Genomic DNA, 72089 nt, shown 5'->3' with positions numbered 1-72089 from the left:
GTGACAATGTGCAACAACGTCAACCAAATGAGGAGCCTCAACCTATTCCCCGAAGATCTACAAGAGCAAGTAGACCTCCAGAAAGGTTTGTTCCTTCCTTCAACCATCTCTTGATTTCAGATTCTGGAGAGCCGGAATCATATGAAGAAGCTATGCAACATGAATCCAAAGAAGAATGGACGAAGAGTATGCAAGTGGAGATGGACTCACTACATCGCAACCAAACATGGGAGTTGGTTGAGTTGCCTAAAGGTAAGCGGGCACTTCAAAACAAATGGGTGTACAAGCTAAAGGAAGAAGAAGGTGGGAAGAAAAGGTACAAGTCGAGGCTTGTGTTAAAAGGTTTTTCTCAAAAGAAAGGTATTGACTTCAATGAAATATTTTCTCCTGTTGTTAAAATGAACTCAATTAGGCTTGTCTTAAGCCTTGTGGCTGCTCATGATCTAAATCTCGAGCAAATGGATGTAAATACGGCATTCCCTCACGGTGACTTAGAGGAGGAAATCTACATGCTTCAACCAAAGGGGTATGAAGTAAAAGGTAAGGAGAAAATGGTTTGCAGATTAAAGAAGATCTTGTATGGTTTAAAGCAAGCATCAAGACAATGGTACTTGAAGTTTGATCGATGGATGTTGGATCATGGATTCACAAGATACAACTCGAATCACTGCGTCTACACGAAGAATTTGGGAGATGGGAAATTCATCATCCTAATGTTGTATGTTGATGACATGTTGATTGCAAGTGCTAACATGCAGGACATCAAAGACCTAAAAGAGGAGCTGTCCAAATCTTTTTCAATGAGAGATTTAGGTGCTGCAAAGAGGATACTTGGTATGAAAATATCAAGGGACAGGACGAAGAAGACAATAAAGCTATCTCAAGAAGATTACATCAAGAAGGTACTACAAAGGTTTGCAATGCAAAATGCAAAACCAATTTCTACACCTTTGGCTGGTCATTTCAAACTAACGAAGGATATGTGTCCAAAGACACAAGGGGAGATAGCCTATATGTCTGAAGTTCCATATGCCGCAGCGGTAGGTTCTCTAATGTATGCTATGGTATGGACAAGGCCAGACATTGCACATGTAGTGGGAGTTGTGAGTAGGTTCATGGACAACCCAGGTAAAGAGCATTGGCAAGCTGTGAAGTGGATACTTAGGTATCTAAAAGGGACAACAACAAATGCTTTGTATTTTGGAGGAACTGATAGTTTTCTAGAAGGGTATGTTGATGCAGATATGGTAGGTGACAAAGATACTCGAAGGAGCACTACTGGCTATGTGTTCACGGTTGGAGGCACAGCAGTAAGCTGGGCTTAAAAGCTGCAGAAAGTGGTTTCACTTTCTACCACGGAAGCAGAGTATGTAGCAATGACGGAGACAAGCAAAGAAATTCTGTGGCTTCACAGATTCTTAGAAGAGCTTGGATTCAAACAAGACAATTGTGTCTTGTACAGTGATAGCCAAAGCGCTATCCATCTTGCGAAGTACTCAGCCTTTCATTCAAGGACAAAGCACATTGAGGTGAGATATCACTTCATACGCACTCTTTTGGAAGAGGGACAACTAAAGCTAGGAAAGGTGCATACAAGTGAAAATCCTGCAGACATGTTTACAAAGGTGGTCAACAAGGAGAAGTTGAGCTTTTGCTCATCTTCAATCGGCATTCAAGGATAAGAAGCCATAATGGAAAGCAGTCACAGGTTTGGTTTGGAGATCAGTCTCCAAGTGGGAGATTGTTAAGTATGGAGCCTGATTTACCCTTGTAATTTTCTGTGGTAAAAGCGCACATTTGTAAGGCCCCCATTATGAGGAGAAGCCATCGTGCGTGAAGGAAAATCACTCACCGGAAACCAAAATTTTCACGGATAAGAATCAAGGGCAAATTTAAAGGCCGGTGGTCGGAAGTCAATGGCCGGTGGCCGAATTCAAAAGCGGACTTGTCTTCTCAAGGGCGGCCACACATGGGCAGATTGGAGGGTCCGATTTGGACTTATTCGCACAAGGGCGGCTACACATGGCTGTCTCTCATAAGAGAGGGCAGCCCTTTTGGCCTATAAAAGGAGGCCATTTCTACACACATTTCATAGTGTGAAGTTGATGCAACAAGGTGAGTGTGAGGTGGTGAGAGTGAAGCAAGGTGGGAGCTCCATTAAGGGTATAATCCCTTTGTAAACTACTTCTTGTTTTGAAGTACTAAAGCCATTGAGTGGCTGATTTCACGTGGACGTAGCCCACATTGGGTGAACCACGTATATCGTGTGTACTCTCTCTCTCTCTCTCTCTCTACTCTATAATCTCGTGTATATAAATCTGTCTCTCTCCATTAAGTAATCTACTCAATTATCTATTTAGCTATGTCTTATTTCCTAACACCCTTGCCAATCCCTAATTCACCATGGTAGAGCATATCCATGGATTTTATCTTTGGATTGCCTAAGTCTATCCATGGGAATATGGGAATATGGACAATAGTAGACAGGTTCAGTAAACAAGCTCATTTTATACCTGTCAAAAAGACTATCAAAGCCCATCAAATGGCAACCCTCTTCATTTCACAAATTTTCAAATACCATGGCTTGCCAATGTCTATAGTGTCGGATAGAGATCCTAGAATGACCAGTAATTTCTGGAAGGGTCTCTTTGAGAATTTAGGGACAAGGCTAAATTTCTCTTCGGCCTATCATCCACAAACGGATGGCCAAAGTGAAATAGCTAACCTAACAATTCTCGATCTACTAAAAGCCTATGTAACGGAAGTAGATCAAAGATCCCAATGGGAGAAGTACTTACCCTTTGTGGAGTATGCTTACAATAACACTGTACATACTTCCACGGGAAAAGCACCTTTCGAGGTAATTGAGGGAAGATCAAAAAGTCCCTTGCTACTTAAGGTACATGGGAAGATCTTCGCTGCAGATGAGTATAGCAGAGACCTACAAGAATCTTTTCAAAAGATTAAAGATGCTATCTCTATCTCACAGCAAAGGCAAAAGGCTGCTGCTGACAAGCACAGAAGAGCCCAAGCCTTTAAAGAAAACGATTGGGTCTTGTTAAAGTTTCCCAAGGCTCGATTAAGGCACACGACGGGAAGAATCCTACGGGCCACCAAAAGTACTATGCTAAACTAGCAAAAAGGTACTATGGTCCCTTCCAGATTCTTAGGCCAATCAATGACATGGCCTATCAACTTAAGTTGCCCAACCATTGGCTCATACACAATGCTTTTCATGTGAGCCTATTAAAGCCTTACAAAGGAGAGCCACCTCAAGAACCAACTATTGAAGACCCACCGGAGATCGAGGACCAAGAGGAGGTGCTGCAGCCCGAGGCCATTCTCCGACATGAAGACAAGGTATTAAGAGGCGGTAAGACTATCCGACGATATCTTATTAAATTTAAGAATTATCCTTTTGAAGATGCTAGATGGATGCAAGGCATACAATTAAAGGATAACCTAAACCTTGTCAATGCTTACAATGCTTCCCAAGAGTAAGCAAATGTACAAAATGTTAAAAATGAACAAAATTTTTGTCTTATAAGACTCTCTTTTTCTTTATTTGTGCACAAAAATGAAGTAGTATGCATGCTTAGATCAAGTTTGTGGAGACGACGTCTCCCAAACACCAAGTAGAGCTTGTCACTCTACTATGGAAGACTGATAGGACTGATGTGCAGACATGCTTGTGGCAGCCTCAGGCTCTCAAGCGCCAAATGGACTAGTCATCCATTATGGAATGATGTCGTAGGGTAACATAGGGATCCTCTACCCGCTAAGAAAAGGACTCATGAACATGCTTTATCTTCTCTACACCATAGTCGAGGACGACTATGATTTCAAGAGAGAGGTAATGTCATAATAATCAATATCTAATTCTCCTAAATGATTTTCTCATATTAAACTGATCATTTAATGTGGGGAAGGCCAGGGGAGAAAAAGCTAGAATATTGGTTAAGCTAGCAGACCGGCCACAGTAGGGATCCAAAGGAGGGAAAATAGGGATCCAAAGGGGGGCCATCTGCAAAAGAGCCATGTGCAACAATGGGCTAAAAAGACCCTAAGGTTCAGCCCATTAAGACTTCCAAAATGCTAAGGTTCCAAAATTCAAAGGTTGTGTCCAAAAGGTCAACCCTAGGGAAAATTGGATGCTTAGTGTGTGTACAAAAGTCTTCTTCAAAGCCTACAAAGGAGGGGGCGAGCCCATTTAGTAGGGGATGAGAGAGAAAGCCACACACACACACAGGCTCCCTTTACACAAAGGGAATTAGGGACACATGTCAGCTCCCTAGGCCATATGCCCACAAGGGGTGCCCAATTCCTATTGGAAGACCCTTGAAGTGGACCAATGAGAATTAAGCTAGAGTAAATCTAGTTTAATTAATTTAAAAACATTTAATAAAAAAAACCAATGAGAATTAAGTCTCCTAGAAGACTATTGGGCAGTCTCCCAAGGGGTCCAATGAGCATTCAGGAGCCCAATGGCTTGCCTGATTCCTATTGGCCAGGAGGCAAAGGGGTCCAATGAGAGTTTAGTTTAATTATTTAATTACCTAAAGCTCTCACAAAAGGGGAAAGGGGGACACATGTCAGAAGGCTATCACTTATGCTGCTTAACACCCATTGGCTTGACTTGGGGAGGTCCAATGAGGCAAAAGCCAGACCAATTTAGCAGGAAGGGCTCGCCCAAGAGAGAGGGGGGGCTGATTTTTGCTTGGTATTGACACACACACACACTCACACTTGACCATGTGTGAAGAAAGAATACTCTATCTCCTCCCAAGCTTTGATGGAGAGCTCATCACCTACTCCAAGCTTGTGAGATAGAAGCCTACATCAACACTCTCTTGGCATGTGGATGCAAATCCAACCAAGAGCCAAGCTTCAATGCATGCTCATCTTCTCTACCAAGCTAATTACTAAGCTAAGCTATGCTAATATGAGTGATTATGTGAGGAGATGTACATCTTTCTCGTAAGATACTCCTTCTTCCTCTCAATCTACTCTCATACCCTGCTAGCTCTCACCATCTTCGAAGGTGTGTGAGGTCTTGGGTCTGAGAACGGGGATAATTCAAGTTGTGTTTGATTAAGTGTTTTGCTTAGTGAATGAAGCTTCCATCTTCATTGCACTAGCTAGTCTTGAAGGAACACAAAGAATTGTATTGTACAATGTCTCTCTTGATGGGAGAAACCATAATACAAAGCCTTTTGGAGGGGGGACCGGCTCCATGCAAATCCGGTCCTCAACTGTTGTCAATAGCTTAATTTCTCTCTCTTTTGAAAGTATTGTTGATGCTATCTAACTAGGTGTTATGCTTTTTGTTGCTCTCTCCACCCAAGCACTCTTGTAATTCTCATTAGGAATCTATTCTAATGAAATGCCCACTATGTTCATGCTAATTTCCGCTACACATAAGTTATTAGGCCATTAAATGTTACATGTAGCAATGGCTATTCCAGCCCCGCTATCAAGTATCACAATGGTGGCACTCCCTTGTATTCTAGAGGTAAGGTGGTGTTTCCTTCTTCCCCTTCAAAATAATTGTCTACCTTATTCACTGGTTCAGGTTCCGCTTTTGTTTTCTCAGGAGAATTTTTTTCCTTGATCTCATCCACTAGATCTCATCCACTAGATCATCTTTCAGATTGATCTTCACTCGCATCTTTTCTAGATTTTTATTCATTTGTCCCCACAAATATCGTTTGATTTTGAGAAGCTCTGCGAGGTAATTGTGCACTTTACAGGAGAAGACAAGAGATCATACAAGATTTTTGTATCCGTCACTCGTGGAATACAATTCCATTGTGATGGTACAATTCTTACCTCAGATTTTGTCTCGTACTCCCTTACAGAGGATGGTAAAGTTCTTATGGTTGCAGGTTTTCTCTCTAAAGAAACCTTTATTCCTGCAATGCCATACAATGAATGAATATCTCCTAGATAGATCTCATGGTCCATGTTTATTTCAGGGATGGGTGTTGATGGCAATGTGGCACTTCTGTCTTTTCTATTTCTAATTGTTTCCCACAGTGATTGTGGCCACGATTATTCTGCCTCAATAATTGGTTGCATCTCCAAAGATTTATCTCATCTGTTGTGTTTGCCACTACCTTCGTGGTCCAAGGCCTCCCCTTGTTTGTTTTCTCAGATTCAATTTATTATCCGGATTTTGAGCGCAATTTATGAGCACATGATCCCTTTCACAACAATCACAGAATCCTTGAATGTTATGTTTTTCACATGTGTTTTCTTTTCCTTGCTCATGTATTACACGCTCATGAGTTTTTGGACCTTCAGGCTGTAGCAGGGCTTGAGCAATTTCTATGAGTCTTTTGCACATCTCCGTTCTTTTGGTTTTGTATTCTAGATGCGGATAGGTTAGGAATTGTTGCTCCAAAGTTTGGTTGTTATTGAGTCTTGCCTCGCAGGCTTGCAACATAGATAAAAACATTATGTGTGTTGATGATGAGGATGATGTGATGAATCAGTTTTTGATGTATCTTGATTAGGAGTATCCCACAAGTGACAATTCAGAAGGCGTTTGTGTTGATGGAGAAGTCTCTTTTGGAGTTTTGAAGACTGAAAGCCAATTTATAAAAGTGGATATGAGTTATTCAAGTTGCAAAGACAAGGATCTTGAATTTCAGTTCCCTGAATTACAAGTTTTGATATTGAAGGTTCCTAATTTGCAGAGTTTCAAAATTCGGGTCCCTGATCCTGAGATTACTGATTTTCAAAGAAGTTATGTACTTGAATTTACTGAACCTCAAAGTCTTTTTGTTTCTCAAGCGGAGATGATAAAAAATCTCTCATTAGAGTTGGAGAATGAAAGGTATTCAAATATGGTTGCAAAAATTGAAGCAATTTCCAAAATCGGCCAACTTCAAGAAGAGAAAGCATTATTGAGGATGGAGTGTTCTCAGGTTCGAGCTGAATTTGACTTGCATATTTTAAACCGTTATGAAGTTCATGATGCTCTTAAGAAATATATTTTGGACAAGGATAATCAAATTGAGGATTTGAATCTTCAACTTACTCAAATCATGAATATGGAGTCTTCTTCAAAGCTTGGTTTTATGGAAGGTGTGTTGAATGATGATGTTGTTGTGAGTGATCTTTATGATGTCGATGATTTTGAAAATTCAGTCAAGGAGATTGGAAGTCCATCTTTTTTCAATGAAGTTCAATTTATTGATGATATTCTTGATGATTTTTACCAAGTTCCTATTGGAAATGGTATTTCTGATGCTGAGGAGATGGTTTTGATTGATGATTATGCAAGCCTTTTGCAAGTTCTTGATGATGGTGGAGTGGGTTTCTTGAAGATGGTTCTACATTTCTATGTGATGTTGCTGATCAAGTAGATGATGTTGATATTCTTATATCTCATTGGTTTTATATCTTCATGCTTGATGATGTAAGGGAAGTTTTTCAGGGAGCACAAGTCAAAAAATTTCAGTTTCAAGGAGATATCACTGATTGGAAAGATTTGCAGCTACAAAGTGGATTTCTTTATGTTTTTTAGAGGGGATGTGAGCTATCCATCTTGGTGGAGTTTTTTTATGTGTGAAACGAGAGTTCATCTTGTTATTTTCAAGCCTTGAATCAAATCATTTGGGTGTTTCGTGAATCAATAATTTTAAGAAAATCAGTTGTTTTGGCATACAAAGTCTAAATCAGGTCTCCCACTATTTTCATCTACATGCAGAGATATTGGATATGTTCAAGAGGCAGTGTATAATGGTTGCAAAGTTTGCATACTACCTTGGATCTTTCTTCAATCTTTTTGAAGTGAAACCTGAACCTGACCTTGAACCTGAACCTGAACCTGAACCTGTTACTAGATTTGAATGTGTACTTGAATATGAAAATGGGACTAAGGACCTAAAATCACTTGAAGAAAAGGAGAGTTTGCTACTTTGTAGAAGTGTAGACGGCAGAGATAGTCTCAACATGCGAGAACTGTCTCCTGGAAACCGAGACCAGCCTGTAATTACCATGGCGGTTACCACATTAACCTCAAGACTATAAATAGGACCCATTACATTGTAATGGGGTTGATTGTACTTTTGGGCTGCTTGTACTCTTGACTTCTGACTCCTAGTCTCTTGGTTCTAGTCTTCGAAGCTGTCTTGAGTTACAATCTCTTTACTTTTAATTCTACTCTGTAATCATTACTACAATAGTCAATTGGGCTTCAGTCTGTGATACCTTGTACTCGGTCTTAATAAAATTTGGATTTGAATTTGAAACACTTTTCCAGTCATTCAGTCTGTTTCTAGTCCCACTAGAGTATTTCAATTCAGTTAACTATTCCAGTTTAGTTTCCATATTCCATTCCAATTTCACTGACTGAACTGATGACTTCCAGTAGCTGTAAATTCTAACATTGGAATGAGCTATCTAAAGAGATAAGCTCCAATTCCATTTTGGCAATCACGGTGGCTAGAGCTGTTTGTTCATTGACCAGAACGCTTCTCCCAGTTTGAATTTTCAGCTGAAGATATGGCACCCAAAACTAGCCGTGGTCGTAAACCATCCTACCGCGTTGACCCTATCCCTGAGGAGTCAGAAAGAGATTCTAATCTTAAGACTGAATCGGGGGCTGAGACTGAGGCTCCGGAGGAGCACAATCAAGCTGATAAGGCTAAGGGCTCTGAGCACTCCAGTCAGTCAAGACGAAGAAGGGCTGAGAGGGAAGAACGCAAGGCTCACATGGAGATGAAGGAGTCAAAGGCAGTAAAGGTAGTCACCACAGCTCGAATAGAAAATGCAAGGAGGAGACAGAAACTAAGACTGCAGAAGAAATTGATTGGGATGCAGATACAAACCATTACAAGAAATCTTCAAAAAGGAGCCAGGTTCCTAAGGTGAGAAGAGGCCGAAACGATGCTGATCGACATGATTACACCTCTTCATTGAAAATTTCTTTTCCAGTGTTTAAGGGAGGGAAGAAAGATGACCCAGATGTTCATATCCAAGCCTTTGAACATCATGCTGAGTTGAAAAACATTGATGAAGATGACTGGGGGGAATACTTTCCTCAAACATTAAAGGAGGCAGCAAGGAAATGGTACTACCATTACCCAGCTTGCCAACTCAGATCATATAACAAACTACTCAAAGATTTCCAACTGGAATATTCAGATAACAGAGGAGATGAGGATATCCTCTGTGAACTGGATAAGATAAAGCAAAGAAAATTATCAGTCAAAAGCTATGTTGAGAAAATAAAGGAACTGACTAGGCAGCTTACAGGAACCACCATTAGAAAAACGATTGCAGGCATGGTTTTTAAATGGTTTCTGTAGTAAGAAGCTTAGGGAACAGGAGGTGCCTGCACCAACAAAGAAATTCAATGATCTGGTGCAACAAGCCTTGAAGCTGGAACAACAGGCTAAGAAGGAAAGAAGTCATAAGAAGAAGAGGTCCAGTGGTAGCAGTACTTCTACTGAGAATTCTGATTCCAGTAAGACCTCCAATAGTTCTGAAAGCAGCTCAGATGAGAAGAGCAAAGACAAGGCTAAGAAGGGGTCTTGGTGTAGAAAGATTGATAAGATGGTTGGCAGATTGCTGAAATCAGCTAGACCAGACAACCAATAAGAAGAGCGGAAACCTGGTGTTCAAAGTGTAAATCCAAAGATCATGTTTCCAATGAATGTCCACATTGTACTTACTGTTAGGAAATAAGACGTAGCTAAATAGATAATTGAGTAGATTACTTAATGGAGAGAAACAGATTTATATACACGAGATTATAGAGGAGAGAGAGAGAGAGAGAGAGAGAGAGAGAGAGAGAGAGAGAGAGAGAGAGAGAGAGAGAGAGAGAGTACACACAATATACGTGGTTCACCCAATGTGGGCTACGTCCACGGGAAAGCAGCCACTCAATGGCTTTAGTACTTCAAAACAAGAAGTAGTTTACAAAGGGATTATACCCTTAACGGAGCTCCCGCCTTGCTTCACTCTCACCACCTCACACTCACCTTGTTGCATCAACTTCACACTATGAAATGTGTGTAGAAATGGCCTCCTTTTATAGGCCAAAAGGGCTGCCCTCTCTTATGAGAGACAGCCATGTGTAGCCGCCCTTGTGCGAATAAGTCCAAATCGGACCCTCCAATCCGCCCATGTGTGGCCGCCCTTGAGAAGACAAGTCCGCTTTTGAATTCGGCCACCGGCCACCGGCCATTGACTTCCGACCACCGGCCAACCGACCGGTTGTTTTACGACCACTTTCCGGCCGCCGTCCGGCCATAATATTCCGGCCAAAAAAAATTCTTGGGGGCCTCCGCCCCCGAGGCCTTTAAAGTTGCCCCTGATTCTTGTCCGTGAAAATTTTGGTTTTCGGTGAGTGATTTTCCTTCACGCACAATGGCTTCTCCTCATAATGGGGGCCTTACAAATGTGCGCTTTTACCACAGAAAATTACAAGGGTAAATCAGGCTCCATACTTAACAATCTCCCACTTGGAGACTGATCTCCAAACCAAACCTGTGACTGCTTTCACTTCTGGCTTCTTATCCTTGAATGCCGATTGAAGATGAGCAAAAGCTCAACTTCTCCTTGTTGACCACCTTTGTAAACATGTCTGCAGGATTTTCACTTGTATGCACCTTTCCTAGCTTTAGCTGTCCCTCTTCCAAAAGAGTGCGTATGAAGTGATATCTCACCTCAATGTGCTTTGTCCTTGAATGAAAGGCTGAGTTCTTCGCAAGATGGATAGCGCTTTGGCTATCACTGTACAAGACACAATTGTCTTGTTTGAATCCAAGCTCTTCTAAGAATCTGTGAAGCCACAGAATTTCTTTGCTTGCCTCCGTCATTGCTACATACTCTGCTTCCGTGGTAGAAAGTGAAACCACTTTCTGTAGCTTTGAAGCCCAGCTTACTGCTGTGCCTCCAACCGTGAACACATAGCCAGTAGTGCTCCTTCGAGTATCTTTGTCACCTGCCATATCTGCATCAGCATACCCTTCTAGAAAAATATCAGTTCCTCCAAAATACAAAGAATCTTTTGTTGTCCCTTTTAGATACCTAAGTATCCACTTCACAGCTTGCCAATGCTCTTTACCTGGGTTGTCCATGAACCTACTCACAACTCCCACTGCATGTGCAATGTCTGGCCTTGTCCAGACCATAGCATACATTAGAGAACCTACCGCTGTAGCATATGGAACTTTAGACATATAGGCTATCTCCTCTTGTGTCTTTGGACACATATCCTTCGTTAGTTTAAAATGACCAGCCAAAGGTGTAGAAACTGGTTTTGCATTTTGCATTGCAAACCTTTCTAGTACCTTCTTGATGTAATCTTCTTGAGATAGCTTTATTGTCTTCTTCATCCTGTCCCTTGATATTTTCATACCAAGTATCCTCTTTGCATCACCTAAATCTTTCATTGAAAAAGATTTGGACAGCTCCTCTTTTAGGTCTTTGATGTCCTGCATGTTAACACTTGCAATCAACATGTCATCAACATACAACATTAGGATGATGAATTTCCCATCTCCCAAATTCTCCGTGTAGACGCAGTGATCCGAGCTGCATCTTGTGAATCCATGATCCAACATCCATCGATCAAACTTCAAGTACCATTGTCTTGATGCTTGCTTTAAACCATACAAGCTCTTGTTTAATCTGCAAACCATTTTCTCCTGACCTTTTACTTCATACCCCTTTGGTTGAAGCATGTAGATTTCCTCCTCTAAGTCACTGTGAGGGAATGCCGTATTTACATCCATTTGCTCGAGATTTAGATCATGAGCAGCCACAAGGCTTAAGACAAGCCTAATTGAGTTCATTTTTACAACAGGAGAAAATATTTCATTGAAGTCAATACCTTTCTTTTGAGAAAAACCTTTTACCACAAGCCTAGACTTGTACCTTTTCTTCCCACCTTCTTTTTCCTTTAGCTTGTACACCCATTTGTTTTGAAGTGCCCGCTTACCTTTAGGCAACTCAACCAAGTCCCATGTTTGGTTGCGATGTAGTGAGTCCATGTCCACTTGCATGCTCTTCGTCCATTCTTCTTTGGATTCATGTTGCATAGCTTCTTCATATGATTCCAGCTCTCCAGAATCTGAGATCAAGAGATGGTTGAAGGAAGGAACAAACCTTTTTGGAGGTCTACTTGCTCTTGTAGATCTTCGGGGAATAGGTTGAGGCTCCTCATTTGGTTGACGTTGTTGCACATTGTCACCGTTTGCAGTCCTTGAGTCTTCACCGTCCTCAAGCTCCATGTACTCATCACCTGTTTCTTTTGTTTGTTTTCTTTCCAAGTAATCTTTGTACATATTTTGTTCGTTAAAAATTACATCCCTACTCCTTAAGATTTTACCATCTTCAGGATTCCATAGGCGATACCCAAAGTCTCCTTCTCCATAGCCAATGAAGAAACACTTTTTGGACTTTGCATCTAACTTTGATCTTAGGCTTCTATCTATGTGCATGAAAGCCTCACACCCAAAAACTTTGAGAAATGCATAATTCACCGGATTACCTGTCCATGCCTCTTCTGGAACTCCTCCATCCAAAGCCGTTGAGGGTGACCGATTGATTAAGTACACAGACGTACTTACAGCTTCCACCCAAAGCTCAAGCGGTAGGCCTCCATGTAGCCGCATGCTTCGTGCTCGTTCCATGATTGTCCTGTTCATCCTTTCCAAAATCCCATTTTGTTGAGGTGTCCTTGGGGTTGTTCTTTGCCTCCGAATGCCATTGCTAGCACAAAAGCTTTCAAAAGCTTGGCTGCAATATTCGCCTCCATTGTCGGATCTGAGGCATTTAACCTTGGTACCTGTTTCATTTTCCACAAAGGCTTTCCACCTTTGAAATATGGAAAATACATCAGATTTATTCTTCATGACATAAACCCATGTTTTTCTAGTCGCATCGTCTATGAATGTTACATAGTACAATGAGCCACCAAGTGATGGTGTACTTGCAGGACCCCAAACATCAGAATGAACCAACTCAAGTTCTTTATTTTTTCTTTCATTTCCTGATTTTTGAAATTTTACCCTCTTTTGTTTACCATAAACACAATCTTCAGAGAACTCTAAGTCCACTTCTTTCAAACCTGGTAGAAGCTTCTTTGTTTGAAGGATTTGCATTCCTTTGGCACTCATATGCCCAAGTCGGTAGTGCCACACCGCACTGTCAACTTTTGTACTTGCTGCACAAGCTGAAGGTTGTGTGCTAACAGTACACAAGTAAAGTGTACCGACTTTTTCACCCTTGGCAACCACCAAAGATCCCTTTGAGATCTTCCACCGTTTGTTTCCGAATGCAATGTTGTGACCTTCATCGTCCAATTGTCCTGTAGAGATCAAATTTTTGTGAAGAGAAGGAACATGCCTAACATCTTTAAGCTTCCATTCATTTCCATTAGCAGTTTTGACAGAAACTGTACCTTTGTCGACAATCTCACAAGCTTCATCATCTCCCAAGTATACATACCCAAAATTACCTTTGGTGTAGTCTTGGAAATGTTGCTTGTGTGGTGTCGCATGGAATGAACCCCCGGAATCTACTATCCAAGAATTAGACACATTGTCTAATGAGAGAATTAGAGCATCTTGCTCTACTTTACCTGCCACATTGGCCTCCGATGTTGGCTTGTTGTCTTGAGACTCTGTCTCCTTCTTCTTCTTGGACCAGCAATCCTTCTTGACGTGGCCCTTCTTGCCGCAGTTCCAACATTCAAGAATTGACTTTGTTCGTGACTTGCTCCGTCTTGAGCGATCACGACCCTTTTGGCTTTTGAACCTCTCCTTAGGCCTTCCTCTTGTTTCCACTGACAATGCAGCACTTGATGATTCTCCTGTGCTTCTCCTTCGCATTTCCTCGCTTAGGAGAACACCCACAGCATCATCAAACTTAAGAGTATTTATACCAGAGATAGAATTACTTACAACCATCACAAGGCTGTCCCAACTATCCGGTAGAGATGATAATATAAGGAGAGCTCGCACTTCGTCATCGAAATTGATTTTCACCGATCGAAGTTGACTTATGTTTGTGTTAAAGTCTTTTAGGTGTTCTGCAACTGAACCATTCTCTTCCATCTTTAGATTGAACAAGTGGTTCATAAGAAATACCTTATTGGATGCCGATGGTTTCTCGTAGAAGTCGTCAAGTGACTTCATCAAGTCCTCCGTGGTCTTCATCTCCGAAACATTGAAGGCCACCGTTGACGCCAAGCTTAACCGGATTGTTCCCAGGGCCTTTGGATCAAGGACAATCCATGCTTCATCTGCCATCGTTGTGGGCTTCTTTGCAAGACCGCCTAGTGGAAAATAGAGGTCCTTCTGGTAGAGATAGTCTTCAATCTGCATCTTCCAATGTTGGTAGTTTTTGCCGTTGAGCTTCTCAATCTTGAGCTTCCCTTCCTCCGCCATAACTCCCACTCAATTCAAGGAATCCTTTCCTTGAGATAATTTAGCTACGAGCAAACCTTGCTCTGATACCAGTTGTTAGGAAATAAGACGTAGCTAAATAGATAATTGAGTAGATTACTTAATGGAGAGAGACAAATTTATATACACGAGATTATAGAGTAGAGAGAGAGAGAGAGAGAGTACACACGATATACGTGGTTCACCCAATGTGGGCTACGTCCACGGGAAAGCAGCCACTCAATGGCTTTAGTACTTCAAAACAAGTAGTTTACAAAGGGATTATACCCTTAATGGAGCTCCCGCCTTGCTTCACTCTCACCACCTCACACTCACCTTGTTGCATCAACTTCAGACTAGGAAATATGTGTAGAAATGGCCTCCTTTTATAGGCCAAAAGGGCTGCCCTCTCTTATGAGAGACAGCCATGTGTAGAATTCGTCCACCGGCCACCGGCCATTGACTTCCGACCACTGGCCAACCGACCGGTTGTTTTCCAACCACTTTCCGGCCTCCGTCCGGCCATAATATTCCGGCGAAAAAAAATTCTCGGGGCCTCCGCCCCTGAGGCCTTTAAAGTTGCCCCTGATTCTTGTCCGTGAAAATTTTGGTTTCCGGTGAGTGATTTTCCTTCACGCACGATGGCTTCTCCTCATAATGGGGGCCTTACAAATGTGCGCTTTTACCACAGAAAATTACAAGGGTAAATGAGGCTCCATACTTAACACTTACTGCAAAGCTTACGCCCATCTATGGAAAAACTACGGCATTCCCATTCATCATTTTAAGAAGGGGAAGGATCTATCTGTGGTGGCATTTACCAATGTTGAACTAGAAAAAGTGGAGACTACCAGTGTGCCCCAAGAAGAGAAACTAGGTATCAGTGGTGCTGGTACGAGGCACGACAGATACCAAGGGGGTACTGGGCAGGGCCGAGGTCGTGGTAATTTCCAGAGTCGAACAGTATGGGAATTTCGCGGATCACTTTCCAAAAATACGTGTTACTGTGGCTACTGAGGCGAAAGCCCCAGAACCAGTTCTTGTACAAGCAGTTACACGCAGCGAAGGGGTAGTGATTGAGGAAATCCTTGATAACCTAGTGAAACCAACCAATCCTGAAAGTAGAAAATGGGCTCAACAGAGAGAGGTGGGGAGAGCCAAGGGTAAAGAAAAGGTGGTTGATAAATGGTAGGAGCAGAGAGAATTGGCGGCGAAAATCACAGAGGATTTAGCTAGAAGCTGCCAGAGCAGCTAGAGAATTTTGATGCTCGGGTCATTCAGAAGATACCAGCCAAGTCTTCTAAGAAAGCACAACTAGATCAGTCAAGCTATGGAACACATGAGACCATGTTGGCTGCAATTCAGGGGCTAATGGAAGAATTAGGGACTGATAAGGGAGTTGAAAGCACTAATTGGTATTGTACAGATACTACCAATTTTTCAAGTTCTGATAGCAACTCCGATCATGAGAAGGAGGAAATTCATGTCAAAATTTGTGACAGAATTTAGAAACTCACAGTGGAGTTAGAGGACATTAGAAAAACTTTGCCTGAAGCAGCTAATTTCATCAGACAGCGAAGGAGAGCTGAGGCGGAAGCCAAAACGATTGACTTGGCTGTTGCCAAAAGTGCCAGTAATCCAAGTAGATTATAAAGTTAGGAAACAGTGGGAACCACTATCTAGTGTCATACATGATGGAGGAGCAGGGGTAAACATCCTGGGGGCACATCTTCAGCAAAGGATGGGAATTACAAATCTGAAACTTGCACCTTTCAAAGTTCGAATGGCGAACCATCGAGTAGTGCAGGCAACTGGCATCGCAACTGGTATGATGGAAGGTATGCAGATAAGAGTGGGCAAGGAAAAGTTCAAAACTAGCTTCCTAGTATTAGACATGCAATGCGTGTACATGATGCTATTGGGGTGCCCATGGTTGTGAATGGCACAGGCTGTTCACGACTATGCTAATCAGACTATGACAATACAAGGTGCCAGTAGCAAAATTCAGATTCAGACGAACAACACTAGGAGCTGAGACCTGAAGAGCTTTGCCAGAAGTACAAGGGGAAGAAAATTGAGAGAATGCTGACAGCAATGAATATATTTCCATTAACCGAGATAAATCTCAATGCAGTGTTACTCGACAAAGATCAAGCTGAAAAGTAAAAGAAGCAATTTTCAGACTAGTTCATTGAGTAGAACTTTGGAGAACGGCCAGTTCAGCTAACTGGAAGGCCAGAAGAACTAGTTAATTCTAGATTCTGAACAAATACACTTGGAAGAAGTTACTGAAAATCAGCATAGAAATTCATAGCTCAAGGGACCGTCCTGGGATTACGCTAAGGAGTCAACCAAGAGAAAATGCGGAGGGCCTAACTGGTTACTTCTAGATGATCAGGAAATAGAGGAATGGAATTTAGGTCCTGAGAAAAATCCTAGATTGATCAAAGTCAACAAACATCTGAATCCTAAGATGAAAGAGAAGGCCCGACATATGTTCCAGTAGTACAAGGATGTGTTTGCATGGGAACATACTGATCTTAAAGGAGTAGATCCAGAAGTATGTCAACATTGAATACCATTGAAACCAGATGCCAGACCAATACGCCTGCAGCGATAATGAATAAATCCGAATTACGCTAAGAAGGTCAAGAAAGCAATTGATAACCTTCTAAAGGTTGCGTTCATGACTGAAGTAGCTAGTAGTGACTGGTTGTTTCCTATTGTGGTGGTACCCAAGAAAAATGGAAAGCTTAGAGTGTGTGTGGGTTATAGGAAGCTGAACGCTCAAACAATTAAGGATCCCTTTCCATTACCCTTCACGGATATGTTGCTTGATGAAATTGCAGGATATGAGATGTGTAGCTTTATGGATAGTTATAGTGGCTATAACCAATTACAGAATTCTCCTGAAGACCGTAGTAAAACCACTTTTATTTCTGAGTGGGGAGTATTCATGTATCTGCGCTGTCAGGAAAAGTGGATTTGTTTGAACCCATTCAAATCTGTTTTCTTAGTCTAGAAAGGACAGCTACTGGGACATGTAGTGTCCAGGAATGGTATAGAAATGGCCAATGACAAGATCCAATGTGTCCAACAGGCCAAGGTGCCTCGGAATGTGTCAGAGTTAAGCTCCTTCTTGGGATATATCAATTTCAATCGACGATTTGTGCACAATTTTGCTTCCCAGGCATTACCTTTGTATGAACTTACAAAGAAGACCAGCAAGTTCAGTTGGACTAATGAATGTCAGGAGAGTTTTCAAAATTTAAAGAATGCTATTATCAGTAAGCTAGTTCTTTGACAACCAAATTGGGACGTCATTTTTTCATGTACATGTCGATGCTTCAGGACTCGAGATGGGAGCAATACTGGCTCAACCCGAAGGAATAACAGATTATCCAGTATACTTTTCCAGTCTCGCAGGTTCAGTCAGGTTGAACAAGGTATACAACTACTGAAAGAGAAGCCTCAGGGATGGTTTTCAGTGCTACCAAATTCAGACATTATTTGCTGGGCAAGCTATTTCATTTTTATGTTAATCATCATGCCTTATTATTTCTGATCAATAAAGTCATTATTCAAGGCAGACTGATATGCTAGATGATGTTCGTGATGGAATTTGAATTTCATATCTTCCATAAGCCCGGCAAAAACCATTGTGGTGCTAATTTCCTATCCGAGAGTACGAATGGCTACTTTGAGAAGTCTTTAAGAGACGAGCCAGTGGATGCAAAACTATTTCAGTTAACAGCGACATAATCAACTGATCCATAATTATATGAGGTATATCAGTTTCTTTCTAAGGGAGGATTCCCAGATGACTGGACTCAGAATCAGAAGAAGGCTCTGATTATTAAGAGTCTGAAGTTCACCATCATTGGCGGATCACTTTACAGATTGGGAGTTGATGGGGTTCTTTGTAGATGTGTGCCTACGGAGGGACGAATGCAAGTTATTTCAGAGGCACATAATGGGGACTCTGAGGGACATTTTTCTATTGATATGATGTATGCCAAAGAATGGGCAGACCCATGGCAGCAGATATGACTCCTCTCACACCGGTTCAGCCACTGGGTGTTTTTATAAAATGGGGTCTAGATTTTATGGGTCCCTTCAAGAAAATTACTCCAAGGAAGAATAGGTATATATTGATGGCCACTTGTTATGTGACCAAATGGGTAGAAGTTAAGGCTCTTTCCGACAACACGACAAAATCCACGGCTATGTTTTTATTTGAAAATATTATTTGTCGATACGGATGTCCTGTGGAGATTGTGTCAGACTAGGGTACGCATTTTATCAATGACACTATGGATATTCTCATGGATATGATTTCAATCAAGCATCGAAAATCAACATCATATTATCCTAGATGCAATGGGCAAGCCGAAAGCAGTAACAAGACTGTCAAGACTATTCTCACTAAGATTGTGCAGAAAGAGCCACACCAGTGGGATTTGAAACTTTCAACAGCTCTCTGGGCATATCGGACAACTTATAAGGCACCACGGGATTGACACCATTTAGAATGGTGTATGGCACCAAAACTGTTGTGCCTATGGAATTTGTCATACCCAGTCTCAGGATGGCAGTCGAGTATGGGTTAGATTTTAATCACAATCTGAAACAGAGACTGGAGGAGTTAACACAGTTGGATGAGTTAAGGTAGAGGGCTATGCTAGAACAGGAAATTGTTCGGCAAAGAAGGAAACAGTGACATGACAGACAAATCAAAGTCAGGGAGTTTCAGAAAGGAGATTTGGTTCTGTTATATCAATCAAAGCTAGGCCATAAGAAACCGAACTTAAAGATAGCTTGAACGGGTCCATACGAAGTTGATTGGGTGTTCTCCAATGGCACAGTAAGATTGAAAGATGTATCTGGATTATTGTTGCCAGGGGTATATAACAGGGCTAAAATCAAGCTCTATTATTCGTAAGACAGAGGGACTTCCACAAATAAGGGTACTGGTAGTCTGGGAACTGAGGACCAGGAAATTCCAAAATCAGCTATTTTAAGCCTTTTTCATGTACAGCCAGTTCCAGAGCCAGTGAGAAGGTAAAAAAAGTCTCAATACGATAACACCATGGCAATACCAAAATCAGTAAAGTGTCAAAATCAATATCAGCTTTTATGGAGAAAAGGGTCAGTTGGACTATTAGTGGTAATCATTTCAGAGAAGATGGAGAGGGTTAGCCAATGCATGTGTGCCACGTCATTTGCGATGCACAGGATTCTAGGAACGGTAAGTAGTGGAGCTTTTATGGCACGAACGCATATAACAATAAGGCGCGTAGGTATTTTTCCTCATAAATCTCCTACGCAACATTTGCTTACTGTTATCCATTCGCCATCGCCAAGCTCTGAAGTTTCATCTTTGTCTAAGGAATTTACTGATTACTGTCTATCTTTACCAGCCACACCAGGATACGGATTTGAAGCTTCAAGTAAGTCCTCTTCTTCTCCCTCTACTGATTCATCATCTTCACGGTGTATGGTAGGAAGAAAATGTCGTGGCAAGAATACAGGAGACTATAGAGGAAACCCAAGCACTTATTGCTGTTGCAAAAGCTTCTCTTCCGCTTATTCCTCACACTAAAATACAACGGTATGTATTTACTAAGCAAGCCGAGGCATTACTCCGACTGTGGCATTTGCATGTGGTTGTGTAAGCTACAATAATTGAGTTTGACACATCTATCATTAGACAAGTTCTTGATTCCTTCAATGTGGAGGATGGAAGTGCTATGGTCTATGGTAGAAAAGTGTCGGTAACACCTGAAAATATTGCTTTTGCATTCAAGATGCCAAATGAGCCAAAGCCATCTGTATCAACAACAAAACAAATCACTGCAGCTTTGAAAGAAGATGATGCTGCCAAGAAGAAATGCAAAGCCAGTGCACAAGGGGTTCCAGCAGAGCAGGTCTGGACATTCTTGCTACTACCGCTTTGTAGCTGAAGCTGTGAGTCTCAAAAACAACCCAACTTATGTGTCAAAAAAATTGTTTGCTATGTTACTAGCAAAAAGATTGGACGCCACAGTTCCAATAAATCTATGTCAGATTCTGTCACATAATGTGCTTCAGCAGACTGCTAAGTTGAAGTCCCAAAATGGGCAACTTCTCCGGATGCTCATGACCAGGTAAGGATGGCTTGGAGCCAGAAGCCCTTTTCGGTAACTAACAATGTGGATTTATCATCAGATAAAGAAGCCCCAGATAACCAGTTATCTGTCACTGGAAAAAAGAGGAAAGCCACGCAAGAGGAGGCTGGCATTTCAAAAAGACCAAAAACTACATTGGCTAAAAGTAGTGCTTTCCTTAGGTAGATGGAAAGTCAAGTCAAAATAGTGTTTGTTGAAAAGACTCCAGCAGACCAGACTATAGCTGACCAGTCCGAACAACCTCTCATCCAAACCACTGGTGGAATTAGCCAGTCAGCCAGACCAGTATGAAATTTAGCAGTCGGGTGATCAGCAGGCTGGAGATCACGAGTGATCAGCAGGCTGGAGATCAACAACCCAACAACACTGGGAATTCAACAGTGCACCAGTCAAAACACAGTACGGATGAGAAAGGGAAAGGTAAAGCTGTGAGACTGAGGTTCTAAAAGGTGACGAACAACATTCATTACAGCTCATTACAATGAATAAGAGACTAGGACATCAGCAAGCTCCTATAACCAGGATGTATCTAGAGGATGATGTTCTTCTGTCTGATCTCGAACGATTTCAGCGACTATATGTCGGCACCAGAGAAATGGTCCAACATTGGAAATCAGCTGCTTTCCATGACTAAGAGGTGTGCCAACTACCTGAGCATCCTAGCATAATTTAATTGCTAGAAAGAGTACCTGAATGGGTACTAAACTCTGATGAAAAAATTGCTAATCCAAAGAGGCAGTGGCTGTCTATTGCAGACTGTCATTCCCTAGCCATTGAATTAGAGCTCCTGCTAGGGAACATGCCAACCTATAAATGTATGAAGGACATTAGAGGACAATTAAAAGAAGTTTTATTGCAAATGCAAATTTCCAGGAGAGTTCTGGGTCAGAGGGTACAAGCTATTCTTGAAGATCAGGCTACCACTAGTAAAGGGCCTTCAACTCAAATGACAATAGGAGAACAAGCAACTGCTCTCCGAAGACTGTTTCAGTTGGTCAGAGTAGCTAGAAAGATGATGCAGCAGGAGAATCAGGCTATTCTCAAATTTTTGGAATTTGTACCCGATTCCCCAGTCCTCCTGTATGCTTTACCAGCCAAAGAAGCTGAGCTCCCTAAGTTTTTCCCAGCCATGTATCCTCAACATCCAGAACCAGTAGATCGGCTTACATACTATAATATTACTGATGATCTTTGGGATTTGTATGAGCGATCCACTATCGAATGGAAAACCTGGCAAACACTGCTCAATGATGCTCTTCAATTAAATGATCTTGGGGAACTAAAGGAGGAGATATAGAGAATTAAGCTCTGTATGGGACAATGAAAAATTCAGCTTAGAAGTCTCAACAAGATCACAAACCAGCTGCTGCAACTTACCGTGGAGTCCTCTAAAATCCTCGAAAAGGATGTTACGGCTAAACCAGGCCTGGGACCACAGTATAGAGAGATGGTTGAGATTCTCTTTGGAGCTAGGATTAAAACAAATCATCCTCTTCCAGAAGGATGGATCCATACAACTTTGCATTGTCACAAATTGGCCATAACTTGTCTAACAAAAGGCAAACGAACGCTCTATGATCCCGACACCAAAACCTATCATCCTCTCACGCCTTGTGAAATAGAAATGACTACAGAAAGGTGGGGTCTGTTACCATATACATGTGGTAGTGATGTGTGTGAACACACTAGGACCGCCGGGGTATTTTTTCCCTCTTTAGGAGGTTTTTTCCCCCGTGCATCGTATATACGCCCATCACTCTAGGGCTATCTATCTTTCCATTGCACACTAAGTAACACACTCTCTATTGTGTGCCTTGAGCTTCCTTTGTCTTCTCCAAGCTGTGTGTGTTTCTCTGCAACCCTAATTCCAACAATTGGTATCAGAGCAGGTCACGTCCTCCCGGGCTTAGTCGCCAGCTGCTCCAGCACACGCCTGCTCACTTTCTCCGATTTCAGTGAGCTTTGGCGAGCGTTCGCAGGTCGACAAAAATTTTGGGCGAGCTCAAAGAGCTCGGTTTGCTCAGAATTTTGATTTGGGCTCATTTCGGCCTCCATTTCCACTACAGGCAGTACTGCACAAGCTATTTCATCATTTTGTGCAGAATTTTTATTAGTGCCGTTTTCTGCATAACAGGTGCCTTATAGTCTTCTACGGTTTGTGCTATATAGCACAGGTTCCCGCTCCGTTTCTCCTATTTTCGGGCAGTTTTCACATCAGGTGCATCATTTACCATGGCTAACAACAACAACACAGATGTGTTCAAGATGTTTACTGCTGTGGACAGGTTGGATGGGGACAACTACCCTATGTGGGCTTATATGATGCAACATGTTCTTGTGTCAAAGGGTGTCTGGAACATTGTGCAGGGCATAGATGTACGTCCTGGTTCTGAGGATGTAGGCGATGTTGAGGATGTTGCAGGTCTTGCTGCAAGGATTGCAGCTGTTAGAGTTGTTTTGCCTACGGCAAAACAAGCTCATTGGGATGTTAAGGATGCGCAGGCTCATGCATTGATTGCGTTGTCTGTGAAGCGCACCATTGTTCCTCACATCCGTTCAGCAAAATCTGCAAAACAGGCTTGGGATATTTTAGCAGGTCTTTATGCAAGCCGCAATGAGGCTAAAATTGCTTTGCTGCGTAAAGAGCTAGAGTCGAAGATTATGCATGAGGAAGATGATATGGACACTTTCCTTGCTAGTGTCAAGGATATCAATGAGCAGCTTATTTCTGCAGGTGAAGTCATTTCAGATAGTTCCCTTGTGCAGACTGTTCTTGATGCCTTACAAGATTCCTACCAGACTTTTGCTAGTACTTGGAGACTTATGACCGAAGGAAATCCTGAAGTTGTCAAGTTTGATGCATTATGTACATTGTTGTTGCAAGAGTCACTTTCCAAAAAAAACAGGACTAGGCAACGTGCAGTTGAACAGGCTTTTATTGCTTCTCAAAGAAAGGGTGGTAACAGTAATGCAACCACTTCTTATGTTTTTGCTGCGAGTGGCAAAAATTCTGTTCCTAATGTTTCTGCTGGCAGCACTTCGTCTGGCAATTCTGGTGATAAGGGCAAAAAGAAGATGCATTGCCATTATTGTAAAGCCAATGACCACTTGATCAAGTCGTGTCCTAAGTTGAAGGCCAAAGAGGCTAAGAAGAAAGAGGGTGGTTCCACTGCAAATGCTGGTTTCACTACAAATGCAGCCATTGTTGAGTATTCTGTGAAAGGAGACTGTGTTGCTGATGTTGATGCAGAATGGGCGTTTAACGCAGAGTGCACTTACAATCCTACTGTCCATGATGCATGCTTGTCAGTTGTTTCTGCAGATTCACATGTGTGGTATTTCGACAGTGGTGCTACAAAGCACATTACCTCACATCGTGAATTGTTTACTCTCGAGTCTGTCCCTCATGGGAATTCAGTCACTTGTGCCAACAACGCTTCTTATCCAGTTCAGGGAGTTGGAAAGATTGTGCTCACTGCTGCTAATGGCAGTTCCTTCACACTTGTTGATGCACTTTATGTACCTGGGATCAAGAAGAATCTCTTGTCTGTATCCGCACTTGCTAGACTTGGACTTGTAGTCAAATTTGTGGATGACAGATGTATAGTTCATGATCTCAGCTTTGGTGATGAAATTGTTGCATCTGGGCTTTTGTGCCGTGGGCTGTATAAGCTCACTTTGTATGACAAGTGTGGAAAAAATTTTGCAAATGCTGTTGCAGATTCAAGGGCTATTTAAGATGCAAAACTTTGGCATGCATGTTTTGGTCATCTGAATTTTGCCACTTTGCTGCGTTTGCAGAAATCTGATATGGTTGCTTCTTTGCCACCTCTTGAAGCACCTGTCAAACATGTTTGTAAAGGCTGTATTTTGGGTAAGATGCAGCGTTCTAAGTTTCCAAGGGATGGTTTAGTTCGGGCCACATGCAGGTTGCAGCTTGTGATGTTTGTGGGCCCATGCAAACTTCATCCTTGGGCAATTACCTGTACTTCGTGACTTTCATTGATGATTACTCCAGGCATGCATGGGTATTTCCGCTTAAAGCAAAGTCCCAAGTTTTTATGTGCTTCAAACAATTTCTGGCTATGGCTGAAAATGTCTCGAAATGTACTATGGGCACCCTCCGTTCTGATCGAGGGGGGGAGTATATGTCTCATGAATTTAATGCATTACTGGCTAGTCGTGGGATAAAACACCAATGTACAGTGCCTTATACACCTCAGCAAAATGGTGTTGCTGAGAGGAAAAACAGGTCACTGACGGAAATGGCACTATGTATGGTCAAAAGTCAAGCTTTGCCGCATTCTTTTTGGCTTGAGGCCATTATGTGTGCCACTTATGTACTTAACAAGTGTCCTACGAAAGCTTTGCAGTATATTACTCCATATGAAGCATGGCATGATAGAAAACCTTCTATTGAGCACATACGTGTTTTTGGTTGTTTGGCATATGCTTTGGTGCCACAAGTGCAACACAGAAAATTGGATGATAAGGCTGTCAAATGTATTTTTGTTGGTTATAGTGCTGAAAGCAAAGGTTACAGGTTGTATCATCCGCAAACAAAACGTATTCTGGTTTCTCGGGATGTAGTGTTTGTGGAAGATTCTGTTCAGCCCTTGCTGTCATGTACTAGAGACAGTAATGTAAGCTCACAGAACATTTATGACACTTTGTTGCCTCTTTTCAGTGGTGGAAATACGAATGTAAGTTCCAATGAGTCAAATGTACAGCCTATGGGGGTTTCTGAAAATGTTCTAGATCAGCCTATTACTAATGCAGATGTACATGATGTACTTGATGAGGAAAGGGCTGAAAATGAGCAGGCTAGAGGTATGCCAAAATGGCTGGTGCACACTTTGCGTGACAGTAAATTGGATGCACCTTTGTCTAGTCGTACTCGTTCAGGCTCTCGCCATGCATCTTATGCATCAGATTGTTATGCTTTGGCTGTGTCTAGCTTACATGATGTTGAGGAGCCTCTGACTTTTGATGAAGCACAAAATTCAGAAAATTGGATGGCTGCCATGCAATCAGAATATGATGCACTTATAGAAAATGACACATGTACTTTATGTGATTTGCCTCCTGGAAAAAAGGCCATTGGTACGAAGTGGGTTTACAAGTTGAAACGCAAGCCAGATGGTGAGATCGATCACCATAAGGCTCGACTTGTTGCAAAAGGTTATGCACAACAAAAAGGCATAGATTATGAAGAGACTTTTGCTCCCACTTGTCGTATGACTACTGTGCGTTGTCTATGTGCATTGGCAACTCATTTTGGTTGGGACTTACATCAATCAGACATTGTTACTGCTTTCTTGAATGGTGACATATTTGAGGAAGTTTATGTAAGCAGCCTCGCAGTTTTGTCATGAAAGGAGAAGAGGACAAAGTGTGCAGATGTAAGAAGGCTTTGTATGGGTTGAAGCAATCTCCTCGTGCTTGGTATGAGAAAGCTGACACTCATTTGGTTCAACGAGGCCTTCGTAACAGTCCAACAAAAAGCACATTGTATGTAAAGCGTGAGGATGATGTACTTCTCATTGTGGTTCTTTATGTTGATGATTTGCTGATCACTGGACCAAATGAGAGACACATTGCTGAATTTAAGGCTGATTTGAATGCTACTTTCAAGATGAAAGATTTGGGGTTGTTGCATCATTATTTGGGTATACAGTTTAAGCAGTGTGATGGTGGTATTGCCTTGTGTTGGAAAAGTTACATAGAGACATTGCTATGTAAGTTTGGACTAGAGGGTGCTGAATGTGAAGTGGTATTGATGGATTGTGAAGATCAGGAAGTTCAAAAGCAGTTAACTAAAGATACAGTTGCAATCACAGGACATGAGAATGAGGCGTAGTAGTAGCATGTTGGGGAGGCATTACTAAACACTGTCGAGGAAGTGTTGGGTAAGAACACTGAAGAACATACAATGGATGAGGTTGCAACTGAGATGGAAGTAAGTATTGATGGAGATGTTAGCAAATCAATGGAGCCTAAAGGTACAAATGAAAAGGAGTAGCAGACTGAAGCTTAAAATCATTTTGATGTTGATATTTCTGGTCAAGGGATGGGTTGTCACAATGTTTGATAAACATTGCCTATCGGGTGTGCCATGTGTTAGTGCGTGAAGTGTCAGGGTACTTATCTTCTTGGACTGTAACTATGGTCTTTGTTTTAGACCTTAGGGGCATGTTCACACAAGTGACTAATGCCTAGGTAGTTTTGGAATACTTGAGTTGTCTCATGGCGTGTATAAATTTTTGGATGTAACCAATGAGCAATTTGCAGTCATCCTGTAGTCGTACTATTGTTTTGGGCATGTAATCTAATGATGATGATGGATATACAGTGTAGCAGTACCTTCTTTCTCTCAATCATGGTGTTTATTATTCATATGGTTTGCAGTTCTATGACTTAATGTGCAGTCTCTTGTCTTCTGTTTCTCCTGCACTGCATGTTTCTTGTACTTAATACCTGTTAGGGCCGTGAGTCCCTAACACCAACCATTATATCTCTTGTATCGTATCCACTGGTGCTCTAGAAGGGGTTTGATCAGTCACTCTTCCTTTTGTTCTTACATCCTAGCTTTTGGTTATGATATCCGGCACCCTCATACTAAAAATCGTGTCTGCGGTATCGGTACCATGATGTGTAGACATAGGAACCCATGAATCCAGGGATCCCATCGGTCTCAATACAAAAAGATGCGATTAACTAAAGGAATCTTCCACATGAAATTTCAAAGGACTCACTCGTATTTTTTGGTTTTCTGGTTTTTAAGACTGTAGGTATGTGCATGCTAGGAGTGACATAATTTTGATGGAGTGGACCCCCCAAAGTACGTATATCCCTTGAGCTCATTACGGCTCACTATCGAATACTTCCGACTGTACTTGTCTAATATGATTATTTGTGTATCTCTCTCAACCTCAAATGTAAATACATTGGTGAGTCCAAAGTTGGTCCAAGAAAGAAAGTGGTCTATGCCAAGAAAAGGGTGCAGCCACGTGTAGTGCAGAAGGCTAGAGCGGGTATGAAGTCCCTGGACAGATTGGTGGCAGCGGGAATGTATGCCAGATGCGGTTTTTTAGGCCAAAAATCCTCAAGAATGGTCCGGATGGGATGACAGGAAAAGGTGCTATGTGATGTATTGGATCAACTGGGATTGACGGCTCGTGATTCTGAGCCTCAGCATTGAGCTACGGCATGGTAAAGTTGAGAGCATTTGGTGGTAGAGAATATACAAATGGTTTTTGCTCGATTTTTAGCGGCCTTCGTTGGTAGCCTCGGTGAAGTCAAGATGTTTCAAGACCGGGGGGTTCAGAGCAGGCAAGGAGATCTTCTCACTGAGCTTGATAGACTGCTCATCATTAAGAATGCAAGAAGGGAGATATTGCAGGCCAAAAGGGCACTATGGGGAGTTTTTTAAGTGTGTTTTTCAAATGCTTAAAGGGAGTCCTTGGAGGCAACTCACGAGCTGCTACCACGTGGCAACTAAGTTCTCCCACATGCATGGACATGGGCATCGAAGACAGGGTATAACACCAAGGGCGAGCCCTATCATAGGTATCATAAGTGGAGAAAGGGAGGGGAGGTCTCCTGTGAGGCTATGGCGTGGCTCTGTCGGGTGTTGTGCAGTGGTGTGAGAGGCGTAGCGTGGTGGTTTTGGTTGGTGGTGGCACTGTTGTGATTGGCAGTTTGTGACATGGCAGGCACCTGAATGGGCAGGTCCTCGCGCCCAAAAAGGGCCAACTTTTTTGAGGCAAAGGGGGGTCCCCACTAGCGATATCGCTAGTGCTGGGCGGGTATCCCACAACAATTTACAATTGTGTGTGAGAGAGAGAGAACCCAAGGGGGGCACCATCTACAAAGAGGGCCCAAAGAATTCCAAGGACCGAGCCGAGCGGACAAAAAACAAGGCAAAGTGTCCAACATGCAAAATAATATCAAAGCGGGGTGCTAGATGTGTGGAAACCATGGAAAATACCAAAAGGAGCTCAAGTTGAAGTGCACGAGCTGGGGAGCTCCCTTTTTTCTTTTTTTGGACTTAGTCAACCCCTATTAAAGGAGGTGAACGTTATTTTGAAAGGGCTTTTTTTCAAGAAGGTTTTTTGAAGGCCTACAAGCTTGTGTGTGGAAGTTTGTTGTAAGATTGATTGTACTATCTCCTTGCTAAATACTACTAAGTCATTGCCCCATTTTCATGGTGTTGCTTCTCCCCATTCCCTTCCTCTTCTCTTGCTCTTTGTGTGCATGTCAATGCTTGGAGAGATGTGTGCCCGTAGCGTATAATGTGTTGCAAAGAGGACAGAATCACGGTGTTGTGTGAGTTGGGAAGGGTGAGTTGAGCTATTGGGGTGCATTCATGATGAGTAGCGTTTTTGTAGAGCAGGGGATAGTTGTGTTGTGTGTAAAGTTGGTTCTATTAGTGCAAATTAGCCAATTTGAAGGTGTTATTTGTGAGGTTAGGGTGTTGTGGATACCCTAAGCTATAGAGAGGCATTGTACTGTGTGTCAGGTGTGTTCCCCATTTCCCCTCTCCATCTTATGGTGCCCCCATGGAGGAAGTAGCTGATTGCTCGTTGGTTTTGATCAAAGAAGGTTGTATCCATCAAGGAGAGATGGCAGCGCAAAGTTATGGACCAATTTTCACCGACGAAGAAGATCCAAAGGAGTGGATGGCCAATTTCAAGCTGTATATGCTATCACTACATATGCCAAATGAAGATAGCAAGATTAAAACAATTCTGCTGCTGATGCGGGGAAGAGCAAAGACATGGTTCTATGCCCAAGAAGGGGAACCAAGACTTATGTGGCCGGCATTGCGGGCCCGCTTTCTGCATGATTTCCATAAAGAGGTGTCCCCTGTCAATATGGATATAAAATTGAAGAACTTGAAGCAAGATGTGAACGAGGAGTTCGGTGTTTTCCTCAGTCGCTGTTAACCCTCACGGCTCACGAACACCCCATCACCTACGACGGACGTGTATTATGTATTTGGTAGAGTCAGGTACCGGGCTTGTCGGACCAATAGGAAAAGGGTAAGAGTGATCGCCGATGAGAGGCGCACTCTAACTGGGACATTCAAGGGATTAGTTGGCTAAGCATGGGCGCCCAAGTGTGAATGGGGTGAGCTCATATAAAAGCCAACTAAACCTAAAATTCACTCATTCTCTCATTTGTGCAATAGAAGAGTGCTCTTGCTCCATCTCCATCTCCATCTTCTTCTTCTTCACCTCCTTGTGTGTGTGTGTATGTGTGTGTGTGTGTGTGTGTGTGTGTGTGTGTGTGTGTGTGTGTGTGTGTGTGTGTGTGTGAGAGAGAGAGAGAGAGAGAGAGAGAGAGAGAGAGAGAGAGAGAGAGAGTGCGATCGAGCATTGCGGCGGCACGACGGCGGTGAAGCGGTTGAGCGCGACGTAGCGGCGTCTCCTTCTTCTTCGCGGCGAGGAATCCTCCACGGCAGGAGCATAGAGCGGTGAGTGACACACCATTGCCCTCTTTTGAGCTTACTAGTTAAGCTAGTTGTGCGCTTGGAGCCGTCTATGGCTCGCACATGGTGTAACGACAAGTCCCTTGCTTCGACAGTGCGGCAAGGAGCGCACATTTTTGGCGCCGCTGTCGGGGAATCGCCCTGCACTAAGCCCAAGAGGAACTTTGTGCTTCTCCTATGAGTTGTTTGTAGTAGGAAAGAAGAGGAAGAGGAAGAGGAATGAGTTGTTTTTCTGTAAGTTGTTAATTTCTGTGTTGTCTGCAAGTTTTTTGATTTCTGCATAATGTTGTGTTTTCTGTTTGCACACAGTCTTTGCACAATTAGTAGTCGTTAGCTTGTTTGCAGTGAATGAATAAGTAGGAAGGCAGTTAGCAATTTTTGTTTGCACACAGTCTGTACACAGTCTTTACACAGTAAGGTAGTGAGAGAGGAAGTAGGTGGACAGTTAGCTCACTGTCAGTAAGCAGTTAACAGATTAGTTAGTGGTTAGCAGCACTATTTGTAAGTAGATAAGGTAGTGAGTTGTCTGTGAGTTGTTGACTGGAAGGTTAGGTAGGTGACAGTGTGTGTGGCCAAGAAAGGGTCACCAAATCCGCGCGCGGTCGTTGCCAAAAAAAAAAAAAAACCCGAAAATATTTAAGCGTGAGTGACTGGGGGGCTACACTAAAATTTTGATTGGGATCGATATCATTTCCCCAAGCCCAAGCCCAAGCCCAGGCCCAGGCCCAGGCCTCAGTCCTCACTCTTATGAATTATACTAGACTCACTCTTATATATATACCCTACCCCCTCAAGAGGGAATGAGAGCATGTGCGGCAAGTCCTCCACTCTCCTCCCTTCTCTTCCCACTTGCACCCTTAGACTTTCTAATTTGGGCCTAGTTCCCTACTAGAAATTGACGGTTTTAGGGATTCCAAGGGCATAAAGTGACCAAACGGAGGGCTGTAAAGCACAGCATGTCCCTCTGACCGAGACGCTCGTTTTGAGCTATCATACGTTCTATTCTATAGCTGGGTCAGAAAAAAGGACCAAAAAATCAAAAAATAAATAAATAAGAAAAGACTTGGGTTGCAAAACACCCAAAATTACTAGGTGAGCAGCCTTCACGGGCCCTCACTGACACTTCTAGGGGATCCAAGTCATATGAACCTACGCTCTGGACGAGTGTTAGAGCACGAGCATATTGGTAGTGCCTCCATTTACGCGGGCACCCATTATTCCTCCACCCTAGGTTCTGGACCTTCGGCCGGGACTCAAGGTAGCACGACCCAAGATCCTCATATCGCGTCTAGTGATTCTTCCTCTGACTACGAAGTCATGGAGGGGTATCCTACACCAAACCCTGATAGTTCAAGTCAAGACATGCATGCCATGGGCCCACGGCCCGGGTCCAGCGTGTTTAGCCGCTTAAAAGAGACCCTTAGTAGAGCTACTCTCTCCGAACATGCGGTTAATGAAATAAATGAAGGGAGTGGGGAAGTAAATTCGTCATTCATGCCTAAAATGGACTCTATGCTTCTTGAGAGTGTGCATGTGAATGTTCCATCCACTGCACCTCCTGATCCTTTAGGACTATCTCCCTCTGAGGTTTTACTACCCGATGGTAGGAGTCTTGCCAAAGTATAAGAGATCGAACGCTATATGCAAGCAACAAGGGAGAGGGAAATTGAGAACCTACGAAGGCTAGAACAAATTTGAGCCCTGAAAGCAAAGGCTCCTATGACAACAATCATGCCAGCCGAGCAACCGAGTGCTCCCAAGGTAGCAGTCATGGAGGGGCAAGCTATGGGGAGCAATAATGCTTCCACTTCAAAGGAAACCTCCAACACGCCAGGCCTAGATGGGATATTCCTAAAAGAAAATTGGGAGTATGACCTACAAGCAGAAGCTTTAACTGATCGGTACACAGGACACACCTATCATGTGGGTTGGTTAGATGTTCTACAATCCACATCGGGTGCTACTAGCATAGATGAGCAACAACAGAAAGTCTGTGATGTCCTCCATAGGATTGTCGAGTTAGAAAGACATAACACAGGGATCAACATGCCTTCAACAGGCCTAATAAGATTCTTGGATACAGGAAAGGCCAACCAACCAACCCTATCACAAATGGAGACTCCCTCAGTGAGCCCCATTGATCCTCCATATGTTGTTTCGCCAGGAGCCTCAGTACAATCTGAGCCCACAAGTGGCAGCTTTACCTTCCCAGATCTAGCTCATCTTTCTCTTAATGACACTACGGCTACCATGCATATCCCAGTGGTGAGCATGACAAGAAGTACACCATGGAGTTCATTTGTTAACACTGCGCCGATGCCTAGTAGCACAGTGCCCCCAACTATACCTACATGTATGTATCAATCATGTGCACCTGTCGTACCTCAGCCTCACGTAGCTCCTACACCTCCGATTATTCCAAGAGCTTACAATCCACAATGGAATTATCCAAGCTCTTATACAAGTGGAGCCATGCCATTTAATAATAACATGCCATATCAGGCACCCCCTATGCCTAGGGCCACGCCTGTAAACTTTGGACCACCGTCTGGTACACCACCATACGAAATTTGGGACCCAAGAGCCGCGCGTATGCCAAGGCCAAGGCCAACTCCCATCTCACATGTGGTTCCAGGAGCACATACACCCATTATACCTGCTCAAATAGGAGATTTGGCAGCATTTTCTCAAACTATCGGTCGCTCTATTGCGGAAAACATGCGTAGTGCACCTGATAGAGAGCCTAGGAGCAAGGCAGTTCAAGTAGCTAAGCTCACACAGAAATTTAGTGGAGATGGAGATGCTAGAAAGCATATGGAAGTCTTTGAACATGTGTGCAATTCCTTGGAAGAGCACAATGAGCTACATAAGTGTAAGGCTTTGAGTTTGACCCTAAGCGGAAAGGCTGGAGATTGGTATAGAACCTTAAGAGTAGAAGAAAAAACGATCTACTCTACTCTTAGGAGACTGTTCTTAAAAGAATACATACGAGAGGGAGTACTTTGGGGTGTAGCCTCTCAGCTCCAGAAAGCCCAACGAGAAGAAGGTGAATCCGTGAGAGACTTCATTAGTCGCCTAAAGAATTTGAATTCTCGATGCAATCCAAACGAGAGATTCAACAACAACCAATTGCTCGATAGATTCATTAGGGGACTACGACATGAAAGTATCTATAATGGCCTAGTCATTAGAGGTATCACTACTTGGGAAGCAGTCACCATGAATGCAATCCAATTGGAGGATAATTTAATGATTGCAGGAGAAAGAGTGTCTGCCGAGCCGAAGTCAAGTAGCTCGCAAGCATCAGGGCATGAGCCAATGAAGATAAAGCCAATCGTGAAAGAGCAAACGATATCTGAGATGACTTTGGCAGATCTCACCAAGGCCATCCAAGAAAGCCTTAGGGGTAATCGTGCTCCACAAAACACTCATATGTATCCAAGAAGGGAGCAACAATGGTGCTCAATTTGCTTGGGCCCACATACTACGAGTGAATGCCCTACTTTCAGAGTAAAGTTTAATGGGACTTGTAACGCGTGTGGTAGGTATGGCCATCAAGCAAAGGATTGCCTAATGCTTAAATGCATCATGGAAAATAGACCGCTTATAGCTTGGGCATACTCACCTCGAGTTCCTGCATTGATGCCTACCCCACCCATGGAGCAACAGTTGCCATTACAGCACATGGTCCCTAGAACCCAAAATGTGGTCCAAACCACACCGTTGCCACCTCCAGTGCTAGGACCGCAACCCCCTCATCCAAGAGTTACACCTATGAACCAAATAGGTTGCGAGTCATCTAGTACTTATGTAGATTGCGAAAAGGACATAGACTCTAGTATCACCTATGGAGTCGACATGCTTGAGGAGTGTCCCATGTACTATATGGAAGACCATTGGGGACAAATCAAACCGGTATATCAAGCTACTGCGCTAGCAGCAAGAGGCCAAAACATTAATAGTTTTGTCAGGAGACCACCTCTTCAGTGCTACGAATGTGGTGGACCACATCGAGTAGCTGAGTGCCCCATTAGAATGCAAAAGAATGCTGCACTAATGCAAACAAGTCAAGGGAGTGCATTGGCAATGCAAATACTCATTTGTAATCATTGTGGCATAGATCATTTGATCGCATAGTGTCCTAACAATCCAAACGCACCGAAAATCACACCATTGAACTTAATAGAGATTGTTGATGGCACACCACCAACTATAAACATAGCACCAGTGAATGCACTCACACGGTCGATGCTCCAAAAGCAAAATTACATCCTCGAAGAGAGAGATGCTGCATCCATTGGCCGAGCGAGAAAGAAGAAAACACGAAGAAAGAAATCCCTTAATGCTTCTAACTCAAAACCTAGTTCAAAGACTAACATAGGGACATGAGAGGATCCCGTGTATATGAATGACCCTGAGGATGACTCAGATTTGATAGAGACCACGGAGACCAAAACTATTACTACAAAGGAAAAAGCCAGTGAGGAGGATTACGAGAGGGAATTACGACGAACACCAAAAGAGTATTCAAAGTTAAACCACCCAGTTGCGAACCCCCAAGATAAGTCACGAAAGACGAAAAATGAGGATTTCAAGAGAAAGATTGGAACCTATCCAAACCCAACAGTGGAAATTGAACGAGTCCAAAAACTGAGGGGTTTGGTGGAAGAAACTCAACGAACATTAGAACCTGAACCCAAACATATCCAGATGTCGGACACAGTGTTTCCCACACAAGTTCAACCTCACAAGAACTACAGGCCGTTAGCTATACCCAGTATCATTCGGGAAGAGAGTGAGGGTAGGACATCTGAAAGTGGACACACACCTTTCCTACTAGAGAGAATGCTTGGTGAGGGAATGCCCGACCCCTTTGAGGAAGTGGAGATTCCATCTTCACCATTCTCTTGTCAGGGTCCTACGTCCCACAAGATGCCATTAAATTTTGCCAAATTGATGGATTTCATGTCTTTAGAAGTTAGAACCACCATCATGTCCAAACTATATAAAGACCCCGAGCTAGTCTCAGCTCTTCGAGTCTTCCTCAATGGAGAATTACAGGCCGGATTACCACAGTTTGCACATATGAACAAACCTGACTCGGTAATGAATGATGAGGAACATTTAGCACCACCATCTGACCTAGCGGGACATGAATCTGTAATTGAAGTACCCATTAACAAGTTGGGGAAATACTTTGAAGGTGATGAATCTAATGCTACTCTGCCAATCACTACTAAAGGATTAACTGTAAAGGGAGTCCTTGACGGTGGTGCGGGAGTCAGCATGGTGACAAAGAGTTGTTGGGAGTCTATGGGGCGACCTCACCTTGAAGCCACAAGCGTAGTGGTAAACATGGCTAATGGATCTATTGTTACGCCTATTGGAATGCTAAAGGATCTCCGGATCAAAGTCTTGGGACACAAGGTAAGGCAGAATTTCATTGTTATGGATTTTTCCAAGCATCCTATGTCATTTGAGATGATCTTAGGGCGTCCATTCATGAGGGAAGCAAAAATGGTGCATGACTGGTCCAAAAACCACGTCTACTTACAGTTCCAAGACTCTATCATTCGAGTTGATCTTTTAAGTGGTCGAACGCATCCTCTAGGAAATAAATTCATCTTTGATAATCGATCAGACACAACAATTCACTCAGCTCCATTACAGTATTGTTACACGTGTAACGAAGACACGGATATTGGGGAGAACTCTCCTTATATGGATATCCTACCTGGGATGACTGAGTCGGACAATGTGGATTGGGTCCACCTAGCAGCAACCATAGACACTCTGGGAAATAGGGAGACGACCTGGGTAACACCTGAGGGAAATGAAATGCCTGTACCCTTAAATATGCTACAAGAAATGCATATAGCTTCTGACAAGACTCATCCTAATGTAACGAAGAAAACATACAAGTGGGTCCCTAAAGCTTCTTTAGTGACCATAGCTAGTGCTAAAAAACAGAAGCCTTGTAAGAAACGTACCACTCGCTCCAAGAAAAGTAAGAAAATGTTGCGATGGATCCCTAAACGACTATTGGAAGCCCAAGGCTACTATCAAGGAAATGATCAAATCTGGGTGCCAAAACGTAGATTGTACTCTTACCTATCACCTGACCCATGTGAGCCCAATCCCGTAGCTCCAAAACGAATCAATGATCGTGGAAAGAAAAAAATCACAGAATGCTACATACCCGCTCCCGAGCTAGTTTGGGTACCAAAGAAAGAACGATTTGTTCCACCTAGATCAAGAAGGGGGGAGTCCCATGAAGCTTCTAGCTCCTCATGTAATGCATCCGTAGAGGTAAAAGCTTCTCCACAGCCTCCACCTACAATAGTGGACCTCCATAAAGCTACAAAGGAATCCACACCTCCCAGTGTTCAAGAATCACCTGATGAACTACTTCAAGTTCGATCTTGGGAGAGTACCTTACCACCCTTGCAACTCGACGAGGCACTTGAGGTAATAGAAAACTACTGGCAAAAATCTCCACCTATTACCAACTGGAACAATTGGTTTCAAAGGGTGACAAGCTCATTTCAAATGGTATGATCTACCCAAGGAAGGGGGAAGTGTTGGCTGACAGTCATCATTCATTTGTTTCCCTCTCAACCTTTTTCCCTAACCTCTCAATCACCAATCTTAGGGAATGTACATATAAAGCTTTATACTCACAAAAAACAAAAAAATGAAGAGCAAGAGCAATTAGCAAACGAGTATGCACAATAAAAGTCAAAACATTGACCCAGACCTACACATTTACATCCGGTACACTGAAACAGAAACCTATGTCATGAAACACCTTTGATCCTCATCACTTGAGTGATGGAGGGTAGGTACGATTAGTACGATAGGAGTGTTTCTGTTTTAGAGTTGAGTGATTAGCAAAGTTCTCTTTTCCCACTAATGTGCCTCGTGGAGGTATTCCTTTTGTTTCCTAGTTTGTACAGGAGCGTGTTGCTATTGATAGGATTTGGACCTTCATGGAATCTTTATCTCGACTCACTCTTCAAATCAAGCGCGACCATCGACACAAACATGTGTTTCTTGTCCATTAGCATTGCCCCTTATCTTTTTTTGCATCTATGATTGTCTGCTTTAATTGTGATTGGTAGCCTAATATCCAACACATTTGCTTAGTAACGAACATTTAATTCAATGTAATTTTTTGTCATAATCACTTGTCTAGGTTTAAAAATCAAGCAGTTCGACTAAGCTAGTTTGACCAAGTTAGGTGTTAGAAATCTTCTCTTAATACCATGGGGAATGCCTTCCTAATAATAAATGGTTACTTAGGTTCTTAATCCGATTTAGGCAGCATTGTGTGAAATGTACTAGGGCTTTCTAGTGGGCTTGACCCTATTGACCTTTAGCTTAAGTATTATAAAGGGAGTTAACTAGTGTGATGAGCCTGGGGAGGTGTATCAGTGTTATATGACCCCCCAAAGTTACAAAATTAAAATGTTGAAAATGAACAAACAAAAATTCAAAGTGCCACAAGTGTAAAAGCTTAAGCTGGAAGAGAAATCTTGGCTTGATTTGGTACTTCACGCACTTGTATTGCCTATGGTACTAGAGTCCTAGAGGTTCCCAGTGTGGGCGCTTTTCCTTGAAAAGAAAAAAACCCAAGGCATACAAAATAAGCACACACATCAAATTGAATCAATATGAAAAGACTTTGGGGGGTCAAAGAAAAAGTAATCAGTCAGGCGATGATTTCATGAGAAATTCCTTTTATGGTAGCTTAACTACAAGGTCTTCTAGATATATCCTCTAGTCAGCCCTCGAACATGAATACTTGGCTCTCGCGATTAAACAACTTAATTGACCACAGAAAATTAAGAAGCTTACCCATGGTATTAATATTCGATCTCTAGTGCCTTTCGATCGTCAAATTAGCGACCCCAGACTTGTTTAATTTTTTACCTTTACATCTGTTTATGCATTTGATTACATTGCAATTTAATGTTCATTGCTGACAAATTGTTTGAAATTCTTTTACCAATCAATTTGTCTACCTAAAACTGCATATGCTTTTTAATCACTTATGAAAATGCAATTACTGTGCCAATGTTGTTTGATTTTGCAGTGATTGAAGAAGGCTAAGGACATTCATCTCAAATGCTCTTCCACCTCGACGAACGAGCTTCAACTCAATAGCTTCCGAGGACGGAATCTACATCAAGAAGGGGGGCATGATAACCCTCATGGCTCACGAACACCCCATCACCTACGACGGACGTGTATTATGTATTTGGTAGAGTCAGGTACCGGGCTTGTCGGACCAATAGGAAAAGGGTAAGAGTGATCGCCGATGAGAGGCGCACTCTAACTGGGACATTCAAGGGATTAGTTGGCTAAGCATGGGCGCCCAAGTGTGAATGGGGTGAGCTCATATAAAAGCCAACTAAACCTAAAATTCACTCATTCTCTCATTTGTGCAATAGAAGAGTGCTCTTGCTCCATCTCCATCTCCATCTTCTTCTTCTTCACCTCCTTGTGTGTGTGTGTGTGTGTGTGTGTGAGAGAGAGAGAGAGAGAGAGAGAGAGAGAGAGAGAGAGAGAGAGAGAGAGAGTGCGATCGAGCACTGCGGCGGCACGACGGCGGTGAAGCGGTTGAGCGCGATGTAGCGGCGTCTCCTTCTTCTTCGCGGCGAGGAATCCTCCACGGCAGGATCATAGAGCGGTGAGTGACACACCATTGCCCTCTTTTGAGCTTACTAGTTAAGCTAGTTGTGTGCTTGGAGCCGTCTATGGCTCGCACACGGTGTAACGGCAAGTCCCACAGTGCGGCAAGGAGCGCACAGTCGCTTCAAGGAATGCTGGAGAGATGTGGGCTTCTACCGCATGTATCGAAGCAAGGGACTTGCCTATCACTGTGTGCGAGCCATAGATGGCTCCAAGCACGCAACTAGCCTAAACTAGTAAGCTCAAAGATGACAATGGTGTGTCACTCATCGCTCTACACTTGCTGTCATGGAGGATTCCTCGTGGCAAAGAAGAGGGAGTCACCGCTGCGCCGTGCTCAACCACCTCGCCACCGTCATCCCACCGCAATGCTTGATCACTCTCTCTCTCTCTCTCTCTCTCTCTCAAGCGCACACACACACACACACACACACACACACACACACACACACACACACACACACACACACACACTAGTACACAAAGGAGACTGAGAAGGAGATGGAGCAAGAGCACTCTTCTTGCATTGCACAAATGAGAGAATGAGGTATTTTAGGTTTAGATTGACTTTTATATGGGCTTACCCGTTCACATTTGGGCGCCCACACTCAGCCAATCTTACCCAAACATTGTAGGTTCCAGTTTTAGAGTGCACCTCTCATTGGCAATCACTCTTAACCATTCCTACTTGACTGACAAGCTCGGCCAATAACATAATATACTACTAGCGGGTCCGACAAGCCCGGCCCATGGCTACATAAAAGGTGGTCGCTTGGTGGTAACATGCCCCCCTTCCTGATGTAGATTCCACCCTAGGAAGCTAGTGAGAGAAAGCCCGTTATGTCCATATTGTAGAGCATCTGGGTTTGAATCTACAAGGCAAAGTCACTATTTTATGCAAACGGAATTATGTGGCCATAAATCATGAGAGGAATGTAAAGTACATGTGGCAATGAGTAAATGCAAGATTTATGAAATGCTAGACTGCCATTAAGGACAAATAACTTGCACTTTGATGAAATTAATTAATCAAGAGTTTTGGGCTTATGGGTGAGTTTATCAATTAGTTAGCTATGACTAAGGTTAAAACAACTACTCTAGTACTAGCTAAGCTAAGAAGAATATCTAAATGCAAGATTTCCTAATTGTGCTTTTCAGCTTTAATTAGCCAACTATCTCTCACAACTCCAAACAAAAGCTTGAAATTTTAAGTGTAAGCTCGATGGAAGTATTTTAAATATCATTTTTTTGTTTTTTCTTTTACTTTGGTTCACAATCATTGGACATGTGTGCTTATTTTGTATTTTTGGGGATTTTTGCATCTCAAGGAAAGCGCCCACAATGGGAACCTCTAGGGCTCTAGTACCATAGACAATACATGCGAGTGAAGTACCAAATCAAGCCAGGGATTTCTCTTCCAGCGTAAGATTTTTCATTTGTGCTTATGTTTTTTGCTTCCATTTCCTTGGTATTCTCACTAGGGTCTTTTGTTGTTTAAGTGAGCAAGCTTCTCTATGCCTAAAACATTCCTAAGGTCTCAAACACTCAGATAATTTTATCAACTAGGACTAGTGGTCAAGTAAATGAGTTAACCTAAAGTCACAGTCTCTTAATCTCAAGGCTCATCTATAAGATTAAACTCTAGTTCAATCAACTTAACCAAAGACAAATTTATACATCTATAATGGCAAATAACAAATATAGCTATTGCACTCAAACAAATCATGAAAAACCACAATTAGCAATTATACATATCCACCAGCATAAATCATGGAAAGTAGTACACTTGGAGGTATGGAGTTGCTCATTTCGTCGAAGCAGATGTCCTCAGATGGAAATCCATATAAGTCCTACATAACAATATCAAACAACAAGGCACTATATCTTTAGGAGGCATATCAGTGTGAAAAACTTAAAACTCCTAGAAAACAAACTCAAAACACAATCCAAACCCCTAACCTACCTATATGTCATCCCTTTTAGAATCAAGGAAAGAGGATATTATATAAACTGGGTGGCATCCCTAAGGCTAGGCCTCTATCCTCATCATCTAGATAAACGAAATCATTTTCCATGAGGCCATAGTCTTCCTCGGTCTCTATTATATCTTCTTCATCATCCTCTTGCGCAAGAACCTCACTATGCGCGGATACTCATCTTGTGCAGAAGAACAAGCATGTGCCACTGGAGAAACATTCGCTACTGGGTAGGGATCACTAGTTAACCATGGATGTATCAACCATTCTAACTCCTCAAAATTTCTCTCACATGCAAGTCTCTCTACCAAATCCCATTCACAAGAAAGTACAGGGTAGCAGATGTGAAACACTTGAGAAAAATAAAAAGGGTACCTTTCATAAAAAATAGAAGCGCATGCCTTTGGTGAAATAGCCATCTCTGAGAATACAGATAGATTTGGTTAGGTCTTTAAAACATAAAAGTTGTTTTCATGTGCTGCTTGATGTGACATGGTGAATTTGGACTTATGTGTAGGATTTAATAGGGTGCTCTCTCGTTACTAGTCGCTCTTGATCTTTTCTATTTGTTATTTTTTTTGTTTGCTTACTAGAACTAGTATAAGGCTATGTATATACATTTCCTAAGATTGGTGATTGAGAGGTCAGGGAGGAAGGTTGAGAGGGAAGCAAGTGAATGATGGATGTCAGCAAACACTCCCCCCTTCCTTGGGTAGATCATACTATTTGAAATGTGCTCGTCACCCTTTGAAACCAATTGTTCCAGTTGGTAATAGGTGAGGATTTTTGCCAGTAGTTTTCTATTACCTTAGGTTCCTCATCGAGTTGCAAGGGTGGTAAAGTACTCTCCCATGATTTTATTTGCAACGTTGTTGTAGGTGGTGAACTTACAACGGGAGCTGCAAACTCTTCTTGTTTGTATGGATATGTATAATGGTAGGTGGAGGTTGTGTTGAAGCTTCTATTTCCATATAGGAACTACATGAAGAGCAAGAAGCTTCATTTGACTTCCCTGTTCCTGAGCTAGGTGGAACAAATTGTTCTTTTACCCAAACTAGCTCTAGAACGGGTATGTAATATTCCGTGATTTTCCTCCTTTCCACGATCTTCAATCTTTTTTGGAGCTACGGGATTGGGCTCACATGGTCCAGGTGATAAGTAAGAGCACAATATACATTTTGGCACCCAGATTTGATCATTTCCTTCATAAGCCTTGGGCTTCCAATAGTTTTTTAGGAATCCAGCGCAACGTTTCTTTACATTTCTTGGGGTGAGTGGGACATCTCTTACCAGTCTCCTGTCTTTGAGCACTAGCTATGGTCACTACAGAAGCTTTAGGGACCCACTTGTATATTCTCTTTGCTATATTAGGATGGTCTTGTGTGTCTCAAGCTTTATTTCAACTACAGCAGTTGAAGCTCTAGAGAGTTGGGCTATTGGGACATATGGTTCAACCTCCTGCACATGCAATATTTTGGGTTTTATTTTCTTAAGAGGCAATATCTCAGGGACTATGGCTTGAACGGCAGGGCTAAGAGTTGGTTCATGCGTTGTGACACCCCTAGTCCCCCAATCAATAGTGCATTTGGTGGCTATCATCCACGTGCGGGCCTAGGTTTATATTGCCCTCGATAGTTCCACCAGGCATGACCAAAAAGTCTTGAGCTACAACCCCATTGTCATAACTTACCAAAGTGTGTCAGATTCCAAAAACAACAGTTTTTTCTTGTTGACACCCTTGACTTGGATAATACTCTCAGATAGAGGTGGCTTTCCCAACTAACACCATACTCCATATGACAACAGATTATACTTAGCACCCATGTCCAGTAAGGCGTTATATAGCACTTTTCCATAGGTTCTATTTAGCTCAATAGGGTATCATAGAGGTGTGTTAGAGTTCAACCAATCATTCTCTGTTTCAATGTGGAATTCATCTGTAACTCCAAGGTTGGCCTCTCGTTGGCGTCTTACACGTTGTTGTGGCTCTTTAGCCTTAGCTTGAGATTGTATCTTCTTCAATTCTGTTTGCACCTTGGCTGAGTTTTTTTGATGGATGTCACGTAGCTCCTCTTGGCTTAAAGGATCATAATATCTTTTAAATTTGCTACCATTAAGGAATCCGATGGTTTCAACCCCATCAAGAGTCTCCACACGAATGGTTCCTTGTGGGGTGATTTCACATACTCTATATGGTCCTTTTCCATTATATTTCAACTTTTTCTTTTCGTTACACACTCTATACATAAGGACTTTATCACCAACATTGATATCCTTGTTCTTTAGATGACGATCAAACCATTTCTTCCTCCTATCTTTCTCCACAAGTGCGTTTTGCACAGCCAATCGCCTTTCTTCATCTAACCTTTCAAAGATATATAAGCGCTCAACTAAAGGGTTACCATCCCAACCTTCTTGTGAAGCTACACACAGACTAGGAATTACAGACTCCCATGGCATAACTACTTCTTGGCCATATAACATTTTGAATGGTGTACAATTAATAGCCACTTCGTAAGAAGTACGATAAGCCCATAGGGCTGAAGTCAGCTTCAAATCCAATCTGTGCGATGAGCTTCCATTTTTTTCGTCAAGATAGAGATTAAGGTCTTGTTGGTGCTCTCATTTTGGCCATTTGCTTGTGGATAATAAGGTGTGGACTTATGGTGAGCTATCATGAAGTTGGTAGTGAGTTCTTTTATCACCCCATTGATAAAATGAGTGCCATTGTCACTCACAATCTCAAAGGGACAACCAAATCTTGTAATAATGTTCTCAAAGAGAAACTTGGCCGTTGACCTTGCATCAGCCTTACGTGTGGCCCTGGCTTCCGCCCACTTTGTCACATAGTCAGTGGCAACGATAATATATCGAGATTGAGTGCTACGAGCTGCGAGACTAATTGGGCCTACGAAGTCCAACCCCCATTTTTCAAATGGTTGAGTCACTTTAGCAGGATGTAAGGGCATCTTATCCTTTCATTGTGTGATCTTGTAAAGTTGGCATTCATCACATCCTTTGGCAAAAAATGATGCATCCTTGAATAAGGTAGGCCACTAGTAGCCTGGTTGCAACACTTTCTAGCTATTAGTTCCCCTGAGAAATGTCCTTCGGCTATACCCATGTGGGCTTCCTCACAAGCACAATGTCTAAGAATATTGTCCTTTCCTAGCCTATAGAGAGTTTCTGCAATGAGAGAATAAGGTTCACTTTATTTTAACAGTTTTTGAGCTATGTCCTTACGAAGCTCTTTGGGTGGAAAACCATTAACTAGAAAGTTGACAATCTTCTCACTTCATTCAGGTATGGTTTCAACTAGGAATAGAGACTTATTGGGCAATTCATCATCAACTCTAGTAGGGGCTTCACCATTGGGTATGCGAGACAAATGATCCACCATGACATGTCTTTTACCAGGTCTCACCACAACGGTAAAATCAAACTCAAGGAGAATTAACAACCATCGTGTAATTCTTCCCATGGAACAAGGTTTTTTTACTAGATACAACAAGGCTTGATGATGAACATAGAAAACAAACTTGTTGGCTAGAAGGTAGTAGCAAAATTTCTTCATTTCATAAATCATACCTAAACCTTCTCAGTCTGTAATGGTGTAGTTTCATTCAATTGACAACTTGCAAAGCTAGTCCGATTTATGTTCTCCTGGTTGAGCTAGAACACACCCAATAGCAAATTTTGATGCATCAATATGCACATGGAAAATTACATTGTAGAATAGGAGCACTAGTGAAGGTCTTTTCCAATGACTCATAAGCATGGTCACACTCTGTGGTCTAGTGGAACTCAATAAGAAGCTTGTACAAAGGATGGGCTATCTTGGTAAAGTTTAAAATAAACCGTCGGTAATAACCAACATGGCCCATGAACCTTTAAACTCCTTTATAGTTTGTAAGGTGGTGGAAATTCAACAATGGCTTTAATTTTGCTCTCATATGTGGAAATCCCATTTTTGGACACTATATGCCCTAAAATGACTCCATGTTTAACCAAAATTGGCATTTGAAAGGGTTTAAGGAGATGCAATACAATTTGCACTTCTCAAACACTTTTCATAAGCATGCTAGATGTTCTTTCCAAGAGGAATAAACACAACGGTCATCTGAGAAAGCTTCGCAAAACTCCCTCAAATATTCTCTAAAAGAAGTGTTTATTAATCTTTGAAAGGTAGCGGGGGCATTGGTTAAGCCAAAAACCATAACATGAAATGTAACACTCCAAATTCAACAATAAAGGCTGTTTTAGCTTAGTCCTCTAGTGCAATTGTGATTTGATTGTAGCCAGAGTACCCATCTAAAAAGCTATAAGCTTCCTTCCCTGCAACTCTTTCAAGCACATGTTCTGAATATGGCAAGGGGTAATGGTCCCTCCTAGTGGTGGCATTGACCTTCTTGAGATCCACACACACCCTGCGTTTCCCATTCTTTTTTGGCACAATCACTATTGGAGACACCCATTCTGAGTGCTCAACAGGGTATATGGATTCGCATTTCACAAGCTTTACAATCTCTTCTTGAACGATCATTGCATATTTAGGATCCCTTGGGTAGGGTTGTTGCTGAACTGGTTTAGCCATGGTATTCATGAGGACTATGTGTTTCACCATGGAAGGTGTAACACCTTTCATATCATGATATGTCCAAGAAAATATATCCCTGAATTCCTTGAGAAGTTCTTTAAATACACACTCCTTAGTCTCTGTCACGAAAACATGCTTGGACTCTTCTCCTGGGTCTGCTAACTCTATTTCCTTAACTATCGTTGGACCATCATAAACTCCATTGCTACCATTGATAGGTTTTCTTTGAGCCTTTGTAGACACAACCTTACGTTCCTCTGTGATGTAGGATTTGAAATGTTCAAGTACAAGGTGTAAGTCTGTGGGGTCCTGTTGTTCTGTGGACTGTGATTTCACTTCCGATTCCTTTTGTTGTTGAGCTAACTCTTGATTTTGTTGTCTCATTACGGTACAGATAAACTTTGGCTTCTCTGTAGCCTCTAGTTGTGCGATATCAATGGGTTGTGGACTACACCACATAACGCTTTGAACGATTCACCCCAATTATCTACCAACTTCTGATGAGCATCACATGCCCCTATATAATTAAGACATTCTGCAATAGATTTCTTTTCATTTATTCTAGCATGCACATTTTCTTGATATCGTCGCCTCTTATATCTCTTACTCTTCTTGTCTAATTTTCGATTACGGCCGATCTCTAGTGAAGAGTCACTATATGAATCTCTACTTGTGTCTTCTGCTCCCTTGGATAGATTGTCATCTAGGGTACCACTGGGCCCTGAATGGTTTGTCCCCACATTTGCACTAAGATTTAACTCAGATTCTTCGTCCTCATAGTCAATTTCAATTGATGATTCTGACCCCAAATCGTGTGGGCTATAGTCTTGTAACATGCTACCGGTTCCAATGCCAGTCAGACCTTCATCTTGTAGGTTATTAGAAGCTATATGCATTGCTTCTAGCATATTTAAGGGAACAAGTGGTGACATATCATTCCCCTCAGGTGTTCCCTAGGTCATCCCCCTGTTTCCCCAAGTGTCTATGTGTTGGACGGATACGCCGCGACGGACGTCAGCACAACGAGAACTCACCTAACATGTAATGTCAGCTAAGGATGAAGCTCGACCTTCAGGCGCGTGGAAGCAATCATAAGGTGTCAACCTACACTCGACCGACTCCTAACTAATTCCTACAGAGGTCTACCAATTGTCTAAGTCACAGCCTTCAAGAGTGCATAAGAGGAAACTTCCTACAACGCTTTCTAGAGCTTAACACCCATCGAACAATCTCAAAACACCATAGAACCTGAAGGAGACCCTACTAATACCAATAGGTCGCTCTCCCTAAGGTCTATCAACCAAAATCCTGACCCAAAACACCTGGTGCAGAAACACGTAGGATGTCTAGCCGAAATCTGCAGGTCTTCGTTTTCGAAATCTAAAGTGCCTAACGTGTAGTTCTACTCAATGTGAACGCGTGGATATGCTGCAATGCAAAATCGGACAACGTATGCTCACCCAAACACCCGATGAAGCTCGTAGACAGAGCTCGCAAAACCAGACCGCACGCGCGCAATGTAGGTATCGGCGTGTAGCTCTCATCGGGGGCAACACGCTGCACTTCTTCGCACTCGATTTCGACCACCGGAGCACACATAGCATCAAGATGAATCTCACACTCTCTCTCTCTCGTACACAGTATGCTCAGTCAAAGACTTCAAAACGTGTTTGTTAAAATGACAAAAGGTGTTTCATTTAAGGTCAAAAAGTGGTATATATACCTTACAATTTCTCAAACCCTAAAGTTCCAAAATCAACCATCTACTCAATCTAACTATCAAAACTGGGATACAATCTGGAAACTTATGTAAGTCCCAATAATTACAAGGTGAAAAATCAGGTTTTCCTCAATGAATGAATAATTACAAAAAATAATAATCCTCCGAGTAGTTACTGTTGTGGGGTGTGTCCAGCTTCTAACACTCCCCCCCTCCTTGCTCATGTCGCCCCCGACATGGCCTTGATCTGCTGCTTCATCGTATCGTTTCCCGCATCTTTAGTAGTGATTCGTACCTGGCATGCAGGTTCAGCATTGTTGGGCCAAAAATGTCAGTATTTATGGTGAAGAAACCTATATAGAATGCTTCTTCAAAATCTTGGAGGTGATAGGATGGTAGAAACATTATCCGTTGATACAGCGCATGTATCACCTCCTTGGAAGGTTGACCTGACAAATCATAGGCGCATCTATATGTATCCTGGAAGAAGAAGATGCTGTCGGTCACCTGGCCTGTCTTGAAGGTCTCGAATACTGCTAAGATGGTTCTGCAGATTTTCCTCATCATAATGCATGTAAGGTCAGGTGAGCCAGTGAACAACTTTATGGCACCTGTTAGGGTTTTCACCATGTATTGGACACTTATTCTCTCACCTGCCTTCAAGCCCGACAACTTAGGGTAGTTCAGCCAAGTGGGTTGGCTTCTTTGCAAAATTTCCTGCACTTTCCACGTCCTAATCCTTGGCAGAGGACAGAAGCTGAGGTTGTCTCTGATATTTTTAGGCGCCTCTACCAAGTGGATTAGGTATGGTGGGTACTTTGTAAGCCAGGCCTTCCTCCACTTTGGCTGAGAATCCACAATGAGCTTCACCCCTTCTGGTTTTGATGTATCTGCATTGTAAAGAGGCACAGCTGGCTCTTCTCTGATCCGCTTGTTTATGGTAGCTGCCTCATATTTCAATAATGGATATGGGAGAGAGGGTTGAAGCCACTCGCGCCTAAGGTTGCTGGCGTCAATCTTCTGAATGGTCATAGATTTGAAGACCCTCTGATCCCACTCCAAGGATTCCTTTATGGTTTTGCTGAGCTCCACCTCTATTGCTTTACGCAATTTTTCTTCCTCTTCTTGTGCTAGATCCTGTGGCTCTTGAGAGGATCCTGCTAGGATTTTCTCTTGCATAGGCGTGTCCACAGGATCTGCCACATTTTCTAGGTCAATGCCCTCATTGGCGGCTGGACCTGTGCTCTCTGCCTCTCCTCCTTGCTGGCCTTTCAACTCCTCAATTTTCCTGAGGAGTTTTTGCTTTTCCGTTTCAGCTTCTCCGCCCATATTCACGAGGAGGTCATTAAGTTCGGTGTTTATTCTTTCCGCCTCCTCGAGCTTTCTCTTCATGCTTTCCACTTCCTCTTGCAGGGCTTTTTGGCCCTCTTCCATTCTTGTTTGCATGACTATAGAACCTTTTTCCATCATCAACCTCTGCTTTTTCTCGAGAGTGAGCTCTTTCTGAAGTTCTTGCATTTTCTCTTCATAGAGTTGACTCTCAGAGATGATTTGAGTCGAGCTTGTAGCTCTGACTCTAGCAGGTGATGCTGGCAGGTCTAAAATTGACCTTGAGTTGGTCTTTGAGCTCAAGGACTTCATCCAAGCTTGCTTCTTGATCTATCTCTGCTCTTTCCTTGGCGTTCCTCATGGCTTCTACTTCTTTCGATTCTTCTGCCAGCTGTAGGGTTAGATTATCACTTTCTTTCTCGGCATCTCGCAATGACTTGTTGAGCTGCTGACACTCTTCTTCAGCCGCTTGTATTCTTTTTGCTGCTTCCTGATTTGCTTCTTCCATTGCTAGGCAGTTTTGTAGAGCCCTTGCCAAGCTGGCCTGAAGGTCAGCTTCTCTCTCCTTTTTCCTTTGGCTTTGTGCCTGCAGAGAATCTACTTCCACTTTGATCTTTTCTTCAGTGGCCTTGAGAGTTGTCATCTCTTTCTCTGAAGCCATGGATTGTGCCCTCAATCCGGCTAGCTTTGTCATCACCACGTCCCAGTTATTGGAGGGCGGGTGCAGGTCTACCGTGTCTGTAGCAATTTCTTTTAGCTCCACTAGCCTGATGCCTTGCATCTGTTCTTTAGGTCCCGTCCTCGCCAAGTCGAATGCGACTGTGGCGGCTTCTTCCTTCGTATAGCCTGCAGCTAGCAGGTCCAAAAATGCATAGTAAGAATCATCTAATTCTTTTTGCTCAGTGTGAGGCTTGGACTCTGCTTTTGGCTCAGGATCTTGTCTTTGCTCTTGCTCTTCTGCTTGCCTTTCTTCTTGTTTGTTCTCAGCCTCCTTATCTTCTTGTGGAGGGTTGCTAGGAGGTGGTGAGGGCTGTGGGATGGCTGGTAAAGATGCAGGTTTTCCCTTTAAGTCCCTGTCTGCTTTTGTTTTTCTTTCTCTTTCCTGGCTCTCTTGCTCATCCAGCAGTTTCTGCCGTATTTGTTGTACTTCTTCCTCTGTGAAAGGGACATGAGGAATGTTCTCTGCTGCTCCAGCATCAAGAATCTCAAAATTCTTGATATAATCTTCAAATTGGTCCCTTTGCTCTCTTTTGGACGATCCGGACATAGACTCTAGAGATGGCTTCCAGAGTTCGCTTAAATCACCCTTGAGGGCTCTCTCCGCTCGAAAACTCTTCATCAACCTCTCTAGTCTTGCCGCTTTCTGTGACCTTGTTTCTTTGGCCGGCACTTGAGCAAACTCCTTCTTCCCTTTCTTCTCCTCGGGCAGCTCCTCTTGGACTCTGGCTCTAGCCGTCTTATCAATCTTGTTGCCACCTTTGGTGCCCTTTGTGGCTCATCTTCCTTGTCTTCTTTTACTCTCAGCCAATCATTCTGAGATGGGGGGTCAGGCCACCTTCCTTTTGCATGTAGTGCCCCATAAATCACCTTGGTGATCAGTTCTCCTCGCACTCTATAGGTTGGATTTTTGTTGCCCATCTTTACCAGGCTGTCATGTATATATGCCGCATAGTTGATTATCTTTGGGGTGCCTTTTGTCATTGCCCAAGTGAACGTTGTGGCAATTGCACCTGGCGGCATCCTGTACTTCTGTGGCCTCTTCGTGCACATGTGGAAGTACAGGTTGTATAACTAGCTCATGATTGCCACTTTTGGGTTGGCAATGTCTTCAAAGGTGTAATTCGCCTTTTTCTCTTTGTACACCTTGACCTCATCCCTTCTTTTTGTTACACTGTCCCCCTCGTTGGAGAGGTCTAGTGCATTGGATACAACCCGCTCAGTGATTATTATCTCTGTTTCTAGTCTGCCTTGTAAATCTGTTACCTTGGCCACTCCATCCTCTTTGATGCTTGTTACAAACTCCCAGACTCTTTTGATGTCCACCCCTACCATTATTGCTTCGAAGTAGTTGTGGAGATCAATCTTCTCCAAGTAGCCGGCCATCTTGCTTCGTACAAACTCATTGAGTTCTCTCGGCAGCATTGGCAGCTCTATAACATTGCCTTTAGTGTCTTTGAACACTCCCTGATAGATCTTTAGGTCGTTGGACTCTAACAGATCCTCTTGTATCCAGGTGCTGGTGGGCTTTAGTGTTCCTTCTGGAATGACAAAGGGTTCCACTTCTTCCAGATAATCCTTGATGGTCATTCTTTTCCTCTTTGCCGGTGACTTCGAGGCTGCCATAGATCCTGTTGCACTCAGTAGTCCGAAGTTAGCGTTTTTTCCATATTAGCTGCGAAACTGAGTTTTACTTATCCAAATGACTTGAAAATTGAAAATAAAGCTTAAAAGTAACTTGTGAAGCTGTGCATGTGCTCACAGTGCAAATCTAGCCAAAAATTTCCATCGCGTAGGATGTCTTTTTCATTAGAATTGGTTCATACTTGACATGTAGGTGTGTAAGGCTCATGGAACATGGCTATATGCTTGGATTTGAATTTGGATATCAAAAAGTGTATTTTTGGGTTGATTGAGGCTTTAGGTCACAATTTTGGTTAGAATGTCCATCATAGGTAGCAATTGATGTCCAAATGGGTTGAAAATTGGTATATGGGCTTATTACACTGAGGCGGTCCGGGGCGGGCAACAAGAAGAGCAACCTCTAGACACCCTTCAAGGCTCCCGTGCTGCTCAATGGGGATGGGGCACAACACAACACAAACCAAAACAACAAACCCACAGCCAAATCCCAACTACACAAGGGGCACCACCTAGTTTAAGAGCGAACTAGGACGCAAAAGAGGAGAATCGTTAGAGCAACCCACAAACAAGCAAGGAATTTACACTAACCCTAACACCAATGGAACACTCTCACACACTAAAACACAAGAGAGAGAGAGAGAGAGAGAGAGAGAGAGAGAGAGAGAGAGAGAGAGAGAGAGAGAGAGAGAGATGGTGCTCGGGTTGCTTTGAAGTGTATCGTTAATGATCAAGCAAACATAAATATATATATGTAAGAAAGAGAGAGAAAGGGAGAGGGGGTGCTTGTTGCATTAATACCTTCTTACAAATCTGTCATGACAAATCAAAGTGAGATTAGTATTTGTTCACCATAGCTTGCGTAAATTTCACCACAACACATCACAAGAAAAGCCACCCCAATCACTGTCTTAAGGCCAGGGGAGTCCTCTCCACCCTGTTGCCCTCTTACAGTATGTGGGATTTATGGCTAGATTGATGACAACACCAGAGACAAGCTATCAAGAACTTAACAAAAAACACCAAGACACTTACGCATCATTGTTGTCCATTACTTCACGTTGGAAGGGAGACAAAGTATCCAAGCTTAGTCCAAATCCACCCTCCTTGATTCAGCAAATGTTGGGCTTACACTAGTAGGAGAAATGATAGATTTCCTACTCTCAATTGAATGATCACTCTCTCTCTTACAATGGCATAGAGTTCCCTTGCTAATCCCCTATTACAACACATGCACATGCATAAGACAATGAGCTTCCACTCAAGAGCTCCTTCTAGAGAGGTTGAGCTTGGCTTCTCAAGCTATAGCATAGTGCTCTTGCTTATGGCTCCCCCTTTTGTGCTAGCTACACCCTCCTTTTATAGCAATTTTGAAGGCTAGGGTTACTCCTCTAACCATGGTTGGGTTAGATTTTCAGCAATTTATCTAATTCTTTTGCTTGGAATTATCAAGAAGTTGGTGGGGAAAGAGAGAGGAGAGAAATGGAGGTGATAGGACTTTTCATAGTGGGTTAGTGTTAGTATAGTTAGTATTAATTTACAAATGGAATTGGATATTTACAATGGGAGTATCCATGTAGGATACAAATAAGGAAGAAAAACTCTTAAGAGGTAAGAAAAGGTGGATTTCTTACAAGGTTGATGCTCCAAGTGTCTTGAGTAGGGCCAATTTTGACGCTTGTTGACGGTCCACTAGCTTTGACGGTACATTTTTTCTCCACTCTTGACCTTCCTTGAGAGACAAGGTAATTGAAGCTGAGTAATCAACCACCATGATGCTGTCTTTTAAGAGAAGAGGCTGAATTTTGTGGTTTTTTTGATAGATATGGGTAATTTGGAGGAGGAAAAATGAGACTAGGTGGTCAATTTTGGAATGAAATTGTGTGTGGGAGGTATGAGTTCACCATGGTTTCTCTTATTCTTCAAGGTTGAGGAGAAGGTGAGTAGGGTGCAGAGAGGAGTGGTGAGAGAGGTGGGGATGATGAGTGGAGAAGTGTGTGTGAAAGAGGAAAATGAAAGTGGAAGAGAGAGTGTGTCTGCATAGCATGGGAAAACTGGGGTCCACTAATAAAATCATAGCTCACAGCTCGTAGCTCAAAAAAATATGAAAAAATTTGAGGCAAAAGTTCAGCCCACGAGCTACAACTTTTGTTTGTATCACCTTTTCAAATTCGGAGAGCAAGTGACCTTTAAAAATTCAGCAAAATCGATCGTTTTTTTCCACTGCACAAGGTCTTTGTGGGGTCCTTCTTTGGATGATTCTTTTGAATACCTGCAAGAGTGAGCCCTCCATAGTGCATGTATGCATGCCACCTACCCTTGACCTTATTTGGTAGATCTATAATTGAAGATATTGTTGAGATCATGATATAAGTGAATAGTACAACTAAGAAAATCAAATATTGAGGGGTCTAAAAAATATGTACATGTCAAATATAAATAATATAAGTGGAAAAAATATAAAGGGGTCAAAAGAAATCTCTCTCATTATGAGGCTACCATAAAAAGATAAATATTTTTGGTGTTCTAAAAAAACAAAATAGATGTAGGAAGGGAAAAATCACAATAGTGAAAAAATATACACATAAATAAAACTAGTTTTTTTGGATTTTTGTTGGGGTGGAGTTACACCAAATATAAGAGAAGCTTACATGAAAAAATTTATATATGGAATAAAGAGTATGAAAAATGGTGAGAAAAATTGTGATAATGGTGAGACAATGTACAGAGCATAAATAACACACACCTAGGTAAAAATATTTAAATAAATACCAAAATAATTATGAAAAAATCTTTTATTTAGGCCCTATATACAAAGAAATATTTACATACACATGGGCCATAATATACTTATATTTTTTATATTTTTTATTTTTTTGGATCAACTAGCCCAATGCCTAGCTAATTGAGGGTTTTTTAAGAAGATATGGGAAAAGTCTTCTTGGTCTCCTTTGCCTTCTTGCCTTGTCCATGGTCACTTTGTGATGGGACACCCTCTTTCTCTTTACCTTTTCCTCGGCCACGCTTAATGCCATTTGCTTCCATGTCAACCTCATTTGAGTTTGTCACCTCTACCACATGCACATTTGGATCTGGCAAAGGTGGAACTCCTTCTACCCCTTGTGGATGTGGTCTTGGTCCATTTGGTCTTTGTAGAAGCCTTGGTTGTTGACCAGTTCCTTCACCTGCATTCATCACTGGGTAATTCAAGTTAGGTCTCCCTGGCTCCCCACGGGGCCAAGGACAATTATACATTCCATGTCCAGACTCTCCGCAATTCCAACATTGCAAGACTCTCCTAGGTCGTGGATCTCGCTCTTCAGACTTCTTTGCTTGTCCCTTTGGACCTACAGCTTGTGCAAGGTGAATTGACAGGCTGCTTAAAGATTCATTTAACTTCTCAATCACTTCAGCCGTTACCTCAGGAAGCTCCCTAGATGTTGATGCTTGTGACTTACCTTTGGGTCTAAGAACTTCTATTGGAACCTCTCCCCTTAAGCACTTGAGTTTCCTATACTTCTCAGCAGCCCTAGTTTCCGCTGCATCAAAAGTAGCAGGTGCACCCGCCTCAACTTTTACCTTAAGGTCAGAAAAGAGTCCGGCTATGAACCTCTCTTTCTTTAAAAATTCTGCACCATCACCAGGGTTAGCAACATTTCGTATCCATAGAGCCCAAAGACGTAGAAACTCTTGCTTGTACAAGTAGTAGTCATCTAAGTCTTTTTGCTTATGAGAAACAATGTCTTGCCATAATTTCTGAGTGTTTTGGGGATCAAAGAAGTATTTCTTGAAACGATTCAAAACTTCCGTGTAATTCCCTTTAACTTCCTCAGGCAAAGAGTCAAACCAAGTGCTAGCATCTTTCCTAAGGACCACCTCAAACATTTCTACACGTTCTTGATCAGTTACTATCCTCTTGATACGGCAAGACATCTTGAAATTCGCTAAAAATAATTCTGCATCCTCTCCAGGCTCTCCAAAGAAAAGAGGATACCCAGACATTTGGCGTTGGCTTTCCATTGAATTGATTTCAAAGTGACACCCGTTTTTGTTTTTTTCTTTCTTAAAAAGATTTACACAATAATGTTTTCTAGCTTGCAATCTATTCTACAACAAAATAAAGATATTCACATCAAATGACCTATGATAATCAATAAGAGGTAGGATGATAGGGTTTGGTGATGCGAGAATTTCTCCTACTCTTTGGGCACCAAACATGAACACCATACACTGTTGAAAATGGATTTTCCTACTAATTGCAATGTTTATTCTAATGTGTGGAGTAAAATGAAAGGGAAAAACATCTATTCCTGGGCCATTATCCATGGCCTATGCATGTCCTAATGCTTAAAATAACACAAAAATATAGACGTCCAAGCTAATATCGTACCTAATGAGAGGCAAAATAAAAGGATTTATCGAAGTGTTTATCTCGGCTAACGTAAGAGGACCTAAAATTCTACGAATTACTCGCTGAAATTGCAACTTAGTACTAACAATTATGTGTACCTTTTGCCTTGCAATGGGAATGAAGGGATCATACAAATTATCGTGATTCATGCAAGCTACTTGATTATGCTAAAGGTTGCCTTCACAAAACATACACAAGCCTGTCCTCCGTGGGGGCACCAATTTGAGGCGGTCCGGGGCGGGCAACAAGAAGAGCAACCTCTAGACACCCTTCAAGGCTCCCGTGCTGCTCAATGGGGCTGGGGCACAACACAACACAAACCAAAACAACAAACCCACAGCCAAATCCCAACTACACAAGGGGCACCACCTAGTTTAAGAGCGAACTAGGACGCAAAAGAGGAGAATCGTTAGAGCAACCCACAAACAAGCAAGGAATTTACACTAACCCTAACACCAATGGAACACTCTCACACACTAAAACACGAGAGAGAGAGAGAGAGAGAGAGAGAGAGAGAGAGAGAGAGAGAGAGAGAGAGAGAGAGAGAGAGAGAGATGGTGCTCGGGCTGCTTTGAAGTGTATCGTTAATGATCAAGCAAACATAAATATATATATGTAAGAAAGAGAGAGAAAGGGAGAGGGGGTGCTTGTTGCATTAATACCTTCTTACAAATCTATCATGACAAATCAAAGTGAGATTAGTATTTGTTCACCATAGCTTGCGTAAATTTCACCACAACACATCACAAGAAAAGCCACCCCAATCACTGTCTTAAGGCCAGGGGAGTCCTCTCCACCCTGTTGCCCTCTTACAGTATGTGGGATTTATGGCTAGATTGATGACAACACCAGAGACAAGCTATCAAGAACTTAACAAAAAACACCAAGACACTTACGCATCATTGTTGTCCATTACTTCACGTTGGAAGGGAGACAAAGTATCCAAGCTTAGTCCAAATCCACCCTCTTTGATTCAGCAAATGTTGGGCTTACACTAGTAGGAGAAATGATAGATTTCCTACTCTCAATTGAATGATCACTCTCTCTCTTACAATGGCATAGAGTTCCCTTGCTAATCCCCTATTACAACACATGCACATGCATAAGACAATGAGCTTCCACTCAAGAGCTCCTTCTAGAGAGGTTGAGCTTGGCTTCTCAAGCTATAGCATAGTGCTCTTGATTATGGCTCCCCCTTTTGTGCTAGCTACACCCTCCTTTTATAGCAATTTTGAAGGCTAGGGTTACTCCTCTAACCATAGTTGGGTTAGATTTTCAGCAATTTATCTAATTTCTTTTGCTTGGAATTATCAAGAAGTTGGTGGGGAAAGAGAGAGGAGAGAAATGGAGGTGATAGGACTTTTCATAGTGGGTTAGTGTTAGTATAGTTAGTATTAATTTACAAATGGAATTGGATATTTACAATGGAAGTATCCATGTAGGATACAAATAAGGAAGAAAAACTCTTAAGAGGTAAGAAAAGGTGGATTTCTTACAAGGTTGATGCTCCAAGTGTCTTGAGTAGGGCCAATTTTGACGCTTGTTGACGGTCCACTAGCTTTGACGGTACATTTTTTCTCCACTCTTGACCTTCCTTGAGAGACAAGGTAATTGAAGCTGAGTAATCAACCACCATGATGCTGTCTTTTAAGAGAAGAGGCTGAATTTTGTGGTTTTTTTGATAGATATGGGTAATTTGGAGGAGGAAAAATGAGACTAGGTGGTCAATTTTGGAATGAAATTGTGTGTGGGAGGTATGAGTTCACCATGGTTTCTCTTATTCTTCAAGGTTGAGGAGAAGGTGAGTAGGGTGCAGAGAGGAGTGGTGAGAGAGGTGGGGATGATGAGTGGAGAAGTGTGTGTGAAAGAGGAAAATGATAAAGTGGAAGAGAGAGTGTGTCTGCATAGCATGGGAAAACTGGGGTCCACTAATAAAATCATAGCTCACAGCTCGTAGCTCAAAAAAATATGAAAAAAATTGAGGCAAAAGTTCAGCCCACGAGCTACAACTTTTGTTTGTATCACCTTTTCAAATTCGGAGAGCAAGTGAACTTTAAAAATTCAGCAAAACCGACCGTTTTTTTCCACTGCACAAGGTCTTTGTGGGGTCCTTCTTTGGATGATTCTTTTGAATACCTCCAAGAGTGAGCCCTCCATAGTGCATGTATGCATGCCACCTACCCTTGACCTTATTTGGTAGATCTATAATTGAAGATATTGTTGAGATCATGATATAAGTGAATAGTACAACTAAGAAAATCAAATATTGAGGGGTCTAAAAAATATGTACATGTCAAATATAAATAATATAAGTGGAAAAAATATAAAGGGGTCAAAAGAAATCTCTCTCATTATGAGGCTACCATAAAAAGATAAATATTTTTGGTGTTCTATAAAAACAAAATAGATGTAGGAAGGGAAAAATCACAATAGTGAAAAAATATACACATAAATAAAACTAGTTTTTTTGGATTTTTGTTGGGGTGGAGTTACACCAAATATAAGAGAAGCTTACATGAAAAAATTTCTATATGGAATAAAGAGTATGAAAAATGGTGAGAAAAATTGTGGTAATGGTGAGACAATGTACAGAGCATAAATAACACACACCTAGGTAAAAATATTTAAATAAATACCAAAATAATTATGAAAAATCTTTTATTTAGGCCCTATATACAAAGAAATATGTACATACGCATGGGCCATAATATACTTATATTTTTTATTTTTTTGGCTCAACTAGCCCAATGCCTAGCTAATTGAGGGTTTTTAAAGAAGATATGGGAAAAGACCCGTGACTCACGCACGCCTATGTACAGTGAAATGGTAGGGATAGCCACAGTGTTTGGGTGATTTTGGTAGGGTGAGGTAACTCACTGTGGCAATTACAAAGAGCCGAAAAACGGCTATCATTAGCCCTCCCCCTGGATGATGGTATATTTATGTACCATCATAGAGCATCTTTTCCAAAGAGAGTGCTTCAGAGTCCTTGACGAGATCTTTATTGTTTGGCCCCTCAGAATTTTGGCTAGAGTTACACTCATGCTTCATGTAACAATACTTACATGAGACAGTGGCCTTTTGACAGATCTTTGGTAGATCCTTTGGTAGAAGGCGACTCAAATAGGGCTTCAAGCGATACCCGTTTACTTTCCTAGAGTGCTCTTTACCATTCAAGTCCATAAGCTGATAGTAACTGTAATTGAAAGCCTTCTTGACTATGTATGGCCCTTGCCATCTTGTTTCAAATTTGGTATCAAAACGATTATCGAGTCGATTGTCATACCTTAGCACAAGATCTCCTTCATTGATGCCTTTGTCCTTCAGTTTCTTGTCAAGCTTCTCCTTTTTCTGTGTGGCTTTCCTCTTATAGCACTCGTATGCTGCTTCTCTTTTCCACTCCAGCCCAGCTAAGGTAAGAAGTCGATCCATCCATGCTTCTTGATCATCTTGTGCTGATTTTCCATGAAGTCGCATTGTTGGAATGTTTAGCTCAATTGGCTGTAAAGCCTCTTGACCATAGACCAAGTGAAATGGTGTGAACTCCGTGGCTTTCCTATATGTGGTTCGATACGCCCACAAGGCACCATCCAAGAAGTCATCCCACAACTTTGTCTTGTTTTTCACCATCTTTCTAATGATGCCTGCAATGACACCATTAGCTTTTTCTACCAAACCATTTGATTGGGGATAGTAGGGTGTACTGTGACGATGTAGAATGTGAAGTTCTTCACAGACTTCTGTGAGCAATCCCTTTCTAAACCCTGGACCATTATCAGAAACAATCTCCAAAGGTGTGCCAAATCTACAACAAATGTGAGTGTAGACGAATTTGCTCACTGTCTTCTCATTTACCTTTGCCACACTTTGTGCTTCCACCCACCTAGTCATATAGTCCACAGCCACTAGAATGTAGAGTTTACCATTTTTTGTCCTAGGCAGAGGACCCATAGCATCAATGCCCCATTTTTCAAACGGACCATTTGCAAGGACTAACTGTCGTGGACCATGTAACAGATGCTTTTTTCCATTAATCTGACAATTGTGAAAACTTTTACACCAATGTTGGACATCCACATGCAGACTTGGCCAAACATACCCCGCAAGCAAAATCTTCTTCACAGTTAATTCTTGGGCAAAATGACCACCACATGCTTCTTCATGCAAACCTTTTAGAATGTCTGAAATTTCCTCAATAGTTGGTACTCTTCTGCATACTTGATCCCTCCCTCTTTGATAGAGGGAGCCTTCTAGGAAGAGATATGTGCTTGCCTTCTTCATGAGTCTCCTCTTCTGAGCCTTCGTGAAGTCTTGTGGAAACTCGCCCTCCAAAATGTAGCTAATAATGGGAGTCAATGACTCCAATCCCTGGTATCTCGGTTGCTTGACAATTGCTGCCACCATGATGACCTGCACTTCTTTTCTCAACACATGTAACTACTTGCTGTGTGCAAGTAAATCAGCATCTTCATTCTGTTTCCTAGGAATATGATATAGTTGCACTGCTTCAAATTGATTAAACAATCTACGAATGGCATGAACTTTTGTCCGTAAGCTTTCATTCTTGCATGCCCAAATGCCTAAAATCTGTTTAACAATGAAAGTGCATCCCCTTGTTACCCTGAGACGTTGTATAACCATGGCCAATGCATATTTTTAAACCATGAAGAAGTGTGTCATTATTCTGCTTCATTGTTGCTAGCTGAACTTGGTAGATTGAACTTCTCTTCATGACCACCTCTCCACTTGGGTTGAACAACACTGCCCTCCTCCCTGCTTTTCTGTTCTGCATAGAGTGACGTATACCATGGCCAATGCATATTTTTAAACCATGAAGTAGTAGTGTATGTATTCTGCTTCATTGTTGCTAGCTGAACTTGGTAGATTAACTTCTCTTCATGACACACCTCTCCACTTGGGTTGACAACACTAGCCCTCTCCCTGCTTTTCCTGTGGCTCGACGAAAAGCTCCATCAAAGAAAAAGGTAAAAGCATTAAGAATACTTTTTGGTGGTGGTAATGGTAGGGTCTTTACTTCAGGCACCTTAATCTCCTTCATGCACCCTATAAGTGAGAATCCCTGCCAATTGTGCACGCACACTATCTTCTACCTTGAAAGAGTATTGAAACTCTTGCAACTCCATAATCCACATAATCCACTTGGATCCTAGTACTAAGATTCATTTGAGATGACACCCAAGGGAACAAATTCTCTGCGGTGAGAATTACAAAAGGTTTTGGGAGCAAGTAGGATCTAAACTTCCTTATCGCAAACAGAGAGAAAGCATCATGAGTTCTGCTCCGTGTAGCCTCTCTCCAAAGCATTCATGACCCTACTAGAAAAGTAGATGGTCGCATCCTGGTACTGTGGGGATCTTGTTGTAATAAAACTGCACCAATTGTTTCCTTCCCAACACTAGAGCTAACAAAGAATGTGTACTCCAACATGGAGGCATGAGTGTTGGTAGCTCTGACAAAATGACTTTAATGTTACAAAAGTACTCTTCAAGCTCATCAGACCATGCAAATTCTACTTGTTGTGTCAACTTTTGCAAAGGATGAAGCAACTCCAAAGCTAAGTGAATAAAGCGTGACATATACTTCACTTTTTGAATGAATGATATGACCTCTTTGAGATTCTTGGGTGAGGGGAGCTCAATAAGAGCCTTTGCCTTTGAAGGATCCACTTCAATGCCTTTGTAAGAAACTTTATGACCAAGCAAGATTACTTCATCCTCACCTATATGGCACTTGTCGGGGTTGAGTTGACCTCCCATGTCATAGAGCTTCTTTAAACCTTCTTCTACCCTTTGTAGATGCAATGATTTTGAGCTATAAATGCAAAAATCATCAATAAAAACCCTAATGGACTTTCCAAAGAATGCTTGAAACACCATGTTCATGAAGCGTTGGAAAGTTGCAGGAGCATTTGTCAGGCCAAATGGCATGACTCTAAAAGCATAACAACCCCAAGGAGTGATAAAGGTTGTTTTCAATTGATCCTCCAATGCGATACCTATTTGAAAGTAACCGAGAGTAGCCATCACACACAATGTACTTCTCATGACCAGCTACTTCATTTAGTATCTCATCCTGAAATGGGAGGGGAAAGTGATCTCTTTTTGTTGCCTCATTAAGTGGATGATAATCCACACACACCCTCCACTTGCCGTTTTTCTTAGGAGTGACAACGGGAGAGACCCACTCTGATTTCTCCACTGGATAATGAAACCTGCTGCTAGAAGCTTTCTTACCTCCTTGAGTAGAGCCTGCTCCTTAATGACTCCTAGCCTTCGTAGCTTTTGAGCCTTAGGTGTGGCCTCTGGCTTCAACTCAATCTTGTGTTGAACAACATTACTCCACGCACATCGGTGTAGTCTTTAGCAAAAAGTAGCCTCGGAAATTTCCTTAGCACACATTTGAACTCCTCTCTTTCATCCTTTGTAAGTGTTGTAGACAACATACCTTCTAACATTCCTTCATCTTCCACCTTTTGGTTCTCTTTTGGTTGTTTGGCTTAAACCTTACCCCCATGACTTCAATGGAGGACTCCTCTTCAGTAATGCTGCCGCTACTTTCTTCTTCTGAAGTGTTTTCGGTCCAATCTTCTTCCGTCTCACTTCGAGATGATTCTTCATGGAGCTCCTCTTGGCGTTGCTCCTTCATGTCAAAGACAACCTTTTGCATTTTCATTAGCCATGGTCTTCCTAGGATAAATGGGTAACCATTTCCCTTGTAGACATGACATAGAAATCCCTGCCTTCTTAATGCAAAGGCCTCCACAAAAACATTTTTACAAATGCCTACGCACCTAGCCTTGCTATTGTTTGCCATTTTCACTTTGATTTCAGGTGTCTCATGGATGTGCATGCCTAGTCTTTGGATGAGCCCTTCTGTCATGATGCAAATTTGTGCACCCCATCCACTAGACCTTTCCTAACAATCTTCCTTTTATGTAACAATCTAGACAGGGTGTAATATCTCGTTCATTTCAGCATGTGCAATTTTTACAACAGAAAACTCTCTTTTACCTTTCTCCTAGTGCTAACTGCCTTTGTTAAATCCCTCCTAACTTGTGGGCATAATGCAAGAACTTGAGGCCATGAGATATCAGGACTCTTACCTCGCATGTCTTCCAACAGGTTGTATGGAGCCATACCATGTCCAAGAGTGGGAAGTCTTGGAGATTGATACGACGTCGAGTCCTCTTTGCTTCCTTGGTCTCCCTTTGCTTCTTGCCTTGTCCATGGTCACTTTGTGATGGGACACCCTCTTTCTCTTTACCTTTTCCTCGGCCACGCTTAAATGCCATTTGCTTCCATGTCAACCTCATTTGAGTTTGTCACCTCTACCACCATGCACATTTGGATCTGGCAAAGGTGGAACTCCTTCTACCCTTGTGGATGTGGTCTTGGTCCATTGGTCTTTGTAGAAGCCTTGGTTGTTGACCAGTTCCTTCACCTGCATTCATCACTGGGTAATTCAAGTTAGGTCTCCTGGTCCCACGGGCCAAGGACAATTATACATTCCATGTCCAGACTCTCCGCAATTCCAACATTGCAAGACTCTCCTAGGTCGTGGATCTCGCTCTTCAGACTTCTTTGCTTGTCCCTTTGGACCTACAGCTTGTGCAAGGTGAATTGACAGGCTGCTTAAAGATTCATTTAACTTCTCAATCACTTCAGCCGTTACCTCAGGAAGCTCCCTAGTGTTGATGCTTGTGACTTACCTTTGGGTCTAAGAACTTCTATTGGAACCTCTCCCCTTAAGCACTTGAGTTTCCTATACTTCTCAGCAGCCCTAGTTTCCGCTGCATCAAAAGTAGCAGGTGCACCCGCCTCAACTTTTACCTTAAGGTCAGAAAAGAGTCCGGCTATGAACCTCTCTTTCTTTAAAAATTCTGCACCATCACCAGGGTTAGCAACATTTCATATCCATAGAGCCCAAAGACGTAGAAACTCTTGCTTGTACAAGTAGTAGTCATCTAAGTCTTTTTGCTTATGAGAAACAATGTCTTGCCATAATTTCTGAGTGTTTTGGGGATCAAAGAAGTATTTCTTGAAACGATTCAAAACTTCCGTGTAATTCCCTTTAACTTCCTCAGGCAAAGAGTCAAACCAAGTGCTAGCATCTTTCCTAAGGACCACCTCAAACATTTCTACACGTTCTTGATCAGTTACTATCCTCTTGATACGGCAAGACATCTTGAAATTCGCTAAAAAATAATTCTGCATCCTCTCCAGGCTCTCCAAAGAAAAGAGGATACCCAGACATTTGGCGTTGGCTTTCCATTGAATTGATTTCAAAGTGACACCCGTTTTTGTTTTTTTCTTTCTTAAAAAGATTTACACAATAATGTTTTCTAGCTTGCAATCTATTCTACAACAAAATAAAGATATTCACATCAAATGACCTATGATAATCAATAAGAGGTAGGATGATAGGGTTTGGTGATGCGAGAATTTCTCCTACTCTTTGGGCACCAAACATGAACACCATACACTGTTGAAAATGGATTTTCCTACTAATTGCAATGTTTATTCTAATGTGTGGAGTAAAATGAAAGGGAAAAAACATCTATTCCTGGGCCATTATCCATGGCCTATGCATGTCCTAATGCTTAAAATAACACAAAAATATAGACGTCCAAGCTAATATCGTACCTAATGAGAGGCAAAATAAAAGGATTTATCGAAGTGTTTATCTCGGCTAACGTAAGAGGACCTAAAATTCTACGATTACTCGCTGAAATTGCAACTTAGTACTAACAATTATGTGTACCTTTTGCCTTGCAATGGGAATGAAGGGATCATACAAATTATCGTGATTCATGCAAGCTACTTGATTATGCTAAAGGTTTGCCTTCACAAAACATACACAAGCCTGTCCTCCGTGGGGGCACCAATTTGAGGCGGTCCGGGCGGGCAACAAGAAGAGCAACCTCTAGACACCCTTCAAGGCTCCCGTGCTGCTCAATGGGGCTGGGGCACAACACAACACAAACCAAAACAACAAACCCACAGCCAAATCCCAACTACACAAGGGGCACCACCTAGTTTAAGAGCGAACTAGGACGCAAAAGAGGAGAATCGTTAGAGCAACCCACAAACAAGCAAGGAATTTACACTAACCCTAACACCAATGGAACACTCTCACACACTAAAACACGAGAGAGAGAGAGAGAGAGAGAGAGAGAGAGAGAGAGAGAGAGAGAGAGAGAGAGAGAGAGAGAGAGAGAGATGGTGCTCGGGCTGCTTTGAAGTGTATCGTTAATGATCAAGCAAACATAAATATATATATGTAAGAAAGAGAGAGAAAGGGAGAGGGGGTGCTTGTTGCATTAATACCTTCTTACAAATCTGTCATGACAAATCAAAGTGAGATTAGTATTTGTTCACCATAGCTTGCGTAAATTTCACCACAACACATCACAAGAAAAGCCACCCCAATCACTGTCTTAAGGCCAGGGGAGTCCTCTCCACCCTGTTGCCCTCTTACAGTATGTGGGATTTATGGCTAGATTGATGACAACACCAGAGACAACAAGCTATCAAGAACTTAACAAAAAACACCAAGACACTTACGCATCATTGTTGTCCATTACTTCACGTTGGAAGGGAGACAAAGTATCCAAGCTTAGTCCAAATCCACCCTCTTTGATTCAGCAAATGTTGGGCTTACACTAGTAGGAGAAATGATAGATTTCCTACTCTCAATTGAATGATCACTCTCTCTCTTACAATGGCATAGAGTTCCCTTGCTAATCCCCTATTACAACACATGCACATGCATAAGACAATGAGCTTCCACTCAAGAGCTCCTTCTAGAGAGGTTGAGCTTGGCTTCTCAAGCTATAGCATAGTGCTCTTGATTATGGCTCCCCCTTTTGTGCTAGCTACACCCTCCTTTTATAGCAATTTTGAAGGCTAGGGTTACTCCTCTAACCATAGTTGGGTTAGATTTTCAGCAATTTATCTAATTTCTTTTGCTTGGAATTATCAAGAAGTTGGTGGGGAAAGAGAGAGGAGAGAAATGGAGGTGATAGGACTTTTCATAGTGGGTTAGTGTTAGTATAGTTAGTATTAATTTACAAATGGAATTGGATATTTACAATGGAAGTATCCATGTAGGATACAAATAAGGAAGAAAAACTCTTAAGAGGTAAGAAAAGGTGGATTTCTTACAAGGTTGATGCTCCAAGTGTCTTGAGTAGGGCCAATTTTGACGCTTGTTGACGGTCCACTAGCTTTGACGGTACATTTTTTCTCCACTCTTGACCTTCCTTGAGAGACAAGGTAATTGAAGCTGAGTAATCAACCACCATGATGCTGTCTTTTAAGAGAAGAGGCTGAATTTTGTGGTTTTTTTGATAGATATGGGTAATTTGGAGGAGGAAAAATGAGACTAGGTGGTCAATTTTGGAATGAAATTGTGTGTGGGAGGTATGAGTTCACCATGGTTTCTCTTATTCTTCAAGGTTGAGGAGAAGGTGAGTAGGGTGCAGAGAGGAGTGGTGAGAGAGGTGGGGATGATGAGTGGAGAAGTGTGTGTGAAAGAGGAAAATGATAAAGTGGAAGAGAGAGTGTGTCTGCATAGCATGGGAAAACTGGGGTCCACTAATAAAATCATAGCTCACAGCTCGTAGCTCAAAAAAATATGAAAAAAATTGAGGCAAAAGTTCAGCCCACGAGCTACAACTTTTGTTTGTATCACCTTTTCAAATTCGGAGAGCAAGTGAACTTTAAAAATTCAGCAAAACCGACCGTTTTTTTCCACTGCACAAGGTCTTTGTGGGGTCCTTCTTTGGATGATTCTTTTGAATACCTCCAAGAGTGAGCCCTCCATAGTGCATGTATGCATGCCACCTACCCTTGACCTTATTTGGTAGATCTATAATTGAAGATATTGTTGAGATCATGATATAAGTGAATAGTACAACTAAGAAAATCAAATATTGAGGGGTCTAAAAAATATGTACATGTCAAATATAAATAATATAAGTGGAAAAAATATAAAGGGGTCAAAAGAAATCTCTCTCATTATGAGGCTACCATAAAAAGATAAATATTTTTGGTGTTCTATAAAAACAAAATAGATGTAGGAAGGGAAAAATCACAATAGTGAAAAAATATACACATAAATAAAACTAGTTTTTTTGGATTTTTGTTGGGGTGGAGTTACACCAAATATAAGAGAAGCTTACATGAAAAAATTTCTATATGGAATAAAGAGTATGAAAAATGGTGAGAAAAATTGTGGTAATGGTGAGACAATGTACAGAGCATAAATAACACACACCTAGGTAAAAATATTTAAATAAATACCAAAATAATTATGAAAAAATCTTTTATTTAGGCCCTATATACAAAGAAATATGTACATACGCATGGGCCATAATATACTTATATTTTTTATTTTTTTGGCTCAACTAGCCCAATGCCTAGCTAATTGAGGGTTTTTAAAGAAGATATGGGAAAAGACCCGTGACTCACGCACGCCTATGTACAGTGAAATGGTAGGGATAGCCACAGTGTTTGGGTGATTTTGGTAGGGTGAGGTAACTCACTGTGGCAATTACAAAGAGCCGAAAAACGGCTATCAACACCATGGTATTGGCTCCCATGATGTCATTCTTTGCACAGATGGCTAAATTTATGTTGGAGACATCCTACACGTAGGATGTCTTTTTCATCAAAATGACATGAAACTTGTTTTGTGGGTTGTCCTTGGCCTATGGAACATGGCCATGTTCTTGGATTTGAATTTGGACAAGATTTGATGCTTGTAAGGCTCTGTGTGGTGTTTTTGGGCTCAAAAAAATGTATCTTGAAGGTGTTGGGGTTAAAAGTGATTAGAATGGCTTCAAACTTGATATATGGGCTCCTGATTATGAGGTGATTGGATCTGGAATGATAAAACATCCCTTGCATGTCAAAAAAGTCAAATAGACATCCTACGCGTAGGATGTCTATTTCATCATTTTTTCCCTATGACCACACAGATTGTTTGTTGATGTGTTGTGCAAGTTTCATTGGATTTGGACAAGATTTGGTAGGTCTATGGCCCATTATTGCCTCTATGCCCTAACTTTGCGTTTTTTCATGCATATGAGGTCAAATTTGGTCCAAATGTGATGAAACTTGGTGGATAGCTTGTAAATGTCATTCAGAACATGTGCATGATGAAAAATATTGGAGTTTGTGCCCAAAAGTGCCCTTGAGACATCCTACGTGTAGGATGTCTCCTGGTGATTTTTTCATTGCTGGTGCTCCCAGTGCTTGCCCTTGGCCCCCCTAAGTCCCTTTTAAGCCTAATTTCAACAAAAAGTCAAATGGATAGATAATAACTCCCTGTGTGGACTTCAGAGCCTCCGAGCTGTTTTCTGACTTTTGGAGTGATTTTTGGCGATGAAATTTCTTGATGTTTGTCTCCATAGCTTCCCGATCCCTCGGGGATCCTTGCCGTATGGTTTTTGTTGACTTTGGCTTCACTGGAGCTCCATTTGGCAATTTGTCGCTCTAGAAGCACCTGTGGTTGCGTTTACATACCTTTGATGATTTGTGGTGGTCTACCACTATAGGAATTGGTTGTTGATGGTCTAGGAAAGCCGCTCGTGAAGTTTGGTGGGAAACGGGCTTGCGCTTTGGCCGCAAGTGCAATTTGACGTTTTGTGTGTCTGATGCCGTTTCTGAAGTTTAGTGCCACTTCGGGTCACTTTTTGGTCATGCGGGGCATATAGACTTGTCGAGCATATCGAGATGCTCCTACCCATGAATTTTGGTAGCATTTGGTCGCCGTTTTGCCAATTTCCCATTTGGTGGCCTCTTGCGGGTTTCTAGGGTTTTTCCGATGGTTTCCTACTGCCTTTGGACATCCAGGACTGGTCTCCAAGACTAGGGTAAGCTGCCGATGAAGTCTTGTTGCTTTTGGGTTAGCCGTTAGGCCGCCGTCTCTACTTGTAGGTCTCTACCGCCTGCTTTGTGTGTGATCCGTACGCTAGTTTTCGCGACATAATGACAAACATGCGCGAAAAGCTCAAGGTGGTGAGCCTAACTCTCATGTCTAGAGCTCGTCGGGTAGTCGTGCGTGTCGTAGAAGCTGCTGGAAGGTCGATCCGCTCTAGGTGGCAGAAGCTCTCTTCACAAAGTCAATAGTGAGAATGAGCTAAAAATGGGGTGAAAATTTCTTATAATGGAGGTCCTCGAACCACTTTACATGAAATTTGACATGTGCTCCTATCTTCTTGCGAGATGCGGTTTAGGCTCAAAAATTTCTTGATTTGGACTCCATTTGCTCTGTTTACCAGAAATTTGGTATTTCGGTCAAAATCTGGTGACAACGCTTTCCGCTCCAGTCTCATAATTGCACCCCCACTGCACTATAGGTTGTCCTATAGTCACTGATCATCCCCATATTTTTTTGTTTTTCATTACGAGTATTTTTCACCTGCTTTTTGTATTTTTGAAGCTTTTCTATCGAAAATTAGCAAAATTAAAAGGAAAATAGCGAATCAAACCCAGAAAATTCCCAAAAATCATATAAATCACAAACATCACCGCCAATCATTATATATGTGAGGTCCCAACCCCGCCATTTCCAATGGCGGATCTAATGGTGAACCCGGTGGCCACTAGATCTATTGCGGAAACAAACACAATGGTTCAGGGTTCGACTAGCGGACGATCTCTCATCACAAAGTGAATCGAGTTCGAGCCTGCTAGCAGGGAGATCTAGCTCCACCTCGCAGGGGAAGCGTACTTGAACTATCTAGCGATCCTAAGACCCACCTTCCAAGAGGAGAGAAACCTCGAGTGCCTTTTTCCCCATGTTTCAGAGGCACGTACTCTCGAGAATTCCCCGCTCTAGGGGCAATGAGCATTACTAATATCGAATAAGCACTATGGGGACAGGGAGTTTCCGACCAATCGGGACCACCCATCTCGTAGGCATTGGCAACCTGAGCCAAGCCCCCACTTTCCACCCCCACACTCACACTTCCTTGTGTGACCTAATTACTACCACAAAGGTTGTTCAACATAAAGATTCCTTGTTTAATTCCGAATCACATTGTTCGTTAATACAGCCCTTCAACCAGTATTGCAAACAGCACCAAGACAGAATTCTAGTAAAAATGCTACTCAAACTTATTCATAAAAGTTCCAATGTTGTGGAGGTACAACATCCCCCCTCCAGCGAGAGTTCACTCCTCCCGTTGTCGCCTAGCTGCCCATAAAACTAGGTATGTCCACCGCATAGAAATCACGTCATGGACACTCCCACCGCATAGAAAGCAAAACGTGGGTTCCCACCGCATAGAAAGCAAGTCGTGGATTCAAGAGCCCTTAACGAGGAACTCTGCCCCCTGTGATCAGTAGGGGGGTCAGGACTGATTCAACATTGGAAATAAAATGAACATGTCGAGCTAAATTTTCCCTAGCAGACATTGTTTCCTAATTGCAACCAACATACCCATCAATCATTTCCTTCCTACTTTAGAACTTTAATGTACAATGAATTCAATGCCGAGGTTTCCGTCGGATTTCTCCAACATGTTTGGGGATATCTTCATTCCTAACTAAACATGTGCAATGTTAAATTAAACAACTTGAATGAAATTATGATCTACCTCTTCCATTTCTTCGTTGATGGCCCGTGAGATGGCCGGTATTTGTTCCTCCATGGGAGCTTTTCCCTTCCCGTTCACCTTGCTCGTTCCTGCCTCGTGGTTGTGGGCTCCACCAAAGCGAGTCCTCTTAACCGGGGCCATTTTGAACTCACTACTTTAAGTAATTAACTTGGGGAAAAGAGCTAATGTCTGTAAGCGTCATAACAAGCCAAATGATAGATTAGCAACATCAAACAATGCCTGCTACATGAGAGGTTTAGATTTTTCCATATAGCAATCATTATGGATGACACATAATCCTATGGGAACCGGCTCTAAAGATAATTACTCGGCTTACATGATTAAGAATAATAGGATTTCACTAATGGAATTACCAGAAAGATGAATTAAGCATGATTAATCTCTTTCCTAGCAATTAGAGGGTGCAGAATCACCGCATGCATAGGTGTGAGAAAAACCACTTCTTAGAGACTTAATGACAGATTAATCTTACCTTAACTATATCTTAATGCATAATAGAGATGGATCTAAATCAGCTACAATATTAATGCATGATAGAAAGAGTGATTCTCATCAATCTACACAATTACCAGCTTACCGATTAATGAGAGAGAAATTCTAATAATCGTGCACTAATCATTAATTAAGAGTGATGAATGGCTGATAATTCAGCTATGGGATGATGATTACATAATAGAATATGGTTAAGGAGAATTTAAAGAGTGATTATAGAGAATTACGACTAGGAATAAGCATAATAGACGAGAAATTTAGATGGTAATGAAAAGGATTTGCAGAAAGCATTAATTAGACCGTGGTTACCGTGATTAAGGGCTGATAATCCTCTCGACTCTCTGATCTAATCGAGCTTCTTGAGGCAAGAATTCGACAGCACCTCCCTCCTTGCTTCTCCTTCAAAAGGTGTGTGTTCCGGCAGCACCTTCCTAGAGTGTGTGTAGGTGTGTGTGTGTGTGTGTGCACTGTGTGTGTGTGTGTGTGTGTGTGTGTGTGTGTGTGTGTGTGTGTGTGTGTGTGTGTGCAGGCCTTTAAATAGGCTCCTACAGGCTGAAAATCCACCAGCCCTGCTATTAGCATCTGGAGGAGCACTCAGTTCACTGCATTGGCAAGTCTAGTTGCCTACTCACCAAGTGTCAGGTTGGCTAGTTTAACTGACTCTAAGACTTAGTTACTGGCTTGGAAACTCTCCCAGGACTCCCACAAAGCAAGAGGGCGCCCCCTAACTGCTAAAGCTGATCTGGAGTGGGATGGAACCTGTTCCCACACAGTCCCGGGCCCCCGGTACCTCCCCGGACAATTTTTAGGAAAATTGGTTCTAGGCTAAAACGGGTCATATGAGTCGGATTTTGATGTCGAAAATTGCTATAGCAAGCTCTAACTAAGGCATACTAGCCCAAGTACCTGCCATATTTAGCAACCCCCGGGGTCCGAAAATGCAGTTTTTTGGAATTCAAGGTACGGGTGCAGTTTTTCGAGACGATCAGAACTGGATGGGTCGGGTGACCAAAAACTTACTATTTTTGGAATTCTTTTACAAAAATTATTTTAATTCACATTTCGGAGCTTTAAAACATTCTAAACATTATGGCACTGACAGAATCTGGAAAACTGCTAAAAATAGTAACTTATTCCATTATATTCAGTTCATGGTACAAGGGTGCTCTTTTTGATCGGGGTCAGAGACCTTACAATATACACTCGCCTGCAAATTTTTTTTTGGCCGGATTTATCTATTTTACTAATATTTTGCCTGAAAAATGGCTATTTCTACTTATACACACACACCTAGGGGCTTGATTTGGCGTTTGGCCCCATATACCTGTAGCTTCATGATGTATAAGGGCATATATACTTGGGTTACTCCAGAAAATTTCGCAATCAAACAACAACCCTTAAAATAGTCAAAAATCATGCCCTTTTTTGCTGTTTCTGTTATTGGTTCCGCATTTGAGAGTGCCTCTAGTTAGCCTCCCCCCCTCCTAGCCGGAGTCCTCCCGGACGACAAGGTATCGCCTCGGAGTATGTGTCGTGCATGGTTGAAAAAGTTGTGCTAATGCATGGCCGATTAATATGGCCCTACTTTATGCATACTCGGTCAATGCATGGAAAAATTAATGTTGTGCAAGAGAAGGGAATAAACAAGATGCTTATTGGCATTCACCGTCGAGGTTTCCTGCTTTCTTTGCAAGTAATAGTTGTAACTCTACTGCTCTCTGTTTAATTGTCTTTTTTGCAAAGGGCAGTTGCTTTGCCGAAACTGTTGATAGAGTCGTAGTTGTTTCTAAGGAGAGAATT

This window comes from Adiantum capillus-veneris, chromosome 23, assembly GCF_014529385.1.
Source record: "Adiantum capillus-veneris isolate H3 chromosome 23, ASM1452938v2, whole genome shotgun sequence".
NCBI lineage: Eukaryota > Viridiplantae > Streptophyta > Polypodiopsida > Polypodiales > Pteridaceae > Adiantum > Adiantum capillus-veneris.
Note: the sequence above shows the minus strand (reverse complement) of the source record.